Source organism: Rhinoderma darwinii, chromosome 13 (genome assembly GCF_050947455.1).
Source record: "Rhinoderma darwinii isolate aRhiDar2 chromosome 13, aRhiDar2.hap1, whole genome shotgun sequence".
Classification (NCBI taxonomy): domain Eukaryota; kingdom Metazoa; phylum Chordata; class Amphibia; order Anura; family Rhinodermatidae; genus Rhinoderma; species Rhinoderma darwinii.
Window position 1 is genome coordinate 41127734 of NC_134699.1, and position 72089 is coordinate 41199822.

General features: G+C 42.2%; 1 protein-coding gene across 1 annotated transcript; it reads left to right on the forward strand.

Annotated features, from left to right (window-relative positions):
• The first annotated feature begins 18010 nt into the window (after window positions 1-18010).
• On the forward strand, window positions 18011-52247 carry LOC142666720 (protein-glutamine gamma-glutamyltransferase 5-like). Its single transcript, XM_075846874.1, has 13 exons — window positions 18011-18057; window positions 24131-24310; window positions 26571-26810; window positions 31845-31963; window positions 45202-45330; window positions 45414-45591; window positions 45983-46121; window positions 47257-47360; window positions 47446-47685; window positions 47784-48074; window positions 50115-50275; window positions 50726-50862; window positions 51677-52247. Exons 1-13 carry the CDS (start codon window positions 18048-18050, stop codon window positions 51825-51827), a joined length of 2079 nt encoding a protein of 692 aa, XP_075702989.1. The 5' UTR covers window positions 18011-18047; the 3' UTR covers window positions 51828-52247.
• The last annotated feature ends 19842 nt before the right edge of the window (window positions 52248-72089 follow it).

The window sequence follows — 72089 nt, forward strand, 5'->3', positions numbered from 1 at the left end:
CTGTTTTTGAACTCCTTGTTGGCTCCATGCATTTGGAGCAGTGCTCTGTACTGTTGATGCAGGGATTATCGTCCGATTTGGTTTTAGGCCTTCCCTTGTTGCAGTTGCATAATCCCACGTTTGACTGGAATACTGGGGAGCTTACCAAATAGGGTAATGAATGTTTGACGTCATGTTTTTCTGTTAATTCTATTTCTCCCCCTGAGGAGGTGAACACGCTACCTGAGTTTGTTCGGGAATTCGCTGATGTTTTCTCTAAGGAGGCCTCCGAATTGTTACCTCCTCATAGAGAATACGATTGCGCTATCGAATTGGTACCAGGAGCTAAGCTTCCTAAGGGTAGGATATTTAATCTTTCTTGTCACGAACGTGAAGCCATGAGAGAGTATATCCAGGAATGCCTGGCCAAGGGTTACATTCACCCCTCTACTTCTCCGGTAGGTGCTGGCTTCTTCTTCGTAGGGAAGAAGGATGGTGGTCTTAGGCCATGCATTGATTACCGTAACCTGAATAAGGTCACTGTAAGGAACCAGTATCCCCTTCCTTTGATTCCTGATCTCTTTAATCAGGTTCAGGGGGCCCAATGGTTCTCTAAGTTTGATCTACGGGGGGCGTATAACCTTATCCGCATCAAAGAGGGGGATGAGTGGAAGACTGCGTTTAACACGCCCGAAGGTCATTTCAAATACCTCGTCATGCCCTTTGGGTTGTGTAATGCGCCGGCGGTCTTCCAGAATTTCATAAATGAGATTTTGAGAGATTACCTGGGGGTATTTCTTGTAGTGTACCTTGATGACATACTGGTGTTTTCCAAGGACTGGCCCTCCCACATTGAGCATGTCAGGAAGGTGCTCCAGGTCCTTCGGGAAAACAAACTGTTTGCAAAAACCGAAAAATGTGTGTTTGGGGTACAGGAGATACCATTTTTGGGTCAAATCCTCACTCCTCATGAATTCCGCATGGACCCCGCCAAGGTTCAGGCTGTGGCAGAATGGGTCCAACCTGCCTCCCTGAAGGCGTTACAGTGTTTTTTGGGGTTCACTAATTATTACAGGAGATTCATTGCTAACTTCTCGGTCATCGCTAAGCCTCTTACGGACCTCACTCGCAAAGGTGCTGATCTCCTCCACTGGTCTCCAGAGGCTGTCCAGGCTTTTTAGGTCCTTAAGAAGTGCTTTATCTCGGCCCCGGTGCTGGTTCAGCCCAACCAAATGGAGCCATTTATCGTGGAAGTTGACGCATCTGAGGTGGGAGTGGGGGCTCTCTTGTCCCAGGGTACCAGGTCCCTCACCCATCTCCGCCCATGTGCCTACTTCTCCATGAAGTTTTCGCCCACTCAGAGTAACTATGATATTGGCAACCGCGAACTCTTAGCCATTAAATGGGCATTTGAAGAGTGGCGCCACTTCCTGGAGGGGACTAGGCACCAGGTAACGGTCCTTACCGACCACAAGAATCTGGTTTTCCTAGAATCTGCCCGGAGGCTAAACCCGAGACAAGCTCGATGGGGGCTATTTTTTACCAGATTCAACTTTTTGGTTACCTATAAGGCTGGGTCTAAAAATATTAAGGCCGATGCACTGTCGCGTAGCTTCATGGTCAGCCCTCCTTCGGAGGAAGATCCTGCTTGTATTTTGCCTCCCGGTATAATCATTTCTTCTATTGATTCTGATTTAGTCTCTGAAATTGCAGCTGATCAAGGTTCAGCTCCCGGGAACCTTCCTGAGGACAAGCTGTTTGTTCCCCTGCAATACCGGCTAAGGGTACTTAGGGAAAATCATGACTCCGCACTATCTGGTCATCCAGGCATCCTGGGTACCAAACACCTCATTGCCAGAAACTATTGGTGGCCTGGGTTGCCTAAAGACGTTAAGGCCTACGTCGCCGCTTGTGAGGTTTGTGCTAGGTCCAAGACTCCCAGGTCCCGACCAGCGGGCTTACTACGTTCGATGCCCATTCCCCAGAGGCCTTGGACACATATCTCCATGGATTTTATCACCGATTTGCCTCCATCCCAAGGCAAGTCGGTGGTGTGGGTGGTAGTAGACCGCTTCAGTAAGATGTGCCACTTTGTGCCCCTCAAGAAACTACCCAACGCCAAGACGTTAGCTACCTTGTTTGTCAAACACATCCTGCGTCTCCATGGGGTCCCTGTCAATATTGTTTCGGACAGAGGGGTACAATTTGTTTCTTTGTTTTGGAGAGCCTTCTGTAAGAAGTTGGAGATTGATCTGTCCTTCTCCTCTGCTTTCCATCCTGAAACCAATGGCCAAACTGAGAGGACTAATCAATCTCTAGAACAATATTTAAGGTGTTTTATCTCTGACTGTCAATATGATTGGGTCTCATTCATTCCCCTCGCTGAATTTTCCCTTAATAACCGGGTCAGTAACTCGTCAGGGGTCTCCCCCTTTTTCTGTAATTTTGGGTTTAATCCACGGTTCTCCTCCGTTTCACCTGGTAGTTCCAACAATCCCGAGGTAGAGGTCGTTCATCGGGAACTGTGCACAGTCTGGGCCCAGGTTCAGAAGAACCTAGAGGCGTCCCAGAGCGTACAAAAAACTCAGGCTGATAGAAAACGTTCTGCTAACCCCTTGTTTATGGTCAGGGATCTGGTGTGGTTATCATCTAGGAACTTGCGTCTTAAGGTCCCGTCCAAGAAGTTTGCTCCCCAGTTTATTGGGCCGTATAAGGTCATTGAAGTCCTCAATCCTGTCTCCTTCCGGCTGGAGTTACCCCCATCTTTTCGTATACACAATGTGTTTCATGCCTCCCTCCTTAAACACTGCTCCCCGTCCTTGGCTCCCTCGAGGAAACCTCCTGTTCCCGTTCTCACCCCTGAGGGGGTGGAATTCGAGGTGGCCAAGATTGTGGACAGCAAGATGGTCCAAGGCTCCCTCCAGTACCTGGTCCATTGGAGAGGATACGGGCCTGAGGAGAGGACTTGGGTACCCGCCCGGGATGTTCACGCTGGGGTATTGGTCAGGAAGTTCCACCTTCGTTTCCCCAGTAAACCAGGTCCGCTTAGAAAGGGTCCGGTGGCCCCTCATAAAAGGGGGGGTACAGTAAAGGATCTGCCAGGCACAGCTTCGGGGTTAACTTCCTTAGGTAATCAGTCTTCACCTGAGTCTATCTCTCTGAGACTGACTCCAGCTTCCACCACTCAGGCTGGCAGGCTTAGGAGTGGGAGAGCCTATCGCAGCCTGGCCAGACTCAGCTAGCTCCCGCCCTCTGTCTATTTATACCTGCCTTTCCTGTTCCTCCTTGCTTGTGATTCTTTCCGTGTGGTTTCCTGGCCCAGCTACAGCTCCTAACCATTTGATCCTGCTCCATTCTGACCCTGGCTTTCTGACTACTCTTTTGCTCTGCGTTTGGTACCTCGTGCTCTCCTGGTTTGACTTGGCTCGTTCACCACTCTGTTGCTCACGGTGTTGCCGTGGGCAACTGCCCCTTTCCCTTTGCTTTATATTCCCTTGTATGTTTTGTCTCGTGCACTTACTGAGCGTAGGGACCGCCACCCAGTTGTACCCCGTCGCCTAGGGCGGGTCGTTGCAAGTAGGCAGGGACAGAGTGGCGGGTAAATTAGGGCTCACTTGTCCGTTTCCCTACCCCTATCATTACACTCAGTACAAAAAAACTTAAAGTGCATAGTGATCAATGTACATAAAAACATATATATAAAAAGACCCACATTATGCGCATTTAAGGGAATTGGAACTGAGCTGCAGTATCCCAGCATGGAAAATCCACAGTGTATGGAGCAATCTGTTTCCCACTCATAATACTGTTTGATATTGGTGCTGAAGATGGCAGATGATACCAGCTGACCGTGGTGGTGCCAGGTGTCTGAACCTCGCCAATCTGATATTGATGATGACCTCCTCCTAACTAAGGATAAGTCATCAATATCTAAAGTCTTGAAAACCCCTTTATTTATCTTTTTTTTAATCTATTTATCTATATTTTATATATGTGTGGTACTATCAAATGGAATTTTAAATATGAGCTTTTAATTTTTTCTTTTTTTTTCTTATTTATTTTACTGTTTTTTACTTTTTTTACTTGTCCCCCTAAGGGACTTTAAGCAGCAATCGTTAGATCGCTTGCACCATATACTGCAATACTAATGTAATGCAGTATATCGCGATTCTGACAGTCTTTCCTATGAAGCCTTGCCGGAGGCAGGGCTTCATAGGAGTACAAAGATGGCGGACCTGGGGGACTTCGTCAGGCCCCCAGGCAGCCGTGCCAACCAATGGCTCCCCCCGATCTTGCTGTGGGGGGGGGCGTTGGGACGTTACAGGGGGTCGCCCCCCTGTTTTTAGTCATTTAAATGCCGCAATCGCATTTAACGGGTTAAACAAGCGGGATCGCGCTCGAATGGGATGCCGCTCGTTACCCGGAAGTGTCGGCTGTAACACACAGCCGACACACTCGCTCTATGGATCGGTCTCAGCCCGTGAGCCCGCTCCATATTCCCACACCCGGCGTGCACCGTATATATACGGCGGATGTCGGGAAGGGGTTAATGATATTTGTACAATAATGTGCATAAGATATTACTTTTGCATACTTTAAAGAGATGTTCCAGAGAACATATAAACAGACAAGCATTTGCATCTATCTGCAATGTCAGTTGTGTCGTGGAAGTCAATGGCTTAAAATATATTAGACTGAAATTTAGACGAGTGTTCCAACAGACACTCATGCCAGGCACTTTATCCAGCATCCTAATCAGGATATTTCATACCGATATATATATATATATATATATATATATATATATATATATATATATATATATATATATATAGAGAGAGAGAGAGAGGAGATATAACACACAGACCCTGCTGGTATGCTCAAAAATACTCCTCTGGGGGTTTATTTCCAAACTTAATTACAATACTATCATTCAGAAGGGGTGTAGGCTTGAGATTAACAAATCAGAGACAATGTGACAATATTTGTTATTCAGCCAATTACAGACACACAATACATTCCAGATACATCATTATAATTCTTCACACATCAGGTTTACAGGTGCCTTATCTCTCTTGGCAAGAATGTTCCTGTAAGATGGGGGAGGCACTCCAACATGCATATTTGCCGCCCTCCCATCTCACTCCCTGTGCCTGCTCTGCAAGCTTCGTATGGGAAACAAGGTCATAGATAACTAACTAAGAAACATACGAAATCAACATTAATAGACTTGTCTTAAAGGAACAATGACTTTCTTATTCACTACAAAAGAACCAAGATGGGAACTCCAGACAAGATGGCTGCTGCACGAAATTAAATAATTTAAACATTATTATAATCACTTTCACATAATACATATCTTAGTAATTCAGCATCCTGCTTGATAATTCATAATGTAATTTCATACAGAGAATATAAGCAAATAAACCATCCTTCAACAAACCCCCCTTTTTCTCATATTAAATTACAGAAATTATATATTATGTTTGTAAACCTCAAACAGTATATCACTAGGGCCAAAACTAATAATATAATGCCATCACCAATGTCCGGTTTGGGTATAGGGTCCCACCAGTGCGTTGACAAGTCCTATACATCATCATAGTCCTCTTCTATCTTCTGCTCTTCACTGACTGTAATCCTTATGGTAACCCACACAATTGTGGAACCAGACTGTACGGTGGTGTCCAGTGGGGGATTTATTATTACCCCCTCCTGAACACTTACTTATTAAAACACTTGCATGCTGCTAACGGGTTTACTCAGTTTTCTTCTTTGTCTTTGCTTTACTTTGACCTTTGCTGATGTCATCAGGACTTGGCTTGGTCCTTCTCATCTGTCAGACACCCCGTCTATTTTAGTATACATCACCGGGCTTTACTGTGAGCCTGGGGTGAGTTCCCACGTAGACGGATTAGTGGAGTTTTATTGTGACTACCACAAACCCTCCGCATCTGTCCTCTTCCTCCGGTAAGTTACATGTCGTTGCAGCTGCTTTGAATTGTGACACTGCCATCAGTTCAGGACAAGCACGTTGCATTGGCTCCGGCTGCGCCTGCTGCATCTCAGTGATGGAGTTTATTACCGTATGTTAAAGTCTTTTTAGTTGATGTTTACTGGCACTTGCTGGGGACCCCCAACCCTTGTCAATTGTTAAAATAAATACTAATCTGGTGATAACATCATCTACATAACATCAAAATTGTTCTAAGTACATAATCTAACAATGTCAGGCCCTTAAACTAAATCAAAGACACACATTTATATAAGAAAAACTTCTCCAACCCTATGGACAGGGCACCTAGAAGATGTGTAGTTACTGGGTACATTGTATTTGCACTTGGTGTTAGACTTTTCAGCAGGATTTGTACCTTGTTTTGAGCTGATTACCTGGAACAGCTTCTACTCACAAAAATATATACAGATTCCACATGTTTATCTGACAAATTTTGCATACTAATTTTTCTTACTCTTATTTGTATTGCCTGGGAAGGCCTCTCAAGGTCTGTTCTGTTTGTGGGAGGAGGGTATGATAAGTTTGGCACCGGTCTGCCAGGACTTTTCTGTAGGCAAATCAAACCGCTCTAACAGAATTTAGCAGCATTAGCTGTAAAAACCTGGGGCCTACCAATTAGATCTCACCAAATCGATCCTTGCAGTCTTGAGGCATATGTGAGGTCATACACCATCAATATAAGTGCCATCAAGAGTGCCCTGGGTGCTACCAGTTTACCTTCCTCTATCCGTCCACATTCTGTTAGAATCTGGTTTTCACGCCTTCCGCTCCCAGTTGGACTCTTCCTGTGGAGAACAATCTCTTCATCACATAATCATTAATTGATCTTAATCAGATAATTCAGTTGAAGAAAAACAATAACATCTTTACATTAAACATTCACATTGAAAAGTAACTAGAAGTGATACATGCAAACTGATTTGTCTTCTATATATATATATATATATATATATATATATATATATATATATATATATATATATATATATACTGCACAGAATTCTCTGCTCTACAATTTTCCTTTCACAACAACAACAAAAAAATAAAAAAAAATAAAAAAAAATTCAAATGGGAATATTCCGCTTCTGTACCTTATATCTGACGCATGCCTCCAATAGTCCAATTTGCCGACTCGTGGCTGCGGCTGTCAGGGGGAGGTTGGAGCTAACAGTCCGCAGCCACAGACATTACAATCACATCATAACACATGAATATGCAACGTATCTTTTATCTTTTTGCAGACAAATCCAGCTGACTGTAATATTTTTCTCGCTTGGTGTAGTTACGGACAACAGCGCATGTGCAAAGATAAGAAACATTACTTAACACAGAGGAGAGGAACTTATTTTAACCCCATACACAACACACTAACATTTTTTATTTTTTTTAGACAGTACTGCTGTTAAAAATAAGAACATACAATATAGATCTGCTATATTGTGGCAACTAGTTTGAAACTTCACACATGGTACATTACACACATCTCACACATCACACAGATGTCACATCACACCCGTTCACATTACACTCCCCCCGTTCTGACCCAGATTAGTCACTGCAATGTACCCAGCTGCTCCGTTTTCTTCACTCTTCCTATCAAAATTTACACCTGTATTCAAATTGTTCTTTCTCACATCAACTTACTTGTAACTACCTGTAATCACTTACTTTGTCATTTAACTTATGCCCAGTTAACAGAGTTTAACTCCCTTTTTCAACTTTACACAAACCATTCTATTTATCACATGCAACAAACCATCTTACGGCTGCCAACCTCTTTAAAAATTCTTCCAACATCACCAGATCCAACTCCCATCACTCTTTAACATTCTTTACAATTAAAGCCCCAGCTCCTTTTGCTCATTCTACTATAATGATGGCCGGGACCTGTGCCCCAAGGCTGTCCCGCATTTTTTTGTCTCACTTTCTACTGACCCCATGGTCGGAGAGCAGTAGGGTGATTTCCGGTAAATCCCCCACCTCCAGGCAAACTGGCCACGTTTGCCGACAGATATCTCAGACCAGTCTATCTCCTAGACTGTCTTACCAATACGATATCAAAAGTCGTTCCTCCAGACATTCTAGCAGGAGGATATCCTTTCATCTGATCGCTCACTGTATTGAACATCAAGAACAGACAAAATGCTGCCAATCAACAATTGCAAGAGCAAATTCTTCAACACAATCGACATTCATGAACCTCCATTAAATTAAACAGGAGTTGGTCACATTCATTTCAAACATCTACAAACCCCTCACTGCCGGGGTATAGCTTTTGGTTCACACAGAAGGACCCTTACACACAGTATTACAAGATGGCAGTGTGTGCTAAAAGTGTATCAATGATTATTCAAAACTACATCCAAAGTTTTCCCTGTTGCACTGGATTCTCCATTATCAGGACTTAACCATTGAAGCCCTTGTGGTACTACAGGATATTACTCACAAATATCCAACTTTTCTGTCACCTACAAACAGTCAGTACCTCCCAACTATAATCCCAGAGCAAACGGGTAACAGAATAACTATTAATCCTCAACGATTTTACACAACTAAATAACAAATGACACACTACAACAGAGCAGCAAGCACAAGTTTTTTTCCTACAATCCTTTCATTTCAAAAACTTCACATGTGAGTTACAACTTCTCTCCACCCTGTGCTACGTCACTGCATTCCAAAGGGGGAGGTCTTACACTTCTCACAATTTTTCTGGTTAACAATGTAATTGCTGGCAAAAATTCTCTCATGTCTATCATATCAACAGTTCAAGACCACGTACGCACCTGCAATCTTTCAACACACAAAAAGTTTCAGCATACCTTTTTGGATCCATGTTTCATACCACTGCTGGATAAAGTGCCACGTCCAGAAGATGTGACGTCATGACAGCTAAATTCCGAGGCTTACGCAATACATGTGTGCATGTGCTGGCGCAGCGGAGCTATGTGTGTGTGCACGCGCAGCAGAGCTGTGTGTATGTGTAGTGTGCGCAGCAGAGCTGTGTTCTATTTTTGTGCAGCGGAGTATGCACGGGTGCCGCTGATCCTTCATAGCCGCTTATCAGCTATTTTGAAGAATCAGCGACGAGCACACCCCCCACACGCACACAATTGCCCCCAAACATGCAACTGCGCCACACACAACCCCACCCCACTGTTCTTTTTTTACGCAACACCTTTTTTAAAAACGCTTGCGTAAAAAACTAACTGCTCGCTTTCCCATTGATTTAAATGGAAAGCTTAATCAAGCGTTTGACGCTTTTTTCACGTGTTTTTTAAAGCATTTTGTGTGCGCTTTTTGACGCATAATTAGGACTCCCATTGACTATGGGAACATTTGGCGCGTTTTACGTGCAAAGGAATTTACTCGACATGTCTTTATTTACACAAAGCGTTTTTTAGCGTAATCAAGCGTTTTTTGATGCGGTTTTTGGCATGTAAAATGCGCAAAAAAAATGTGTCAAATACAGGTGTGAACCTGTCAACTGAAAAGTCATTCACTTCACTTTCATCATTCTTAGGGTATGTGCACACACAAAATCAAAAAGTCTGAAAATACGGAGCTGTTTTCAAGGGAAAACTGCTCCTGATTTTCAGAAGTTTTTTAGCAACTCCCCGTCGGAACAGAATGCCGTATTTCCCATTGAAATCAATGGGCAGATGTTTGGAGGCGCTCTGCTTCCGATTTTTACGGCCGGAAAAACGGCCGAAAATAAGCCGTGGGTATGTGCACACGTAGTGTTTTCAGCCATTTTTCGGGCCGTAAACATCCCAAGAAACGGCTGAAAAATCGGAAGCAGAACGCCTACAAACATCTGCCCATTGATTTCAATGGCAATATGGCGTTCTGTTCCGACGGGGCGTTTTTTTACACCTCATTTTCAAAAAACGGCACATAAAGAGACGCCCGTGAAAAAGAAGTGCATGTCGCTTCTTGGGACGTTTTTGGAGCTGTTTTTCATTCACTCTATAGAAAAACAGCTCCAAAAACTGCCGTAAAATACGCTGTGAAAAACGCAAGATTGATTAAAAAAACGGCTGAAAATCAGGAGAAAATCCCTTGAAAAAAGCTCCGTATTTTCAGAAATTTTTTATGTAAGCGTGTGAACATACCCTTAGCCTTTTGGTATGTCCTATTGCTTCTGCCAGCTGCATTGTACAATCACTCCCAAAATGGCAGCCGGAGCATGCTTAGCAATTTGTAGACACCTTTTCCTGGCTTGTAGCCAAAAATAGGGAGGGGGGGTGAGATTCCCTCCCACATTTACGGCAGCTGTGAGTTAGGTTGCTTTGCCTTATTCACCTTGCTGTAATTCTGGGAATTGCTCCCTCTGGTGGCTAACATAGGAAAACATGTCAAATTATTATTTCATTTTTAATACTTTCCACCATGTGGAAAAAAATAAAAATACAGCAAAAAACGTAAAAAATATAATATAAATAAGTAAATTACTAAAAAAAAAGAAAAAAAAGGGTTCATTTGCGACACATTCCTTTTCAGACTAAACTCCCCAGAAATCATATCATGAGGGAAATTCCTGTGGAGACTTTGAACCAGCAGGTAATTCTGGGAGATTTCAGCACTAAAGCCTGCAGAATTGCTAATACAACTCTGGGCTATGTTACAGGCTGTAACCTATGAATTGTGCAAGATAAGTAATGTAATGTATGAACAAAGTTATTTAAAAAATATTTAAGAAGATTTTATGTAAAGTGGTGTCTGAAGGTAGAATTTCACTAAATAAAATCGGCATAATTTACGATTAACCCCTTCTCGACTGCCATCTCGGCTATATACGTTCTAACTGCCGATGCCCCGTGCAGTAAGCACGTATATAGGCGTTTGCAGTGTGCATTGGGGTTTAATGAGTGCAAAAGCTGCTTCAGCATGAGCAGCTTTGCACTAATCTATGTGTTGGCTCTCTCTACAAGTGCCGTCACCTCTTTGACTTAGTTTCATAAAACAAACGTGTTTTTTTTAATGAAACTAAACTTACAAGATCAGCTCTGCTCACAATGGAGCAGTCTGCACTTATCTCTCTGTCCCAGCTCTCTCCCCATGTGTCGGCACCTCCCCCTCCTTCTTTCTCCATCCACTGCTTCTGCCCAGAGATAACGAAGCCACACTGCTCGTTATCTGGGAAGATAAGGTACTGAAAGTTTTGTTTTAACTCTTTAATCTTCTTCTCTCTCCTGGATCCCCTGTGAGGGGAGAGTGAAGAATGCTAACTGTTACAGAGCTGCAACAGTGTATATATATATATATATATATATATATATATATATATATATGCATATTTATTTATATTTAGTGGCTTAGGTGGCATTAGTGTTCGCAGTGTGCTGTCGCCATTTTCTTGTTGCTGTATAAATTTGCAGTCACAGGCATTCTTGCACCTGTATACACGTTTTGTTTCATTTTGTTGGAATATGCTGTTCAAACTTTTGTGTTGTCTATGTGATACATATATGTGGGGATAGTGACTGCCTTCATTTTTTGATCTTGCACTCCTCCCATTCTGCCCTGGGTGATTTTAATTAGTTGAATGCTGGTTCCTACCATCCCCAAGAATATTTAAGTTTAGTCCCAGTTCTGGGTGTATGTGCAGTGTAGGTTCCCACCTCATAGAGGTCGCCTTGTCGTGGCAGGTGGGCTCACACAATATGATCAAAATGTGCACTAAGAACCTCCCTATTGTAAGTAGATTTAGCAGTAATGCATATTTATTTATATTTAGTGGCTTAAGTGGCATTAGTGTTTGCAGTGTGCTGTTGCCATATTCTTGTGTGCTGTATAAATACTTTTTTTATACAGGGACTAAGCCTACATATATATCTGGGGATGGTAGGAACCAGAATTTAACTAATTAAAATCACCCAGGGCAGAATGGGGGGAGTGCAAGAACAAAAAGTGGAGGCAGTCACAAACCCCACATGTATGGATCATACAAACATAAAAGTTTGAATAGCACATTCCAACAAATCGAAGCAAAACGTGCTAGAACGCCTGTGACTGCAAATATACAGCACACAAAAAAAATGGCAACAGCAGACTGCAAACACTAATGTCACCTAAACCGCTAAATATAAATAAATATGCATTACTGCTAAATCTACTTACAATAGGGAGGTTATTAGTGCACCTTTTTGATTTTTGTGTGCTATTTATATATACATATATATTTATTTATATATAAATATATATATATGTATGTAGCGTCCATGGCCGCGGACCGACGGGTTTTCCCACCCCCTTGGCGGCCGCAGCCATGGATCCGTGAGCGCTGCCTTGCATCTCCTTCCTAGAAGACACCAGTGCTCACTTCCGCTCTGATCCGCTGTGTCCCGTGGGGTGCGCACGCACGCTCATGACCAGCCTTAAAGGGCCAGCGCACACAAATAGGAATCATCATCATCAACTGCCCATGATTCCCTGGACTATAAAAAGGGCCCTGCCCATCTGATCCTTGCCTGAGCATTGTTAGTTTATCCTATGTCAGTCTTGCAAATGGTCCCTTAGTGTTATCCCGTTCCTATTGTTACCGGTGCCCTTTTTCCTGTATCCTGTATCCCGTGCTGTGTTCCTGTTTCTGAGCCTGTAGTATTGAAGTCGTGTTTTCACTGCATCTGCTGTCATCTGCCACGTCCCGTGTCATCTGCCACATCCAGTGTTATCCACCACGTCTGGCGCAAACTGCGGCACCTGCTGTCATCTGCCACATCTGGCATAACCTGCTGCACCCACCTCCATCCATGCCAAAGCCTCAGCCACTGTCTGGACTATTCAGGTACCCTAGTGCGGGACTTTGTATTGCTGGGGTGCTCTGTTGTTCGGCCAGCTGCCTCCCTGCTACGGCGGTGCGGTCTAGTGGGTCCACATACCCACAGACCGTGACTATATATATATGTATATATATATATATATATATATATATATACACACATGTGTATACACCACACACACACACACACACACACATAGATAAATAACAGATATGTGTTATTTTGTCATATATAAAAAAATTACAAAAGTGTTTTTTTCTCATCTTTAGTGATTTGTCAGCTCATAATAAAAATTGAAAACATGGAATTAATTAAACTAATCTAGAAAATTAAAGCCTCATAAGTCTTGTTAAAAAAATCAAAGTAAAAATAGTTGTGATATTCAAAGCGGTTGCAAAGATATTATCGTTTAAAGAAGTGCATATCAGAAATTGAAAATTTGACCTGGACACATGGGTAACAATGACCCTTGGTCATGAAAGGGTTAAGCTGAAAAAGTTAATTCAATTTGCACACACGAGAGATTTTTTTTATTTATTTTTTATTTTTTTTAAAGCCACATGAAATTATGTCATGTTCTAATATAAGTAGATACGAATACAATTGCATGCCAATCAATTAACATTAAAACCATGTCAAAACAAAATCTCAAACAACTGTTGTTAATCTCTTCATGTAATCCCAAATCAGTCATCATTTCCTATTATTCCCATGACCGAGACAGCAATTTGTAGGCTAAAGGAGACAAATATAAAAGTGTAGACATATTCTATATCGAAGAAATGCATAACAATTCGTCAACATCCGTCGTTGGAAATGCTTCTTAACCCCTTACCGCACCCGGGCGTGCCATTACGTCTGGGTGTAGGGGGTGATGTTTGGAGCACACTCCATATTCTGCGGGTGTCAGGTGTGTTTTACAGCTGACACCCGGGACTAACAGCCAGGAACAGCGATCGCGCTTTTCCTGGCTGTTTAACCCCTCAAAAGCTGCGGTCAATCGCTGAGGTCGTCGCCCCCCGCAATGAAATCGGGGAGTGATGATAATTCTCATGAAAGCCCAGGGGCCTAATGAAGGTCCCCAGAACTGCCTTCACTCTGCCTCTGTTAAGCCCTGCCTGTGGCAGGGCTTAACAGAAGCCTGTAAAAATTACAATCTACGGAAATACATTAGTATTGCAGTGTATTGTATCAGCGAACCAACGATCGCTGGTTCCAGTCCCTTAGGGGGGCTAATAAACTGTGTAAAGAAAAGTGAAATTAAGTTTTTAGTAGTGAAAACAATATATATTAAAAGTTCCAAAAAAAAAACTGTTCCCATTTTTTCTCTAAATTAATGTAAAAATTAAAAAAGTAACAAAATTGGTATTGCTGCTTCTATATAAGTCTGAGCTACTACAATATAGTGTTATTTAACGCGCACGGCGAACACCGTAACAAATCAAAATAATTAAATGTCATAATTTTTGGTCAACTTAGCCCTTAAAATTTTTTAATAAAAAGTGATCAAAAAGTTGTATGTACGTACAAAAAGATCGATCAAAATTACAGCTCATCCCGCAAAAAAATAAGCCACTACATTGCTCAATCTATGGAAAAATGTAAAAGTTATGGCTCTCAGAATGTGGCAACACAAATCAATTTTCTTTTTTGCCTAAAAGTTTCTTCTTGAAAAGTAGTAAAATATATTTTAAAAAAACAATACAAATTTGGTATCACCGTAATCGTATTGAGCCACAGAATAAAGTTAAGTTGTCTTTTTTTACCGCACGGTGGAAGCTGTAAAAACTAAACCCAAAAAACCTTCAAGGAATCACAGTTTCTCCAACTGCAGACCGCAAATAATTTTTTGCAGTTTCCCAGTATATTATATGGTACTTTAAATGCCATGTAAGATGAGTCCAGTCATTTTCCTGTGTAATCCCTCCTTCTGGTTCAAATAGTGTTCAACTGTCAATCGGATTACATCATTTTCTATCTCAGTGACCAAAGTTGTGGCTCTTAAAGGGAAGATGTCACGGAAATTATTTTTTTTATATGTTATTGCTTTTAGTATGTTATTAAAATACATTTTATTTATTTGTGTTTTTGTGTTTTACTTTTTTCTTTTTTGTTTCTTTTACTTCTCTATGGGGGCTGCCATTTTTTTTTCATCTCTGTATGTGTCGATTAACGACACATACAGAGGTGGAATACGGCACATGCATCCCCATAGAGAATGTGAACGGGAGCCGTTCCATTCACTATAGTGTACACCGTCTGTGTGGGAACGGCGCATGCGCCGCTCCCACACAGTCCAAAAGTAAGGTCTTCGGCAGAGCGACATGCGGCGCCATTTTCATGTGGACCGGAAGCTGCCGCCGGACAGTAAGATGACTACTTCCGGTCGTGGCTTCCGTCCATATGTTCAGAAGCAAGGACAGGGAGCGGAGGCAGCGGCAGGAGCAGGTAAGTTATGTTTGTGTATGTGATATGTGTGTATGTTCGTGTTATACTGTGTGATTACCACTGTATCTAATCCTGCTATTTGCATATATACAAAGGGGGGAGCAGTTTACACAATATACAAGGGGGAGCGCTACGTGGCCCTATATACATGACGAGCGCTGTGTGGCCCTATATAGAAAGGGTGAGCGCTGTGTGAGACTATATACAAGGGTGCAGCGCTGTGTGACACTATGTACATGAGGGGAGGGGAGCGCTGTGTGGCACTATATACAAAGGGGGGAGCAGTTTGCACCATATACAAGGGGGGAGTGCTATGTGGCCCTATATACAAGGGGGAGCACTGTGTGGCCCTATATACAAAGGGGGAGCGCTGTGTGAGACTATATACAAGGGTGCAGCGCTGTGTGATACTATGTACAAAGGGGGAGGGCTGTGCAGCACTATAAACAAGGGGGGCTGTGTGGCGCTATCCGCAGCGGTATGTGTGTTGCACTCTTTACAGGGGGGCTCTATGGTGCTATTTACAAGAGGGGGAGGGCTGTATGGCGCTATCTATAGGGGGCTGTGTGGAACACTGTCTGCGGGGGGTGTGTGATATATACAAGGGGCTGTGTGTGGCACTATGTACAGGAGGCTGTGTGTATGTGGTGTTTTACAGTGTATGGTATTATTATATTCAGGCACGCAGTATTTGGTGCTATTATATTTAGGGGCATAGTATGTGGCGCCATGATAATTTTATTTTCGTTTATAGGTGTGGAAATGTCGGAAAAGTTAGGAGCTGAAGACATCTGACATTCTGCAAATTCTGCAGAAACGGGTCATGGCCGGGAGAAGTCGTCATGAGCTCTGAACCGGATGGAGAAGAAAAGAGGAAAAAAACTACTAGAATCTGAGACGTCGTCACCTGTGAGTCACTAGATTTATAGAGAATCTGTCACCTCTCCTGACATGTTTATTATAGGAAATCCTTGTATTTCACAAAAAGTCTTTCTGCAGTCCAGGACTGATAGACAATTCCCCTTGTCAGGAGGATGTGTCCCAGCACAGTGTGATACTGACAGTATGTAGGGACACAGCCCTGTGACAAGGGGAATCGTAACACCCATTTGTTAATGCTTGCCCAAAATGGTAGTGTTAAAAATAGTTACGGCGTGGCAGGGCTGCGGTGCGGAAGGGGGGCCCAAGTTTGGGTAACAGCCCAGGGCCTATAGTCTACTTAACCCGCCACTGCCCCCCATTAGTCGTCTCTTTTCAAGGCTAAATAGCTTTAATTATTTGAATCTTTTTTTAAACTTAGATACTCCATGCCCCTTACTTATTAGCTTCGTTGCTCTTCTTTGTATTTTTTCCAACTCCAGTGCATCCTTTCTGTGAACTGGAGCCCAGAACTGAACTGCATATTCTAGATAAGGCCTCACTAATGCTTTGTAAAGTGGTAATATTATATCCCTGTCCCGCAAGTCCATGCCTCTTTTAATACACGACAATAACTTGCTGGCCTTTGAAGCAGCTGATTGACATTGCATGCTGTTATTTAGTTTATGATTTACAAGTACACCCAGATCCTTCTCAACAACTGACTCTCCCAGTATAGCTCCCCCTAGGACATATGATGCATGCTGATTGTTGGTACCCAAATGCATAACTTTACATTTATCTACATTAAACTTCATTGAGGAAACGCTTTTTGCCCCGAGACACTCAGTCAAGAGCATCGAGGAGACGCCGAGAGGCAGGGGTTGGAACAGGCCGTAGCTCGCCTCGCGGCGGACCACCAGCTCGATCCCAAGCTCTCATAACAACTCAGTATTTTTTTTTTTACACCAAGTTTCAATAACAATCCATCAATCTTTCTCTACTTGCCGTGAATGCACTGTACCTATACTACACTGTTCCTATAATGGATTTCAGCATGCTTATAAATTGAACCCCTTTCAGATCAGTCATGCCTTCAAAAAGGAACCCTGCACTTGGACGAAAGACTCCTGTGTCAAAGCGCATGGCTGCTGCCCGAGCTACTGAAACCTCTCAACAGACCCAAGCCCGTCTCCATGCTGATTCCTCACAGTCAACAGCGAGCTACTGAAACTCCCCAGCAGACTGAGACGCGACTTCAATCTCAGCGAGACAGACTAGCAGCAGAGACTCTCCAGCAAACCTAAGGCTGTCTCCAGGCTGACAAGATACGTCACCGCTAACAGCGAGCTGCTGAAACCCCCGAGAAGTCTAAGGCATGACTGGAGTCTCAGCGAGACAGACGAGTAGCAGAGACTCCACAGCAGACCCAAGCCGTCTCCAGGCTGACCAGGTGCGATCTGCTAATCGACGAGCTACTACCCGGGCTGATATGCGGAATGCTGCTTTCCATTACAATTCAAAATCCCAATATGGTGAAGCTCGGTTGCTTATGTCGGCCTCATATGCGTAGGAAACAACGTTTTTAAGCACACACACAAACAACAAACAAATAGACCCGTGCGTAGCCGGGCAACTCTGCTAGAACTAGATATAATGAAATGCTGGAATGCAGCAAAACTCAGGTTATCAATTTTGCCAACAGTACCCTCTTTTCTACAACTTGCAGCAATGCCAGTAGCTGTCAGAGACAATGTGCCATACCACTCAAGTTTATATGTTAGCTTCCCATAACTTAGATACTAAGACTAAGGAGGATCTGGGCAGAGTCACGTACAGAAGGAGGAGGTAGGCTGGGTTAGAAGTTTAGCAATGTTGAAGAGTTGATTCATCTCTGGGTAATATGTTTTATTCTGCTCAATACATAAGAAGCAGAGACCAGGCAGCAGTAGCTGCTCGCTATGGCTTACCGTAAGTATCTTAGTATTACCTTCATCTATAGAAAAAAAAATGTAATAGTACCTTCTGTCAGACAACTGGACAATCTTCTTAAAGTTTCTTAAAATTGGAAAGATAACTTTTGAACCAAATACCAGTGATTTGGCGAGTACTTATACTATATTTTCTTATCATTATAAAGAGTTTTATTCTAGCTGTGTATAAATGGAATATTAACATTGATTTCTATAGATGCTATTCCTCTTTTCATTTGTATAGATGTAGCAGAGCTGAATTTGTTATCTTTTTCTTTTGCTGACATGCAGTCTACTTGCAGTCCTATGAAAACCAGAAATAGCACATGGGGACCCTGCAGCAGTGATCACTATGATCAGTGCTCAGAGATCGAGTGTTATTAATTTAGTAAATTACAACACAAGTGCTCTGATTCCTAAAGCGGTTGTCTCGTTTAGAAAATTATTTTCACCCTATTAGAGAATTCTGAGCTAATAGAGGGGGGTACCCTGTTCAGGATCCTCATCTCTTGGAAGAGCGCATATCGTTCTGGAGGACCTGTCCTGCAATACACAGACAATTGATTAATTACAATGGGCACTTTGAAATGTTTAATTTCCCCTGTGGTGGCGCTGCAGGGAAATTGGACACCTCCTGCCAGGTTTTCCCACAGATTATAGCTGATTGCTGGGGGGGTTCCAGGATGGGGAAACTTTCTGATCAGCTTATTGTCAAGGGAGCTTTCTAATAAGTAGGGACTGACCAATGTGGAAATAAAGTTCTTGGAAATAGTACTTAAATAGACCTATCAGCTATTTTGTAAAATCTTGTTCCTTAAGTGCTGTGCTAAAGGATAGTGTGAGGCAATGTTGGTGTTTGCATATATGTTGTGTAAAATAGAAGACAATATAGAGAACCAAGTATGACATGAAAACAAAATCACACTCCCCATAAAACCAGGTCCCCGACTTCAGCTATGGGGGTCAACTTTGGTTAGGAAATATATATCGCTATGTGATATTTTCTATTTGTTAAACAATCAATTTCTTCTTCCACTGCTGTAAATAGACAGACATACTTCTCCAGTCCATGTGTTGCACACAGTAGTATTGGTTTATCTTGTTAGTGGACCATCTGTGCTTTTTGTGAATGCCTAATTGTTTGGGAAATACAGTGTACAGTATGCCCTGGGTATTTACTATTTTTGGACTTTGCAAAGGCATTTGACACTGTCCCTCATAGACGTCTAATGGGTAAATTAAGGACTATAGGTTTAGATGGTATAGCTTGTAATTGGATTGAGAATTGGCTCAAGGACCGTATCCAGAGAGTTGTGGTCAATGATTCCTACTCTGAATGGTCCCCGGTTATAAGTGGTGTACCCCAGGGTTCAGTGCTGGGACCACTATTATTCAACTTATTTATTAATGATATAGAGGATGGGATTAATAGCACTATTTCTATTCTTGCAGATGACACCAAGCTATGTAGTATTGTTCAGTCTATGGAAGATGTTCATAAATTGCAAGCGGATTTGAACACATTGGGCATCCACTTGGCAAATGAGGTTTAATGTAGATAAATGTAAAGTTATGCATCTGGGTACCAACAATCTGCATGCATCATATGTCCTAGGGGGAGCTACACTGGGGGAATCACTTGTTGAGAAGGATCTGGGTGTACTTGTAGATCATAAAATATATAACAGCATGCAATGTCAATCAGCTGCTTCAAAGGCCAGCAAGATATTGTGTATGAAAAGAGGCATGGACTCGCGGGACAGGGATGTAATATTACCACTTTACAAAGCATTAGTGAGGCCTCATCTAGAATATGCAGTCCAGTTCTGGGCTCCAGTTCATAGAAAGGATGCCCTGGAGTTGGAAAAAAATACAAAGAAGAGCAACGAAGCTAATTAGGGGCATGAAGAATCTAAGTTATGAGGAAAGATTAAAAGATTTAAACCTATTTAGGCTTGAAAAGAGACGACTAAGGGGGGACATGATTAACTTCTATAAATATATGAATGTCACATACAAAAAATATGGTGAAATCCTGTTCCATGTAAAACCCACTCAAAAAACAAGGGGGCACTCCCTCCGTCTGGAGAAAAAAAGGTTCAATCTGCAGAGGCGACAAGGCTTCTTTACAGTGAGAACTGTGAATCTATGGAATAGTCACCGCAGGAGCCGTCACAGCAGGGACAGTAGATGGCTTTAAAAAAGGCTTAGATCATTTCCTGGAACAAAAAAATATTCGCTCCTATGTGTAGAAATTTTTCTCTTCCCTTTTCCCATTCCTTGGTTGAACTTGATGGACATGTGTCCTTTTTCAACCGTACGAACTATGTAACTATGTAATGGTTATGTGTCCCAGTATCTGGAGGGCTGGTAGACGGCAAACATAGTGGGCTGGTGAAAATCTTTCTTACATATATTACTATTTTCCTGCATGCTGTTTGCCATTTCCTTCATATTCTTGGACTTTCATCTTAGAATTTCTATTCACACTATGTCTGAACTTGTCTGCCCTTATAGAGGCTCTGTCACCAGTTTATATCTGCCCTATCTTCTGTCTAATCTAATAGGTGCTTTAATGTAGATAAGTAATGTGTTTTTAAAAAAAACAAAAAAAACCCGTTTATCTTTGACAAAGTTATGAGCATTTTAAGTGTTATGCAAATTTGTTGTTAATGCCCAAGTGAGCGTTTTTTTTACTCTTGACCAAGTGGGCAGAGCAAAGAGAAGTGTATGACGCGAGATCACGCTGTGCTGTCACTTATTCCCGTCGTTCCTTCACACAAGCGATGGGAGAATGACCGGACATCGCCTCCAGCCTGGAGGCGATGTCTGGTCATACTCCCGTCACTTGTGTGAAGGAACTATGGGAGTAAGTGACAGCACAGCGTGATCTCGCGAGATCACGCTGTGCTGTGGATTAAGCTGGACATGAATGAAGAGAAGTGTAGGACGCTGATTGGTCAGCGTCATACACTACTCTTTACTCTGCCCACTTAGTCAAGAGTAAAAAAATACCCACTTGGGCATTAAGAACAAATTTGCATAACACTTAAAATGCTAATAACTTTGTAAAAAATAAATGTTTTTTTATAAAAAAAAACAAACACATTACTTATCTACATTAAAGCACCTATTAGATAAGGTAGAAGATATGACAGTTATAAACTGGTGACAGAGCCTCTTTAAGGGTATTCCAATGACATAACTGGTATATCCATATATCCACCTTTTGGGAGAATGAGGGTCCATGTGCTTATAGTCTATTATAGCTCGGCTTCTACTCGCAATAGGGGTCAGGGACCCTCATTCTCCTGAAACATGGGGGTCCCATAAATGTCTTTGTATTATTTTAGAATATAATCTGTCTTATTTTGAAAGTAAAGAAATTACTTGAAGTTTCTATTATTCTTTGTGGTTCACCATAATCTGTTTTGAATCTCTGTGACCTTTCAAATGCCAGTGTTTGTTTTCTCATGTTAATGGTAGCTTTAATAATAAGAAAATCAATCAACATTAATAAGTGTACAAAATGTATAATACATGGTGCCAAGTAGTAGTCAGTAGGACAATAAATCTTCAATTTATGTTGGTCAGTGTCTAGTAATGAATATTCAATTATGGTTCCTGCTGGTCTGTGAAACATTTTATAAATTTTTCGCTAAATTTTGGTGTTTTTCACATTTAAATACTGAACGTATCGAGCAAATTTTGCCAGTAACATAAATTTCAATGTGTCACAAGAAAACAATCTCAGAATCGCTTGGATAGGTTAAAGCATTCCGAAGTTATTACCACATAAAATGAAACATGTCAGATTTGAAAAATGAGGCTCTGTCAGGAGGGTCAAAAGTGGCTGAAGAGTGAAGGGGTTAATGTCCTTAGTGCTGCGTTACATACAGCGTCCTGATGCTGACCGGCATCACAACCTTGTATGAGCCGTAGCATGCTGAGGGGACCCCGAAGGGGAGAAGAGGAACAGTGAGGAGAACATTAATTTTTTTTTTCATTGTCTAATCTGAGGGGCCAGGTATGGGGCTGGGCACATGCCTCTACTTTGGGTCGCTCCACAGAGTAAGATTTCCACTGTAGTTTAGGCCGCTAGAAATAGAGACTGTCCTTTGTTACTGCACATGTATAAGAAAATGCTCTGACTGGATAATAGTCCTTTCCAGAATTCTGTATATTGCTCCAGGAATCCCATGATAATTGACATTAACAAATTACTAAATATAAAAAAAGTTTAATAGCATTACAAATATGTCATGTCCAATATGAAAAAAAAATAATATAAGGGTGATGTCATGTTTAGGTTGAAATCTTGATTTTGCTGGCAAGCAGTCACATTTCTCAGGTGTGACTAGGAAGCATGTCGGCTGTGATTGACAGGACATGTGTAAGTAATTACCAGGTGTAAACATGTTTTGGGAACCATCTGAACCAATACAAGATTCTACAAAAATAATATCTCTATAAAAACAAAATGACAAAGAAGCTAACAACAGAGAGAGGTCATTGAGCAGGCAAAGCGCGTCAAGTTATTTTAGCTTAATAAACATACAAAGAAAAACATTCCAGGCTTGGTAAATGGTTGTTCTCCAAGGTCAAAATAATATAAGGCTGGGTGCACACAGGGCGGATACGTTGTGTAAAAGTACACAGCGTATCCATCCTGGAACCCGCAGGGAATTCAGCACGAAAAACCGTACCAAATTCGGGTGCATATTTTCAGGCAGAATCTCCGCAGCGGAAATACATTAAAAAAAAAATATATATATTACACACCCCACGGGTGCTGTTATAGTGACGCGTCCCTCTATACTCCGTGTAACCGGCTTCCTGGGCATGACACTGCAGTCCATCCGACCACTGCAGCCTGCGATTGGCTGCAGCAGTCAAATGGGATGAAATGTTATCCCAGTAGGCCGGCCTGAAAGGAAAATAGAAGAACATGTCGCTATAACAATGCCCTGGGCTAAGAATTAAGCTTTTTATCAATTTTAAACCAAAAAAGGTCATTTTTCTGATTTGCAATTTTTGAGGCAGAATTGCAGCTTTTCTGTCCCCAAAAAACGTAATGTTTGCTGTTTGCCACGGGTTTTATCTCCCTATTGAATTTAATAAGGAATACCAGCAACAAAAGTGCAACGATTCTGCAGCATACATTGGTATGCTGTGGATTAAAAACTGCACCGCAGGTCAATTTATGAATGGTTTCTCTGTGTATTTTTTCTGGTGTGTGTGGATGAGATGTGTTTAAATGTCATCCACGGATTGTCCGCAATGTGTCGTTACCATAATGGAGGGCCACTTCTTCAGAACATGTTCTTCCCATGAACCATGCTGCACGCTATTCATAAATTATGGGCAAAAAAGTGGACAGAGCTCGTACGCTCCAAAGCCTCTTCTTTTAGGGCTTGTCCACACGTAACAGAATTGTTGCAGAAAATTTCTGCAGCAATTCCGTTGAAAGTAGCCGACTTTCCGCTTCAGCAAAAACGCACCATTTCCTGTGTTTTTTAATGCAGAAAATGGTGCGGATTTTGTTGCGTTTTTCACAATGCTGGGAGATGGTGACGTGTCCTCTGAAAAATGCAGCAATTTAGTCTACTTTCCGCAACAGGAATTGACGTGCTGCAGTCTGAAAAATACGCACAATAGGTCAACTTCTGCTCTGAATTTTTATGCAGCGTGCAGATGAGATTTGTTAAATCTCACCCACTTTACTGCTACTGTATTCTGTCCGCAAATACGCAGTAATTCCGCTATGTGTGGACAAGCCCTTACAGTTTATGTAGAATGTGCAGCATGGACCATGGGATGTCCATGCTATGACATCTGCAAATGGATGACACACCAGGTAAGACCTTCATAATATTCATTTTTATATGTAACCACATGTAAACTAGTAGTTAAGTGGTGATCAAAGCATTCAGTATTTCTTCTGATCAATTAACATTCTTACCTGCTTTACATTCTGTCGGTATATACTTAACCAACTCCTTTGTCACACACCTGTCTTTCTACAATTATCTCCATTCGAAGGCATAACTAATACACCGTATTTATTACAGCGCCAGAAATTTTAAGGATCGATGCCAACAAACTCAAAAATGGTGAGGAGCACAAGACTCAGACTATACGGGGCAAGGAGCTTATTCTACGAAGAGGACAACCCTTTAGCATCACATTGTTTTTTTACAGCAGAGGAAAAGAGGAAAAATTAGACAACTTAAAACTTACAGCTCAAACAGGTATGTAGTGTGATAGCCACAAACCACATTAAGTGTCATAATTTACTCTTAGAGCCCCTCAACTTATCGTGATATTTCACCTAGAAGCCATTTTAAAGAGGCTCTGTCACCAGATTTTGCAACCCCTATCTGCTATTGCAGCAGATAGGCGCTGCAATGTAGATTACAGTAACGTTTTTATTTTAAAAAAAACGAGCATTTTTGGCCAAGTTATGACCATTTTTGTAGTTATGCAAATGAGGCTTGCAAAAGTCCAAGTGGGTGTGTTTAAAAGTACAAGTCCAAGTGGGTGTGTATTATGTGCGTACATCGGGGCGTTTTTAATACTTTCACTAGCTGGGCGCTGTGAAGAGAAGTAACATCCTCTTCTCTTCAGAACGCCCAGCTTGTGACAGTGCAGATCTGTGACGTCACTCACAGGTCCTGCATCGTGACGGCCACATCGGCACCAGAGGCTACAGCTGATTCTGCAGCAGCATCAGCGTTTGCAGGTAAGTCGATCTTACCTGCAAACGCTGATGCTGCTGCAGAATCAACTGTAGCCTCTGCTGCCGATGTGGCCGTCACGATGCAGGACCTGTGAGTGACGTCACAGATCTGCACTGTCACAAGCTGGGCGTTCTGAAGAGAAGAGGATGTTACTTCTCTTCACAGCGCCCAGCTAGTGAAAGTATTAAAAACGCCCCGATGTACGCACATAATACACACCCACTTGGACTTGTACTTTTAAACACACCCACTTGGACTTTTGCAAGCCTCATTTGCATAACTACAAAAATGGTCATAACTTGGCCAAAAATGCTCGTTTTTTAAAAATAAAAACGTTACTGTAATCTACATTGCAGCGCCGATCTGCTGCAATAGCAGATAGGGGTTGCAAAATCTGGTGACAGAGCCTCTTTAAAGGAATAACCATATAAAAGTGGAGCAAAAAATGGTCTCTTCGAGGGGTGGTACTCTCAAAAAAGGCACTTATATAAGTAAGGATATAAATAGGATATAAGGGAAATGAAAATCTATCACATAAATAGGCTATGAACATAGTTTTCTTGTTTGTTTGTTTGTTGTTGTTTTTAAATAAAATTGTGCATCAGTGTGATTGGTGCAACTTCCTAAAAACATTTTATTTAAAAAATTAACTTTTTGAGATACAACTGCTTTGTATTCTGTAAAAAAAAAAAAAACGATGTCAAAAGGTGTAGATAGCTAAAGGGTGGTCTTACTAAAGAGGTGGACTTTTGGAGAAGCTTGTATTCCCCATGGTTTGCTGCAGATTCTCCAGGAGTTATCTGTCAACTTACCCAAGACTACAGACATTTATAAATAGCAGAAATCTGCTCATGGATCTGCAGGGATGTAAGACAATCCTTTTTTGTTAGAAGGGCCCCTTGCTGAAAAGATAGACCCCCAGCTGTTAATGTATTTTCTGACTGGAGTTGTTCCCTTTTCCTTTTCTTCTTCATCTGGTCTAGACCTCCATGATGATTTCTCCCGGCCATGACTCGTCTCTGCAGAGCTTGCTGCCCAGACTTCTTTTGCTCCTCATTTAACCCAACTATTTCCTACATTATGAACATACTTCCCATCCTAATGCCTCTTTACTAGTACCATCATACAGCTTACCCCAATACTGTGACTGCTGCTGCCCCAGATCCCCCTATAACTATAGTACCCACAAAATAGTTCCATATAGATAGTGCCTGAGATGGTCGCAATGCTTCATACAATAATAGTGCCCCCTTTATGCCTCACACATTAATAGTGCTTCCTTAGTGGCATCAACACACCTATAGTGCCCCCTGAGTGCCTCCATACAGTAATAGTTCCCCCTTTGTGTCTTCAAACCTTAATAGTGCCCCAACATAGTAATAGTTCCCTATATAGTAATGGTGGCCTCACTCAGTAAAATTGCCCCTTTAGTACCCTCCTCACAGTAACAGTGCCTCCTTACTGCCCCGATACAGTGATAGTGCCCCCACACAGGAAGTAAAGCCTCAGGGAGTAAAGAACAATTGCTCCATTGCCTGAATTCAAGCACAGATCCAAAAAATTGTGAAACTTGAAACATAGAGCATATTAGAAATTGTCAGAACTTTTAATTATACAACAATTAAGCTTTATGAACACAAAATTGGGAAAACCCCTGAACTTTAAATGATGGCAGATATTACAGGTCGTCTTTAGCCTGAATATCCCTAGAATTTTTTCATCTCACTTTACATATATATTAATCACCAATTCTACTTGCTTTTACCTCCAGGTCCATATCCATCTCAGCAAGCAGGAACTCTGATACAATTCCCAGTAACCAAGCTGCGTGACAACACATGGAGTGCTAAAGAGGAGAGTGAATCTATTGATTCTTTATCACTGACTATTTGCACCTCAGCAAAAGCCTGTATTGGACGATATAATCTGTACCTAGAGGGCAGCTACCGGGGAAACACCAAATCCTACTACTTGGGGGATTTTCTTCTTCTCTTCAACCCTTGGTGCTCAGGTACATTTCTAATGATTTCAAATAAAATAATTCACAATCAACATGCAAAAAACGTATTTTTATCTTACATACTTTGTCATTTAAAACTAGTTTACAGTGAATGTCCAACTTTGAATATCATTTTATCTAAATAAGTAAATAAGAAAACCTGGTCTGATTAATTTCCTAATATATTAAGTATTTAAAGAGGCTTTGTTTCCAGATTATAAGTGCCCTATCTCCTACATAATCTGATCGGCGCTGTAATGTAGATAACAGCAGTGGTTTCTATTTTTAAAAACGATAATTTTTGACCAAGTTATGAACAGTTTTAGATTTATGCTAATTAGTTTCTAAATAGACAACTGGGCGTTTTTTAACTTTTACCAAATGGGCGCTGTAAAGAGAAGTGTATGACGCTGACCAATCAGTGACCAATCAGCGTCATACACTTCTCATCGTTCCAGCCCAGCTTCGTTCACTGCAAAAGTTACTGTGGGAGTATGTGACAGCACAGTGTGATCTCGCGAGATCACGCTGTGCAGTGAAAGAAGCTGGGCTGGAACGATAAGTCAGCATCATACACTTCTCTTCATAACGCCCAGTTGGTAAAAGTTAGAAAACGCCCAGTTGTCTATTTAGAAACTAATTAGCATAAATCGAAATTTGTTCATAAACTTGGTCAAAAATGATCATTTCTGGAGCGGACGTCAGAGGAGGGAGGGGGTAAGTATGAACGGCTTTCCTCCGCAGCTGAATTTCTGGCCAAAAAATCGCACCATAATGGTGCGATTTTTCGTATGGAATGTCCTGCGAGTTCCAGGTCGGACATGCTGCGTGATTTTTATGTAGTGTATTCGTCCCGGCCCAAATCCACAGTTTAAACCACTGCAGGAAAAAACACAGCGTTTCCGCAGCAATATGATCAGGAAAAACACACTATTTGGTGCATATTTCTGTGACAGATTTACCAGCGTTTTTTCTAGAGATTCTGCTGATGATTTTCTGTTGCAGTATATCTTGTTTGTGGGGACATAACCTTAAAAGGGTTCTATGAGATTAGAAAAACACAACTGCTTTCTTCTAGAAACAGCACCATCCTTGTCCATGGGTTGTGCCCAGTGTTCCCTGTAAACTGTGCACTGTGGAAAGGAAAGAGTTAAAGCAACAAGCCCAATAAACAGCTCTACCTATCTTCAGGGAGTAGTATTTTAACCCCTAGACCCTGCAGCCATTTTTCGGTTTTTCATTTTCACTTTTTCCTTCCCATATTTTAAAGCCATAACTTTTTTATTTTTCCGCCGATATAGCTGTATAAAGGCTTGTTTTTTGCGAGACCAGTTGTAGTTTTTCACTGCACTATTTATTGTACCATATAATCTAATGGGAGGTGTAAAGAAATGATTTATGGTGTGAAATGGAAAAAAGTAGTGATTCCTCCATTGTTTTTTTGGGCTTCGATTTTACGGTGTTTTCCGTGTTGTAAAAAAAAAACTTGTAAACTTTATTTTGTGGGTCAATAAGTTTTGTGCGATACCAAATTTATATATTTTTTTATGTTTTACTAGTTTTACAAGGAAAATACTAATTGCTAAATATAAAATTTGTTTTGTGTCGACATATTCTGAGAGCCATAACTTTTTTATTTTTCTGTTGATTAAGCAATTTGAGAGCTTGTTTCTGCAGGACGAGCTGTAGTTTGTATTTTTATTTTTTTACTGCGTTCACCATGCGGTTTAAATAATGTTATATTGTAACAGTTTGGACTATTACGGGTGCGACATTACTATTTATGTTATTTATTAATTTGTTTACATAGCTTTTGGGGAAAAATGGGAAGACAGGGGTTTTTGAACTTATATTATTTAATGTTTTTAAAAAAACTTTATTTAACTGTATTTTACTTTTTTTATTTGTCCCCCTGGGGGACTTACACCAGCGCTTGCGCGATATAATGCAATTCTAATGTATTGCAGTATATTGGGATTTTTACAGGCTTCTATTAAGCCCTGCCTCTGGAGCTTAAAGATGGCATACCTGGGGTTCTACATTCGCCATGACAGCGATCGGCACTCGATCGTGTTACAGGAGGGCCGGTGGGACGCCCCCCTCTTTCTAATGGCTAAGGGGTTAAACTAGCGGGATTCCGTTTGTTGCAGTGAAGTGTTGGCCGTAGCATACAGCTGACACACGCAAGTTGAGGAGCTCCATACTTTCCCTTCCGACCTCCACCATATATATTAACGACGGATGTCGGGAAGGTGCGAAACTCTACAATTTACAAAGGGAACAGTGGTTGTGCCTGGTAAAGCTGAGCAAAGGGACATTCAAATCAATGACAATGTGATTAGACTGTTGTGTTTGAATTCCAGTCACAGAAATCTGGGAGCAATGCCAAATGTGTTGGAATGTCCTCTGTCAGTGGTGGCCTGTGTAAACAGGGAGACGCACTGCCGACATGATAGAAATGTATGGGGATGAGTGATCGTAGTAATGAGAGCTCGTCCTCATACATATCTCATAGTGAAAGGAGCAAATCAGCACCAATCAACGAGCTGATCAATGATGATAAACCAATTCTCACTGGAACACTATAGATCAGTTGACTTCACTATTGAAACCACAGAAGAAATTCCACTTATTAATAAGCTATTATGTGCCATACTTGGCACAATTTCGTAATTTCTGGGTTTCAAAATAATTTGAAATCTTGGATACAGAGGGAGTGGCGTGACGCAGGAGGAAGAGAGGTTTGGACACTTTCCAATTTGCTGGGTAGTATGATTTTTCCTTCATACCTTGCAAATAACATATACATAAAGGCATTTAGAACAAACATAAAATTTCTCACATATTTAATTTTACTTTTATTAATTAGATTTATGTCTGTAGAAGTGCAATAATGTGTTATGTTCTTTCAATTGTATCTATTTATTTAAAAAACTTCTCTGGGGGCCAAGTTTAAGGCACATACTTTCTGTATTATCTGTATAAACAGTGCAGCAGGGTTTGTGAGCTGTAATGTATAAAGTTCAATTTACAGAAAAATGTCATTAGACTAATACAGTCTACAAGACTAAGGAGTAATAGGGTAGGTGCATACAGAGCCTTATTTGTTTATATAGTTTTGTTATCCTGCCTTAACTAGGCCTCCTGTACTACAATGGAGCTGCCATTACCTGGCCCACCCCCTAATGATAATGAGATGACTCTGCACATTCAGTTCTACACAGAAAAGCTGAAAGGAAGCTTCAGAAAACAGTAAATGTCAACTGATTGTGAGAGCTCAGTAGCCAGTGTGAAAACTGAAATATTTCAAGATTTTCTTTAAATAGTCGCATGAAAAAAAATAACCTTTTTTTATAGCATATGTTTACAATAAAAACTTGATTGAAATAACATGTCACTTTCTGATGATACATTCCTTTTAAATAGGAGCAACAACTTGCTTTTTAAAACACTACCACAAGCTTGCAGAAAAAGTACAAATAATAATTTACTAAGGGTATGTGCACACACACTAATTACGTCCGTAATTGACGGACGTATTTCGGCCGCAAGTCCCGGACCGAACACACTGCAGGGAGCCGGGCTCCTAGCATCATAGTTATGTACGATGCTAGGAGCCCCTGCCTCTCCGTGGAACTACTGTCCGTACTGAAAACATGATTACAGTACGGGACAGTTGTCCTGCAGCGAGGCAGGGACTTCTAGCATCGTACATAAGTATGATGCTAGGAGCCCGGCTCCCTGCACTGTGTTCGGTCCGGGACTTGCGGCCGAAATACGTCCGTCACTTACGGACGTAATTAGTGTGTGTGCACATACCCTTACAGTAATATTTGAAGTCCAGATAATAGCAATTTTCACAACCTTAGGCTACATTCACATGACAGTGAAAAACGACCTTCAAATGGCCATTTTCAGAACAATGAAGTTCTACGGGTGTATTCACATGGCCATTTTTTCAACGGCCCGTGAATATTGTTTTTTACGACCCGACGGCTCCCATACAAGTCAATGGATCAGTTTTTACCGGCCGTTTTTTAGGAAACAATTCTTGTAATGGCCAGTAAATACTGATCCTGGCCAGGGACTCCCCGCACACAGCGCTACTTTGAGCACTGAGCCCGGGGGAAGCCCCTGACATTACTGTCCATATAAGGACAGTGATTTCGGGCTTTCAACAATTGAATCCCCGGCCAGAGCATCGCAAGGTCTCTGGTCGGGGACTTCAGTCTTATAGCTAGCACTCCTCCATGTAGATAGCACCCCTCTGCCTGAAGATAGCAAGCCCCAGCCCATCCCCCGTAGATGGAGCTCCACTGTAGCTCTCTGTAGGAGCGGAATCCCCGGCAGCCAGACCCTGCTCTGGCAGGGGACTCCTCTCCTGGAGAAACCCCCAGGCATCACTATTCATATATGGACAGTGACGTACAGGTGTTACTGCTAGCAGAAAGTCAATTAATTAGGCAAATAGTATCCCGTAGCAACACAGATGATGAGAGTAGTCATTAGGCCAGTTGGTCAATGGAGTGGTAAAACTAAATGAGAAGGCAATATCAGAATCAGGAACAAGCAAGGTTGGCAACTGCAGGCAATGTGGTACCAAGTCAGGAGGCAAAGCAAAACCCAAGTTTAGGAAGCTAGTCAGCAGTGTTCAGTTGGAAAATGCACTGAGACATAAGACTGAGGGTAGACAAATAACAAGCTGGGAGAGTAAATCTTCCAAATGTTTTGTGCAAGGAGCCTAACAGGAAAGGGATCTAGTGGTGACCACATTTTTTGCTTTATATCACAGGCAAGCACACCCTGCAAACAGCAGCACAGATCTCAGCTTCCGGAACCCTCCCATGCTTCCATGCCTTAGCAATGACTTTGAAAGGTTAACGACCCACAATGCGTCATGTATGTCTAGGTTTACCTATAGAAAGTAACTATCTTCAATGCAATATATTCATAATCTTTCACAGGTTGCGGAGATGAACGCTTACAAGATATTTGTTAAAATTAGCAAACTTATTAATTCCTGGTTTGTTTGTTTTTTGTGTCAAGATGATGATGTCTTTCTGGAAGATGAAGATTTAAGGCAGGAATATGTGATGAATGAATATGGATTAATGTATCAGGGAAGCAAAGACTTTGTTGTCACCACGCCGTGGAACTTTGGCCAGGTATTGTGTTGTCATCATTACATGTGGAGTAATATTTGGAATTTTTGGAAATACTTTATTATATAGTAAGCTGACAGATGCAGCTGACTGTAAGGCTGGGTTCACACGTGGCGGAATTTCACTTAAATTCCGCTGCGGACACTCCGCAGCGTTAATCCGCAGCGGAGCCGTTTGTCCATTGACTTACACTTTAATTTAGCAGTGTTCGTTTAGACGAGGCGTAAAATTCCGCTGCGGAGCATAGGCTGCGGAGCGGAATTTGGTGTCCGCAGCATGCTCTGTCTGTTGCGGAGCAGTGGCGGACTCATGGCGGAATTTCTCCATTGACTTCAATGGAGATTCAAAGTTCCGCAATGAAGTCCGCAGCTGTCATGCACATGTCATGTGTGCTGCGGATGCGTCTTGCTTTTTTGCCATGACATTTCTTCATTCTGGCTGGACCTATGTATTTCTAGGTCTACAGCCAGACTGAGGAAGTCAATGGGGCTCCCGTAATGACGGGAGCGTTGCTAGGAGACGTCAGTAAATAGTCACTGTCCAGGGTGCTGAAAGAGTTAAGCGATCGGCAGTAACTGTTTCTGCACCCGGGACAGTGACTACCGATCCCAATATACATGTATCTGTAAAAAAAAATGAAGTTCGTACTTACCGAGAACTCCCTGCTTCTGTCTCCAGTCCGGCCTCCCAGGATGACGTTTGAGTCTAAGTGACGGCTGCAGCCATTCACAGGCCAAGCACAGGCTGCAGCGGTCACATGGACTGGCGCGTCATCCAGGGAGGTCGGGCTGGATGCCGAAAGAGGGACGCGTCACCAAGACAACGGCCGGTAAGTATGAAATTCGTTCACTTTCACTAGGGAAAGTGCTGTCCCTTCTCTCTATCCTGCACTGATAGGGAGAAGGGAAGCACTTTTCCCGCAGTCCGCAGCAGCTAGTCCGCATCAATTTTCTGCACATTTTGTGCAGATCCGCAGCCGTAATCCGCAACCCGGATTAGGTGCGGCATTGATGCGGACAGTTGCGGAGGAAATCCGCCACGTGTGGTCATGCCCTAAAGCTACCTACATATACAGGTCCTTCTCAATGAATTAGAATACCATCAAAAAGTTCATTTATTTCAGTAATTCAATTCAAAAAGTGAAACTCCTATATTATATAGATTCATTACACACAGAGGGATCTATTTCCAGCATTTTTTGTTTACTGTTGAATATTATGGCTAACAGTTAATGAAAACCCAAAATTTAGTGTCTCAGAAAATTAGAATATTATATAAGCCCAATTTAAAAAAAACAACAATTTAATACCAAAATGTTGGCCTACTGAAAAGTATGTACACTATATGCACCCAATACTTGGTCGGGGCTCCTTTTGCATGAATTACTGCACCAATGTGTCGTGGCATGGAGGCGATCAGCCTGTGGCACTGCTGAGGTGTTATGGAACAGGCAAGGGAAAAAAACATGAGTGTTTTTTGCCATTAAACGCACCAAAAACGGTGCGGCCATGCGCAATGTTATATTTTGCGTCTTTCATTGATTTCAATGGGGTTTGTGAGGCGGAAAACGCCTCAAGATAGGGCATGTCGCTTTTTCCAGCGGGAGGCAATTTCAGCTGTTTTTTGCCACGGTTTCCCCTGCAAAAACCACGTAAAAAAACCTCAGTGTGAACAGGGCCTTAGCATGCCGCTGAATGTTTTGAACTATCGCTGACATGTGCAGTCAGCATAATTGAATTTTGAGCAGAACCCTGATGATATCTTTGCAAAGAAACGCATAGGGTCAGAATGGAGGGGAAATGAGTGTAGGTGCCAGCTTAATGAGATCATACAGCAATTGTTCTAGGACACTCAGACAATGCCCTGTTTGCCTTACAGGTTTATGGAAATAATCCGCTATGGCAACATTGTAAAACACATTAACCCCATGTCTCAGCATAAGGCCGGATTTACACGAGCGTGTGCCTTTTGTGCACGCAAAAAACGCAGCGGTTTGCACGCGCAAAAGGTACTTAACAGCTCCGTGTGTCAGCAGCATATGATGCGTGGCTGAGTGCTTTTCGCGCAGCCGCCATCATTATGACACTCTGTTTGTATGTTTGTAAACAGAAAAGCACGTGGTGCTTTTCTGTTTACATTCATACTTTTTACTGCTGTTGCGCGAATCACGCTCGTCCCACGGAAGTGCTTCCGTGTGGTGCGCGTGATTTTCACGCACCCATTGACTTCAATGGCTGCGTGATGCGCGAACAACGCACAAATATAGGACATGTCGTGAGTTTTACGCAGCGGACACACGCTGCGTGAAACTCACGGACAGTCTGCACGGCCCCATAGACTAACATAGGTCCTTGCGAGGCGCATGAAAATCGTTGCACGGACGTTCGTCTAAATAAGCCCTGAGTGTGTTCGGCCAATTAGATTCACAATTGAATCAGTTGATGAATTACGTCTTTTTCTTGTTATATTTTTTGAGCACAATTGTTTTTTCACAGGGGTGATTGTACCCCTGATTTTAGCGAGATATCCAATAAAAATATATTTTGGGTACCCAGGCAATCGTTATTATGGACCCTTTACAAACCAGCCTAGTCATGATACACTCAAGCTGGGTAAGGGCATTGTATAGTATTAAAGTATAAATTATCTCAACATTTAATAAGTGTTGCAATGGACCAAGGACTGTGGCCGTCTTCTGGCAATAGTATAGTTTTTGGTGCAGTTTTGAATGTACCGTTCGTGGAGCTGGCTGTTGCCATTTGTGTTCAAAATATAAAGAGGTCACCCATCTCACCCATATACTGCTGGTCTCAAAAATTAAACCCCAAACTATATTTCTCAGACTGAGTGTGAATATAGGTGCAGATGCCAGTGTGAGTGGTTTTTGCTGTGTGGCCATGGCAATATACATTTCTGTCTCGGTTTCCACTTGGTGCCAATATGCTAGCCATTGCTAGGCATTGGGATCCCAGGAAACGCTTTATGGAACTCAGGCCTTGAGGACGTGACCATTCCAGGACAGATTTTACTTTCTCAGGATCCATCTTGAGACGTTGATCCGAGATGATGTAGCCCAGGAAGGGCAGAGAATTATTTTCAAAGACCCACTTCTCCAGCTTGGCATATTAGCGATTCTAATTTGGCATTTGGAACGAGTTCAATGGGGCAGTCATAAGTTTGATGTGGAGGCAGCTTCTTAGCCTCCCTCTTGCTGAAGACATCTGCAAACTGAGCCAAATTGGGGGGCAGTCCCGCCAATGACTGAGGCAGAGGAGGCTAGACAGGATGGATCCGCAACAGACAGCGACCGAGGCACTTGGAGCCCCATTGGAAAACCTCTCGGGAACTCCAGTCCAGGAGTGGGGCATGCAGTCGAAGCCAAGGTAGGCCCAGCAGAACAGAATTGTTGGCTTTGGGCAAAACAAGAAATGAAATTAGTTCCGAATGAAGCACTCCAACTTGGCGCTTCAGCGGCTTGGTCTCAGACACTATCGGATCGGGCAGAAGCAGTCCATTCACCGAAGCAAAAGCCAAAGATGTCTCCAGGGAAAGTCTGGGCAACTGTAGATGATCCACTAGCTTCTTTTGGATGAAGATAGGCAGAAACACAATGCGTCTTCTCGCCGAATACTATGGAATAGTCAACTTGGAACAGAATGCTTTATTTGGTACCATTCCACCTAGGGTTGTCTCTCCAACCAATCCTAGGCACTGGGGTCTCTCTGGCCTCTGGGGACACAAATGCACAATATGGCCTCCGAGGCCGCAATACAGACAATGTCCAGAAGTGCGTCTGCGTTGTCTCTTCTGGGTAGACAATTTCACTTGGTTCTTCTGCATGGAATCCTCTGGTAAGACGCCTGAGGAGGATAGTAAGGATTGCTGGAATCCAGCCTAGGAAATCCTCCCTCCCGGAGAAATTATTGGGAACGCTCCCGGGATGATGGTCTGCAGGATGATAGGAGTCTGCGGTCAGCGACCGTGGACGTTATAACAGGGTCGTAAGTGCTGAATTTCCTGACTGGAATGAGGATCCGATATTGCACGAGCTTGTAAAGACACACATGGTTCATGGGCCATGTGGCACTTTAAATAGAAACTCTCCTTGCATGCAGGATCGGGCATAGCAGCCACATTGTTGCCCGGAGGCAAAACCGCCCATACAATGTTCAAGATCCCGATTGGCTTGAATCTTACGGAGAGCCCAGTGTGTAATGTTTCTAGAAACAGCGATCAAGCAAGGGTTCTACGCGCTGTGTAGTAATATGGGACAAGTGCACTATGGCAAACCGTGAAGCGGTAGATAGAACCTTGCGAGATATCAGACAAAATGACCAGCCCATGGGTGGTATGACAATGCTTTTCTGTGGCGATTTTAGGCAGACTTTGCCAGTCATACCACGAGGAACGAGAACAGATGAAATTAGAGCCTGCCTAAAGTGCTCAAGTCTGTGGCGCAACGTTATACCGATGCATTTAACAATAAATATGCGGGTGCGAACAGGAGGCAACCCAAATGCACAAGAGTTTTCAGATTTATTACTAAAAATTGGTGACGGCACGTATCCGCAAGAAGAAGGGAAAGTTATTTTGCCTGATAATTTATGTTGTACTGTTCCATTACTGCAAGACCTCATTTCTTCTGTGTATGGTGACCCAACGCAAATAACAAATCATGAAAACTCTTGACTATGCGAAAGAGTGACAATGACCAGGCAGCAGCAATAAATGCTGAAATATTGACGTGTGTTCATGGGGAGTGCAGAATATATCTCTATCGACAGAGTCATTGAACAAGAAGACGCTACAAACTATCCAGTGGAATTTTTAAATTCCCTAAGCACACCCGGTCTTCCATCACATAAATTTAAAAGTCGGCGTCCTCATAATTCTCCTTAGAAATTTAAGCCCACCAAAACTATGTAACGGCACCCGATAAAACGTGATAGAAGCTGAGATTTTAACAGGATGCAGCGCAGGTGATAACGTTTTTATACCTCGAATCCCCCTCATTCCAAATAATTTTCCCTTCAGTTTTAAACATGTACAGTTTCTGGTCACCTTATGTTACGCTATGACCATCATAGCAGCGTAGGGCCAAATGCTGTGCGTTGTGGGCGTGAACCTCAGTGTCAGTTGCTTTGCGCACGGTCAGCTCTATGTGGCTTTCTCCCGTGTTAGCAACTCCACCAATCTTTATGCGCAAATCCCTGGTGGTTCTACTGCTAACATTGTTTACAGGGAAGCGTTGTCGTAGTGAACCTGACTACTGAAAGAAAACTATTTTTAATTGAAGTTTGTTTATTGTCTTTGGTTTTTTTTTTCACTTTGTTCTGAGTATGGTCCAAGGCTAGGAGTATACTTATAAAAAACGGCATCGTTTTTCAGTGGTCTGCGCGTACGAAGTCGCGGGCACAGCTAGTAAATTATATAATCTGCCTTCTCTTAACATACAAGGCTTTGGTTACGAGTTTCGCTATTTATTACCCTCTGTTGGCAAGAAGCAACACCTGCTCATGGTTCATGTATTGGTGGTTTACCTGTGCACATCACTATTTTAGTCAAATTTTATTGGACACTAACATGAAACATAATGCAACCACAAGGCCAGACAAGTGTGCTATAGTACAGTATTACACTCTGGAATAAACCTTCCGGTATCTTCGAGTCAATATCAATGAAGTAAGATTGACCAGTTTTCATTATTTGAGGTATGTATCTGATCTGTACTTGTCAGCCTGCAGTGCCTACGACTAGTGTTTACAGTGTAAAAAAAATTACAGTCTGTCCAAATTGCAATCATATTTCTGGGAAATTCTCTGGAGTGACAAGGTACAGTACCAAGGAATGTGAATACAATATGATAATGTGAAGAAAAGGTCAGGATCCTCATAACATTGAGAGCCATAGGGTCCCCATAACATTGACAGCCATAGGATCCCCATAACATTGAAAGCCATGGGCCTTTTATAACACTGACAGCCACAGGAGCCTGATAATAACATTCAACGAACCTCCCCTATAACCTATACAGGACCTTCATAATAGTGGCAGCCACAGGATTCCAATTACTTTGAAAACCATGAGACCCCATAGCAGCGAGAGTCATGGAACCCCAATACATTGACAGCCACAGGACCATATACTATTGACAGTCACATGGACCTCAAAACATCGACAGCCATGGGTGCCAGCAACAGGACTCCCTTAACATTGGAAGTCACAGCCCCCACAACACAGTGACTGCCACTTGACCCCTATAACATTGGGAGCCATAGGACACCCATAATAGTGACAACCACAGCAACCCATCACCTTGACAGCCACAGGACCGCCAGAGCAATGTTAGGCACAGTGCCCCCACAACAGCCTCTGGTAGCTGAGAAACGAAAACTTCTGAATCGATTTTTTTTTTAAAGACTTAACATGACGGAACAACTCAAGGAATTTTATATACAGATGACTAAATGTACTGTATTTTAGAGGGAAGAACTCTTTCTACTTTAGCTATAGGTTTGAGCAAATCACCTGCTGCTGAGTAACTCCGTATATATCACAGTCTTGACATGGATTGCAACCTAAAAGCTATAAAAAGAATATTTAATAAGATTTTAGAGAACACGTTTTTGAGCCGCTGTTTGAAGTGTTGAGCTGTCACTTTATCATGCTGCACCTCTCACTAACTACAGGGATTAGATTAACATATTGGTTCTTATTCATCGCCCCGCAGGCCAGTTATTAAAACGAACAAATGCATTTGGCAGGAAATATTTGACAGATCATAGTAACAAGTGTAGTAAATAATGCTATTTAGGCTAACCTCCGTCTGTGATGACACATGCAAAGAAAAAATCTTTTTCTTTTTCGGGGGAGGTTGGAATCGAGAGGAGCTATGGCCTCACTTCTACCTAAAGGAGCTGTATCGAATGTGAGCAAGAGCATTTTGATGTTTCTAAAAAATTTTCTTAAAGGGGATCTCCACTTTTAAATAAATAATGCTAAAGTAAGAGCATCGGATGTGTTCTAACTTTTTAAAACATGTAGAAGACAGGGACGATGTAGATCCAGCGGAACTGTGAATAAAAAGGAACTTGTTCCAAGTTTAATGGACGATTTTCTTAAAAAGATTCAGGAGTAATCCGGACGATGTCCTGAGGTGCTTAGGAGAAATGTGCGGGATTTTGAAGGAGCCTACGCGTTTCAAACGCTTCCTGCGTTCTTAATCATGGCTGTATTTAGACTGACTGACTTATCTCGTGTATTTATCTGTATCCACATATGTGTTTAATTGCGTTCCAGGTGCTTGCAATCTCCTGGAACGCAAACCGGAAGTCTAATTTGCTATGCGTTCCACTTGTGTCAGGGCATGATTGATTTTATGAAAAAACATTGATTTTTAAGCTATTGGAGCAAAGTCTTGGATGAGTGTATGAGAGTAAGGTCTATTACTTTTTTTAATGTGAAAAGAATGAATTTACAGGAGTCGGGATATCGCTACGTTGCTTAACTTCAAGTTTGTCATGGAATGAGTGTCACTTCCGGTCTGAAGAGAGTTGTTATTGTGTTTGCGTTTCAGTGTCACCTGTGTTTCGTGGAACGCAAACCGGAAGTGGCTCTGCTGAAATTGCGTCTTCAAAGAGGATCCCGAGTTCTGCATAGATTCTTTGTAAGTATGTATTTTTTTGTTTTATTTACGAACGATGTATCAACATAATCGATGCAGTGAGGGGGTAGAAAGATATATTTAAATTGTGTGTAGGTTAAAACCGGTATTAGTTGAGTTACAGTGTGATATCAGAGCAGATGATAACGTTTTGTCAAAATTACCGAGACAGGAGTTGACAACAATAAACACAGTTCTTGTTTATATATTTAGTTATTTATTTATATATTTTTTTATGTTTATGATTATTGTGTCTGTTGTTTTATTTGCTCATTTGAGTGATTAATATGTTGTCATAATGGTCAGTTAAAAATTGTTAGATTGCGCCAACTAGGAGTAGGATGTGAAAAGCAACGTGATGGGAAAAGGATGTGGGTATGGGGGGAAGTGGGCTAAAAACTTGTACCTGTACTAGGTATATAACTACATGCAAGTTATATTGAATACAAAGAGAAAAAAAATAATAAATGTTTATTATGTTCAACATATACTTTTAAAAATTGGATGGTAAATATGGAGATCTGAATGTTGGAGATGATTTCTATTTTTATTTTGTTTTCACTTTTTCTGTTGTTTAGTAGTTGGTTGCTCAATGACCTTGTTATTAATTTTGAAGGTATTACTTGTTATCTATTGAGAGCCCTCTAAATAATTCCGGGCTATGCCCTTTTCATTTGTTTCGGTTTCAAATGCGGCCAACACCCTTGTAAAACATGTACCACTGTTCACACCACCAAATCCTTCTCCAACTCAAACAATTCTGAAACTTTCAAGATTCAAAACTATATCAATTGCAACACTATTTCGGTAGTATATATAATTGAATGTACCGCATGTAGTCTGAAATATGTAGGATGTACCAGCAGAAAATTAAAAACGCGAATTCTGGAACATTTAAGTTACATAAGGAATCCAAACATCTGTAACATATCCAATGCAGCCAGACACTTTATAACACATCACAATAGAACAATAAAATCGCTAATATGTTACGCCATAGAAAAAGTACATTTTCCTAAGAGAGGCGGTGACTGGCAACACAAAATTCACCAAAGAGAGGCCTTCTGGATCTACAGATTAGACACCCGAGTCCCTAATGGCCTGAATTTAAAAAAGGAACTTATGTTCCACTATTAAATATTAATTCCACACACACCCAACATCAAGTTCCAAATATATAACAGTTTACATCAGACACATTTTTTACCCAATCATTGTCGTAAGGGAACGAAATAGTAGAAAGTTGCTGATAGAATCTAGTCCTTCCAGCAACTCTCGTTATCAATTAAATATTTGCTCACCCGAAACAAATGAAAAGGGCATAGCCCGGAATTATTTAGAGGGCTCTCAATAGATAACAAGTAATACCTTCAAAATTAATAACAAGGTCATTGAGCAACCAACTACTAAACAACAGAAAAAGTGAAAACAAAATAAAAATAGAAATCATCTCCAACATTCAGATCTCCATATTTACCATCCAATTTTTAAAAGTATATGTTGAACATAATAAACATTTATTATTTTTTTTCTCTTTGTATTCAATATAACTTGCATGTAGTTATATACCTAGTACAGGTACAAGTTTTTAGCCCACTTCCCCCCATACCCACATCCTTTTCCCATCACGTTGCTTTTCACATCCTACTCCTAGTTGGCGCAATCTAACAATTTTTAACTGACCATTATGACAACATATTAATCACTCAAATGAGCAAATAAAACAACAGACACAATAATCATAAACATAAAAAAATATATAAATAAATAACTAAATATATAAACAAGAACTGTGTTTATTGTTGTCAACTCCTGTCTCGGTAATTTTGACAAAACGTTATCATCTGCTCTGATATCACACTGTAACTCAACTAATACCGGTTTTAACCTACACACAATGTAAATATATCTTTCTACCCCCTCACTGCATCGATTATGTTGATACATCGTTCGTAAATAAAACAAAAAAATACATACTTACAAAGAATCTATGCAGAACTCGGGATCCTCTTTGAAGACGCAATTTCAGCAGAGCCACTTCCGGTTTGCGTTCCACGAAACACAGGTGACACTGAAACGCAAACACAATAACAACTCTCTTCAGACCGGAAGTGACACTCATTCCATGACAAACTTGAAGTTAAGCAACGTAGCGATATCCCGACTCCTGTAAATTCATTCTTTTCACATTAAAAAAAGTAATAGACCTTACTCTCATACACTCATCCAAGACTTTGCTCCAATAGCTTAAAAATCAATGTTTTTTCATAAAATCAATCATGCCCTGACACAAGTGGAACGCATAGCAAATTAGACTTCCGGTTTGCGTTCCAGGAGATTGCAAGCACCTGGAACGCAATTAAACACATATGTGGATACAGATAAATACACGAGATAAGTCAGTCAGTCTAAATACAGCCATGATTAAGAACGCAGGAAGCGTTTGAAACGCGTAGGCTCCTTCAAAATCCCGCACATTTCTCCTAAGCACCTCAGGACATCGTCCGGATTACTCCTGAATCTTTTTAAGAAAATCGTCCATTAAACTTGGAACAAGTTCCTTTTTATTCACAGTTCCGCTGGATCTACATCGTCCCTGTCTTCTACTCAGTACATCGCGTGCCGACGCGAGGATCCGTGCGGTAATCGAAGTGCAAAATCTACACACCAAAGGTGAGCTGGAGGTTTCGTCTCCCCCTCTTGTTTCTTTTTAAAACATGGTTGTAGTAGTTGCTGATCTCTGGTACTGTGGTGGGCAATGTCTGGATAGGTCATATATTTAATTCTAGGAATACTCCTTTAACCCCTTCCCGCCGCAGCCCTTTTTCAGATTTTCATTTTCGTTTTTTCCTCCCCACATTCCAGAAGCCATAACGTCTTTATTTTTCCATCGATATAGTACTATGAGGGCTTGATTTTTGCGGGACGAGTTTTAGTTTTTCATAGCACCATTTATTTTTCCGTATAATGTACTAGGAAACAGGAAAAAAATTATTTGTGGGGTAGAAAATGAAAAAAACAGCGATTCCTCCATGGTTTTTCCCCCGCCGTTTTTACGGAATTCACTGTTCAATTAAAACAACATGTTAACTTTATTCTGCCGGTCAATACGATTACGGCGATACCAAATATATATAGTTTTTTCTATATTTTACAACTTTTACAAATAAAAACCTAAGTGTAAAAAAGAAAATTTATTTTGCGTCGTCAAATTCCAAGAGCCATACGTTTTTTATTTTTCCGTCGATTAAGTGGTATAAGGGCTTATTTTTTGCGGGATAAGCTGTAGTTTTTAATAATACATTTTTGTGTAAATTCGATGGTTTGATCGCTTTTTATTTCATTTTTTGCGGGAGATTAGGTGACCAAAAAATAGACATTCTGGCGTTTACAATTTATTTATTTTTACGGCGTTCACCGTGCGGGTTAAATAATGATATATTGTAATAGTTCAGACTTTTATGGACGCGGCGATACCAATTATGTTTATTTATTTATTATTTTAATATGCTCTAGGGGGAAAATGGGAAAAGGGGGGTTTTTTGAACTTTAAATTTTATTTAACTCATTTTTACTTTTTTTATTAGTCCCCCTAGGGGACTTCAACCAGCGATCGTTAGATCGCTTGCACGATATACTGCAATACTAATGTATTGCAGTATATCGTGATTCTGACAGTCATCTATTAAGCCCTGCCAGAGGCAGGGCTTAATATGTGTACAAAGATGGCGGACCTGGGGGTGTTTATTAAGCCCCCAGGCAGCCATAGCAACCATCGCCCCCCCCCCCGCGATTGCGTTGCGGGGGGCACGATGAGCTGTTAGAGGGGGTCACCCCACACTTTCTGACCGATGCCGCTAGTTACTCTGAAGTGTCGTCTGTAACATAAAGCCGACACCGGCATCGTATGGAGCGAGCTCACTGCATGAGCCCGCTCCATACTTCCCCTACCCGACTTTGGCGTATGGATACGTGAAATGTCGGGAAGGGGTTAAGCAGTAGCTACAGGAAGCCGGACTTTTATTATTAAACTATTAAACTTTATGTCTATATAGGTCCATAGGTTTCCGTTTGCATCACCATTGATTTCAATAGTGACGGATCTGGTGCAAATGGTATCCGTTTGTCTCAGTTGTGCAATGGTTCCGTCGTTTTGATGAAATGAATACCGTAGTCGACTATGGTTTCCATTTGTTTCAGTCAGGGTTCCGTTCTGATGGGAAGCTCCCACGGAACGTCAGAACGGAACCCTGACGCAGATGTGAAAGAAGCCTAACTCACCCCTTGGCCTGTGATGTCGACATTCCTGTCTTCCTCCTTTATTGTATTAATTATTCATAACTCAATTAGTGGCCGCACTGGGTTGATGTCCTGGTGGACCACCCAGCAAGGCTGCATTAATGCGACCATATCTTAGGTCCATGGGAAGTGTGTATCATTCCCCCCAAAATTAGGAGAAGAGAAAAGAAGAAAACCAAGCAAATCCTTTTATTTAGGGTCAAAAAATACAGTCATGTGAATGTATTTTGATGTACAAGCGAAGATGATCTCCACATGTAAAATGCAGCAGAAGGAATATTTATTTATACAGACGAATTGTTGGCTTTTGAAACTAAGTCGGTGCAGTTCCTGATAGTGTCATGAACAGTTCAAATAATACAGACTGAGGTAAAAAAATATATTGTTGTGGTTGGAAACCAAACCATCCCTATAAAAAATGTGACTTTTTAGCTTTTACTAGACCTTTATTTGAAGCTAATGGTTATAGAACAATGTGTGTTGATCTTGGAGGAAGCCTTGCCCTGCCCTACTGTATGGTTGTAAAGTGTGATTAGAAATGAAAGGAGTTGTTTTATGACCTATTGATAGATCGGAGGGCTTCCACTCTGTAGTCTCCCATTCATTTTTATGAGGGGAAGCCGAGGATGTGAGGCCTGCTGTTCCATTGTTAGGCTTCATTCACATCTGCGCTAGGACTCCGTTCCGACGTTCCATCGGAGCTTTCCATTGGAACGGAGCCCTGACAGACACAAACGAAAACCATAGGTTTCTGTTTCCATCACCATTGATTTCAATGGTGACGGATCCGGTCCCAATGTTTTCCGTTTGTCTCAGTTGTGTAAGGGTTCTGTCGTTTTGACGGAATCAATAGTCGACTATGGTATTGATTCTGTCAAAACGACTGAACCATTGTACAACGGAGACAAACGGAAACCATTGGCACCGGATCCGTCACCATTGAAATCAATGGTGATGGAAACGGAAACCTATGGTTTCCATTTGTGTCTGTCAGGGAGGGCTCCGTTCCGATAGAAAGCTCAGATGGAACGTCGGAACTGAGCCCTAGCGCAGATGTGGACGAAGCCTAAATAAAACTAAAAACAGCCCATTCTCAGGATCAGTGGGGGCCCAACCTATCAATAGATCATGAAAAAAAAAAATTGTAGTGGGAAAACCTCTTTAAATAATAGAGTTATCAAATATACTGCACCCATAGAGGTTGTGACAGACTTTGAATTTTTATAATTTTGTAGTAAAACACATTAACAGGAATACATTATTTTTCTACAATTTTTAGTTTGAAGATGGAGTTGGAGAAATCTGCCTGAGAATTTTGGACATGAACCCAAATTATCTAAAGAATCCGTCTTTAGATTGTTCTAAGAGAGGGGACCCTGTGTACATCAGTAGAGTGGTCTCTGCTATGGTAAGCCAGGCCAGTACGTAAATGACAGATTCTTGGTTTTTATGAACATTTAATACTATATTATTAATCACTGAATTATGCAGATCAATTCTAATGATGATCGTGGAGTGATAGAATCTTGCTGGGATGAGTGCTTCAGTAATGGTGCCAACCCAAGCACATGGAATGGAAGTGTTACTATTCTGAGACTTTGGCACAACAGTGGGTGCAGGCCGGTTCGATATGGACAATGTTGGGTTCTAGCTGGAGTAATGTGTACAGGTAAAATACTAATAAAAATGATTGTAGCTAATGTATCTACAAAGACTATATGTGAGGCTGGTCTGAAAGCGGTGATGGGGTGCTCCTAAAGTAATAAACACCTTATTACACTAGGGGTGCCCCATCTTGTTTTGTTATTTATACAGTCTCCTACAGATACTGTAGGGCTAGGACTGAGAACTTTTACCTAGCCCACCAATGGTGGTTCACATTTCCTTGTTGCAATATATACAAAGTTCTCAAAAAGGGGTTGTGCACCTTACCCATCTACCTGGAGGTCCCCCCTAACAGCTGTTCATATTAAACATGATGACTTGATCTGCTGCATCAGTATATAGACAATTCCTATAGTCTCCTGCTCTAATATCTTTATTTTTTTTTATCTATATAGTGATGAGATTCCTGGGAATTCCTGCCCGTGTAGTGACAAACTTTGAATCCGCACATGATACAAACTTTAGCCTGACTGTTGATGAGTACTATGATGAAACTGGGAAGAAGTTGGAACCAGTGCAAGGAGACAGTATCTGGTGAGAGAAGAATGCAAGGCGAGGCTTCTTGCCTTCTGTAAATTCACACGCTAGCACATGTAATGTGGAAATCATAACCAATAAAGTCATTGCGTAGTATTGATACCATCAATTTGTCGTACAAAATTCATGGAAAATACCAGCCTTGTAAAAGGGCATCTCCATTCGGTATGTTCTTATACATATGTACAGTCAGCATCTATGTACAACCTCCGCATTATGAATAATTAGAAGAAAAACCATCTAATGAACTTTACGTGGTCTTTAATGCAGGACCATCATGCTTTGCAGCTGTCGCCACATTTAAATATCAGACAAGTAGCAACTATTTTTAGTACACTATTAGAAGAAGTCCCATGCCTCCTGCAATGGCCCGCTGACAATTACAGGGTAGGTGCCATTGTTCGTGCAGAGCCTTAACCACCTAGTTATTTAGATTGGGCTGCATGAATGTGTCCCTAGGTGGGGGACTCTTTAAATAAAATAGAACTCTTTATAAAGCAAATAAATGTTAATCACTGTATAATAAAATGTTATACAATTGTCCAGTATACCCTCTAAATGAATGAAGATCTCCGCTTGCAGGCATTAAATAGAAACCTTCATTGTTTACTCTCAAGAGATAAAAACCTGCCCAGGTCATGTAATGGAAACACAGGTGCAAGTAGAGATCTTAAAAACGGCGAGAAATTGATGCATAAAGTATACCAGAAAATTCTTTAACTTTTCATTATACAAAAAATAATATTTATTTGATGAAACCAGAATACCTTTGAAAATACATGCCCATTGGCCATAGGAGGGTAAGAGAAAACAAAATTATACCCTTTGGCAAAATATATGTACAGTTCTACTCCTTGGATGTGTATATAGGATTTTGGACAAACTACAACATAGTAAATATTTAAAAGGGGCCTACGTATTGATGGAAGCAAACTTAGATCTTCCCTTCCATGTTATCGTCACCCATAGGGCACGATCTGTGGCTTGCAACCTGCCAGTCTCATGTTCTCAATATCTTTCTGCATGGCCCAAGGGACACAAAAGATCAACAAACTCCTTTAATGTATGCATATCTATACCGTACCTAAGCATACTCTCACATATTATTGTCTTAAATGTCACTTTGTTGCAGGAATTTTCATGTCTGGGATGAATGTTGGATGGCAAGGAAAGACCTCCGTCCAGGTTATGATGGCTGGCAGGTTCTGGATTCCACCCCTCAAGAGATCAGTGGAGGTTTGTATACATCAAGAAGATTATATACTGCAACTCACTATATATGGAAATGTTACATGGTTTATCCTATTGTGTATTGTTCCAGGGACGTTTTGCTGTGGTCCAGCCCCTGTGAAAGCTGTCAAAGAAGGAGATGTGGATGTAGATTATGACGTTGCGTTTGTGTTTACGGAGGTGAATGGTGATGTAATTCACTGGGTACTGCGAGATGGTGGAGTAGAGAAAGGGCAAGTGGATGTCCTCTCTATTGGCAAAACCATAAGTACGAAAAGTGTTGGCAGTAACACTATAGAAGATATAACAAACCAGTACAAGTATGAAGATGGTAATTATAACACTTAATAAATGAAAGCATAAAATGCATTCTGATGTTTCCGAGGTGGATGGTGTTTCCTTTTCCGAACCTGTCATTTTATTTTGTAGGATCTACTCAGGAGAGAGCTGTGTATGAAAAAGCTGTAGCTAAATTGAAGTCTAAGAAGCCATTCATGGGAAGAGATTCAATTGTGGCGCTGGACTTTAATATGTCCCTAAAGTTGGCACAGTCTCCTCTGATTGGACAGACAATTATTCTTCTATATCGTATCCATAATAGAAGCTTTGAACCAAAAAAGTTTTCCATAATGGTCAGTGCACAAGAGATGATGTATAATGGAAAAGCTTTGGAACAATTCTGGACTGAAAATTTTGAGGTCGACGTCAATGCAGGAAAAGGTACAGGAAATACTGATGTGTGTCCTTGTAATCATAAAAGTGCAACCTCAGAGCTTACATCTAGACCCGGGCTTACTAGTTAGTCACATACATAATGCAGCAGGGTTTATGGTGTAGCAAAGCCCACAGACTCAATTATTTGATTCAACTATTCCCCTCTCAATATTACTATTGCTATTGAATGTTACCAGCCAACAATTGTCCTCAATAATAGCTTTTGGGACTGGGGCTTAAAGGGGTTTTCCTATGAGACACATGTATGACATATCCAAAGGATATATCAGATAGATGAGGGTCCCACCTATCTCTAGAACCTGGCCCCCTAAACCCCGTTCTGCCACTCTGTGTTGCGGCAGAAGCAGGTGAATTCCAACCATGAATTAGGAAACAGTGTAGCTTGCTGAGCTACGCTGTTTCTGTTAGTCCCTTAGAACTGATTGCCAGTTACAGAAACAGCGTAGCTTGTACGCTATGCTGCTTCCGTAGCCGCCATTCACTACTATGGGACTTACGGAAACAGCGTAGCTCAGCAAGCTACACTGTTTCCTAATTCATGGTCGGAATTCACCTGCTTCTGCCGCAACACAGAGTGGCAGAACGGGGTTTAGGGGACTCCGTTCTAAAGATAAGTGCGGGTCCCGGAGGTGGGACTCACATCTATCTGACATTTATGACATATCCTGTGGATATATCATAACTGTCCCTCATGGGAAAACCCCTTTAAAGAAGTTGTCTGGCTTTGAAAATATCATTATTTTAATTTTCAACTATCCTACTAGGTCATTCTGTGTTAATAAAGGGTGATTCCCCATTCTCCCATTCCACTTTCATATCCGAAGGACCTGACATGTCCATATATTACAGCCCACCGATTTAAAAGGGAACTGTGCAATACTTCTTTTCCCCTGTGGTGGTGCTGCACACAGACTTCCCCACAAATTACAGTTGATCGCTAGGGGGGTTCTCAGCTTCGGGATTCCTTGTGAACTGCTTTGGACTACAATTTTAAAGTTAAGGTGAATTGTACTTTAGAAATAGACCTCATTTCCTTCTCCGTTTTTAATAGCAGGACCTGCACTGAAATTTTGTAAATCCAGAAGCTGATAAGTGACAGTCGCCCCCAGAGTTGTAAGCAGAGTTTTCTTCACCTGCCTTAGCCCTGTATCTAAGTACCCAGGCCATCCCCTCCAAATTCCGAGGCAGCCCCCCCCCCCCCGATAATCAGCATGCGGGGCACTGCTCCACTAGACGCCCCCTACCGTTACATACGCCCAATTCTATATTTATACTCTACATGACTGATAACTGCATGCATATATAAATATCTAGAAATATGCTTTATCATGTATAGTAAGACCCCCTCTCAACGTACAAATAATACATGTCTGACAAGAAATAACTTGAAGATAGTAATGTTAGCTTTAAAGATGAGTTTTGTTGATAAATGATTAGAAAAAAAACAATGTTTTTCCATTTGCCATAATTTGTTAACCTAGCTTAAAAAACCTGGTACAAAATGGTTCTTTTTTTGTGGAGTTTTTCATTACATTTAGTTTGGGTTACATTAGTACAACTACGGTTTAGGGTTTGCAGTGCATCCACAATGTCTGAAACCCCCTCTAGTTCACTATTGTGATCCAAGATCAGTAGAACTGCTGGAATCCGGACGTTGTGGCCACAAAACAAATTCTAAAATCCAGCCGTATGATGGTCCTGTGAAACCAGCCTAAGGGCTCAATAACATGACTGTATTTTTTTTTTTTATATCAAAGCAATGTAAGGAAGGTTCTAGTGTACTCAGCCATAAAAGGTCAATAGGCTGTAACATGAGCAGAACTACACTGAGACAGCAGAGGGCGCTCACCAACCTACTTTCAGCTAAAAACATTGTTGGGAAAGAATGTTTTTGATTACTGGTTTATATGTTATATTTACCACAACATGGTGGAGCCCTTATAATGATTACATTTATGTAATAATACGGTAAGAAGTACATATAGTGTCTACACTGATCTATATAACTTTACATTTTTATTCTAGATATGGAAACAAGTTTTCAGCTTCATCCTTTCCATTATCAGAGATTTGTGCGTCCTGGTAATAACATCAGAGTCACTGCACTGGCCACAGATCTAAAGAACAAGAAACTTAAATTAGCATCTAAAAACATCATATTTGAGGTTCCTGCGATAGATATACAAGTAAGTATCGACACAACTGAGCATGTGTTGTAAATGGAAAAATATATATCTATATATACAGTGTGTGTGTATATATATATATATATATATAAGCATAGAACACAGTAACGGCACCAGGACTTCAGAGTAGATGAAAGCAGGGTGGATTTATTCACCTCAACACAGCAACGTTTTGCCAAATATTTAGAAGGACTCTTTTGTCGTATTGTATGATGTTTGTACTGTAGCTCTTTCATAGTTCACAGTAAGTTTCTAATTTATTGATCACTTTCAATCACTTTTTGCCCGTTACATGACTACTCTGGAATCAAGATCTTTTAGTGCTGGTTAACACATTTTCAATACTAGTGATAGTGAAACGTATTACTTATATGGTCTTGGAGAACTAAAAACTAAGTCCAAAAAGAAAAAAAGAAAAATCCTTCAGTTTTTTTGTTCTTATCACTTTAGGTTTATGGCACTCCACAGCTCAACCAACCTCTTAGTGTCATCCTGTCCTTCTCCAACCCTCTCAATGAGGTCCTCAGTAACTGTGTGATGACTGCAGAAGGCACAGGTCTCTTCCCTGGTGGTCCCTTCAGAGTACAGTAAGTGATGTCTTCTAAATAAAATGTTTCATAGTTTCAGAATTGTATCCTGAAAAACAGACTGATCAAATCACTATAAATTACAGCGGAGGTCCCCAAACATTTGCAGGTGTGGCACCATTTTCCAAATTGACAGGTGGTATTGAGCCTCAATAAATCTTAAAAAGGAAGAGGTCCCGTTCACGTTTCCATTAGTGCTTTTCTGTCAGGTTTCCATTAAAATTAGTTGATGACCAAAATAGGATAGAATGTTGGAACACTAAATTACATTATTGTGTCCACACATGTTCAAGGTAACATTTTCATGACAGGTTGAGGTTAAATGTGCAATAACTGGATCTCCAAGGAAATTTTTGAAAACACATTATTATTCTCATATATAAAACAAGCCGGTCATTTTAAAAACAAAGCTACATACTATGCAGGATTTTTATTCAAATATCTTAGTCCAACATCCAAAGAGCTAGAAACAAATCTTCAGATTTACTTTAACACATTATCGCCTTTTTTTAGTTCATCAATAAATAAATTGCTTTCATTCATATTAAAACAATCCATAGGATTACTAGTTTAATCTAGAGCAGTGCTTCGCAAAATGTGAGGTGCACCCCAGTTGTTGGTGAGGTGCATTGTTGGGGAGGTGCCCCCAGCTGTTGGGGAGGTGCCCCCAGCTGTTAGAGGGGTGCCACCATTTGTTAGTGTGGCTCCCCCAGGTGCTAGGCAGGCGCGTAAGTAAAGAATTTTCAAAATTTTCATATGTCGATTATATCAATAATCTTTACTTTATGTTCTTTCCTTGTCTCTTTCTCTTCAGAATGGATCAAATATTTCCTGGTCGAGTTGGCTTTGTAAGAATCTTCTGTCTGCCGTTTAAGAGGGGAAAACTGCAGCTGGAAGTGAACTTTTCCTGCAACAAGATAAAATACATTAAGGGAAGTGCAATTATTGATGTACCATGGATATAAATGAGAAATGTTCCAAGACATAGTCTACGTCTGCTTCCCAAGAAAGCCTGGCAACAACAAACTCAACACTGGACCTCACATTCACTGTACAATTCTAGACTTATATATATTTTTATGTATTTTTCTTCCTGATATTTACTTTGTATGTAAAGAATGTAGAATATATTATTGGATTCAATCTTTATTTGCCATGCAACAGGAATAAATGAAGTTTTAAGCAGAAGTAGCACTTTTAACTTTTTCCATTAACAAGGCTGCATTAATGATGCACAGTACGTTTCATGTTCAGTTCCCAAAATTCGTTCTCCAGGATGTTCACATTTCTACAGACTCCACCTCCCCTTCATTATATACCAATATGTATCCCAAGTTTAAAGTAACCAATCAAGACATAATTAAATCTGCAACAAAAAAACGAAATTGTGCCTAAACCAAAAATACTAAAAATATTCCACTAGTATTGAAAAATAATAATTTTTATTATACCAAATACTGGGAACCCCCTCCCCTAAAAAGCCCAACATGACCTCTTACAAATGGTATAAATAGCATACCTGACGAAGGTAGAGAAACGCACGTCGAGGTGTCTCCTCGGTTTTGGGAGTAGTGCCATCTGTCATGTCATAACAACCTCAGGTAATAAACTCTTACGCTATATGGTAGTATGCTTCTTAGAAAAATCTTGTGTTTTTTATCTATTGTATTTATTTGTAGAGGGCGTTTCCCAGTATTTGGGATAATAAAGATTATTATTTTTCTATACTAGTGGAACACTTTTTGTATTTTTGATTTAGGCATAATTTTTTATTTTTTTTTCACCTCCTTTTCAATAGGCCATTATCCTTTTGTGGAACACGTATTTGGGGGCTTGGGAGTTGTAAGACTGTCTTGCACAAGTTTTAATATTCCATAGGAGTGTTACGCCACATGTTCATGGTAATGGGTGTAATGTTCACACATCCTCCCGGCCAATCAGAATCCATGAGCACCTTGTCAATCTGAACGCTTTGCGTTCCGGCCAATATATATATATATTGTCCTCTGGAATTAGCACCCAGTTGATCTCTGGTTCATTTTAATCCTTGCTCTGTTCCTGAACACATTTCTGCCTAATGCTCTGGTTTGTCTGCCTGAAACCTGTAGTCTTAATTCTGCCACAGAACTCAGCGTAATGCAAAAGTCGCTAAATAAACCACGTTTTCGTACAAATTGCTTGATGAATTTCAATCTTTGTTTTTACGTCTGACACTTGTACTACTCCCAGTGACTGTACCTTTTATCTTTCAAAATAAAATGGTTTCGCATGTTAGTGTAATCAGAGAATGCTACATATGGTCCAGAGAACCCCTTTAAGGATCACACAACATGAAATATCCTGCAATCAGAAGTTCATTGATATAGCTTGGGTTGACACATGGAGACAGTGCCAGGCTGGGACATAAAATCAGCCCTGGCATTTTAAAGCACACAGGCCTACCTACTGTCCATGCAATATGTTTGCGCAGTTGTGGGCCCACCACCCAGCCTCCCAGTTATACAAAATCATTGCGTATTGTTTCTATTCCTCCTTATTGCCTTCCTGTTGTTCTACTCAGATATTTCATAAATCAGTTAATCCCACAAAACTGCTAAATTGGAACAGTGGTGATGTGATGGGATGAATGTATACACCGGTCACAAGGTACGGTGTCTGATTATCCTTCATAGCAGCAGGAATGGGGACCAGATGTTAATGAGTCAATGGTGGTGATACCCATAAATTTAATTTCTAGTTATAAATAAAATATGTCAGAAATATTAATGGTCAACTCAACTCAACTCAACTTTCAAAAATACTTTAGTTATACTTTCTGCCCAAAAATGTATTTCATAAATAAATTAGGGACTGGTAGTGGTAGTGTACATCCTGGTAGTGTACAATGTTTACAATTTATTGCAAATATATTCTTAAAAAGTAACTAAACTTTGAAAAAAACTTTGACATGTCATAGTGACATGTCAGAAGTTTTAATTGGTGGGGGTCCGAGCACTGAGACCCCCACGATCGCTAAAACGAAGCGGTAGAAGTGCTCGGGTGAGCAGTGCGCAGCTTCGTTTCTGATAGGCTTTCATTGAAAAGCTGAGCGAGCGAAGTACGGGCTCTTAGGCCTCGTGCACACTTCCGACACCGTTTACACGGCCATTTTTGACGGATCCGTGTGCACGGTTTAGCGGCCGTGTGCACTCCCGTGTGCACTCCGTGTTTCCATTTCCGAGCGCCGAGCATGGTACTGTCCAGGGTGCTGAAAGAGTTAATGGGCTGCACTGATCGGCGGTAACTCTTTCAACACCCTGGACAGTACCATGCTCGGCGCTCGGAAAATACAATTTTAATGTAATAATATATATATATGTAATAATATATATTAATATGTAATAAAAAATAAGTTCATACTTACATTCCTCCTGTCCGGCCTCCAGTGATGACATTTCATCCATGCAGGCGGGCTGTATAGCACAAACTACAGGCGGGTTGGTATGACACAATCTACAAGGGGCGGGCTGTGTGTGGCACCCAGTCAAAAGTTTGCTATAGGGCTCAGTCTTTCCTTATTATGCCCCTGAGGAGTGAAATCCCTGGCCAGAGTGGGGGGCTGTGTGGCACTACCAGGGATGGGGCTGTGTGGCACTACCGGGGAGGGGGGCTGCGTGGCACTACCAGGGAGGGGGCTGTGTGGCACTACCTGGAAGTAGGGGGCTGTGTGTCACTACCTATGAGGGGGGATTTGTTGCACTACCTATGAGGGAGGCTGTGTGGCACAATCTACAGGGGGCACTGTGGCACTCTCTACACAGGGCACTAAATATATGGGGGCACAAAATGGGGGCCTAACTTTTATATGGGGGCATAAACAGGGCCCAACTTCTATATGGGGGCACAAAGTTTTCAGCCATTTTACTGCCGCTGTGATTTCCCCCACAAAGGAGCCCACTAAGTCTGTGTCGCCCAATGGACCACATAAACCTGGAGCCGGCCCTGCTTGTGTTTGCCACCTTTAAAAAAGAGCCAATCAGCTATAATGCGAGTCGTTTATTGTTTGCAATGACAGTTAATATGTGAACAAGCATTCGTTACTACAATCATTTGTCCTTATGTATTACCATCATGTCAGCTGCACATCTCCCTGGTTGCATGGTTGAGCTTTAGTGTTACAACTCTTTGCTCGAGAAGGAGCACTTGACGTCCCTCATTTTTTGCATTGCTGGGGTGTCTCGCCAATCATGGTGGTTGGACACCAACCTATCCTGCTTTTATGACCGTCTAACTTGTAGGTTAAAAAAGTAAAATACAAAACAAAAAAGTTGTTGTGTAGCAAACTTTTAAGATTGAAACTTAAGAAATGTTGACACTTTGCCAAACAAATTTGCCAAAGTCCAAAGCAGTTAATGAACCTTCAAATGTATATGTTCCTAGACTAGAAATACCACATTTATTGGTTTCTGAGACTTTCTCTAGTAATCTAGGCTACTAATAAAATGAGTCTTAAATACAAGTTGGCAAAAAATATATTTTGAAGCTAAGTTTTTCATACATGGATGGAACATACATAACCCACCATACCTAAAAGAAACCCTACAAATGTAGGTTTGCTTAACTGAGAAAAACAAAAATGATGAAACTAGAAATACTACAACTATGCATAGCGATGTTTTTATTTGGAGTTGTTAAAGTCTTAAACCTGACAGCCTACCACATTCATAACAATTCTAAAGCCATAAATAAGCAGAACACCTAAAAAATGCCCTCATTTATACGCATGCACTACGGATTTGTACATACCAATTTTTAACTCACGAAGCTCCCAGTAATTGCTATGGAAAGTGTCCCTTACACAGTGCCAACTCTTTGGCTGAGAAACGGGACTTGAAGTCCCTTATTCTCCGTAATGGTGGTGGTTTCAGTAGTTGAACCTCCACCTATCATGCTTTAATGACCTGTCTAATTTTTTTCTAAGACTCCTTATACATCCTCTGTATGTAATTATAAACCTTTGTGTGTCTCGCCTTATAAAAGAGCCTATAACACCAGTGCCGCAATGCACATTTATTAAGCACTCCCAGAGTGCCAGTATAATAGTGCCTTCACTATTTCTTAACACAGTTCCCCTTTAATATTGATTGCCACAAAGTGTCTCCCACTTAAAGGGAATGTGTTGCCAGCAAAACATGATTTTTTTTTGTTAAACAAATAGGTGATTAAACATTGTTCTAATTTATTTTTATTTTTTTCACGAGTCAGGAAATATTATAAATTGGATTCAATTGGATTCTAATTTATAATATTTCCCATTGCTGGTCACTAGATGGAGCCATTCCCAAAATTGCAGCATTGCATGTGGTAAAGCAACCACATTGCTTTATGCTGCAAAATTGGGTAAAAAGCCCTCGCTCTAGTGAGCTCTCAGCATCCCCCCCTCCTTTATCCTGGCTAGTGCCGGGATAAACGAGGGGATTGAACGGTCTAACCTCCTACACTGTGTGTCGCCATTTTTTGAGCTAACACACAGTGTAGTAGGTTTACATACAGTAGTAAACACACACAAACACGAACATACATAGAAATCTCTTACCTGCTCCTGCCGCCGCGGCTCCCTCCGGCCCGTCCGCTCCGTCTGCTGCCGCTGGTCCAAGTGCACAAGTCCGGAAGCCGCGACCGGAAGTAGTAATCTTACTGTCCGGCCGCGACTTCCGGTCCACAGGAAAATGGCGCCGGACGGCGCGCATTTCAAATTGGACTGTGTGGGAGCGGCGCATGCGCCGTTCCCACACAGACGGCGTACATTGAAGTGGATGGAACGGGCCCCGTTCGCAGTCCCTATAGGACTGGAGCTGCCGTATTCCATGTCTGTATGTGTCGTTAATCGACACATACAGAAATGGAAAAAAAAATGGCATGGCAGCCCCCATAGGGAAGAAAAAGTGTAAAAATAAGAAAAAGTAACACACAAACACACAAATTAATCCAAACGTTTTTAATAAAGCACTAACATCTTTAACATATTAAAAAAAAAATTGTGGTGACACTGTTCCTTTAAAGAGACAGCAGTTTGTCTTAGTTTTAGTTGCTTTGAACCAACTACCATAAAGGCCAGAAGAATTCTGAGCTTAGGGTGCTAGTTTTTGCTAAGATTTCTTTGTAAGAGATGTCAGATTGGCACAAGTGGTATTGCTCAGTTTTGGGGGGTACAGACCATCCAAAAATGTTACTATTTGAAACGGTTTTAGTTTTAATGCATTATACCCCATATCAACCAAATTTAATATTAATATACAATCTGGAGTTCTACAACAATTGTAATGCATTTACAAGTACAGACTTGTGAACTTTACAGTGAAACTCTGCATCATGTTTTCTTGGTGATTATTTTTTCAAAGATTTCCAATCACTCCAGTTATGTCATTATGATTTCTTAGAATCCCGAGTGTTCATCTATACTGGGTGTTTAGACAACCTAGAAAAGACAAACAACTGTATAGTTAGTAAGTACATTGAACAAATAAGCTTAACAATAGGCATGTTTTTTTATGTGTATTATCTTTATGGCATCACCAAGACTGGCATTACCATATGGCGGAGCTGAGCAGATGCTGGCAATCACTGTACGAGGGGGAGCCCATAGCCAGCCTAGCCATTCTGCTGTCCTAACATGCACCGCATGTTACAACTTGAGTACAACCCTCGCTAACAGCAGAGGAAATCAAGCTGCAATGATGTATGGAACTGTGATGACAGTACTGGAGTGGTGGCATATTTAGTTCCAGCTATCACACTAGTGGGAGTCAGGATATGAGAGGTATACTCTCATATTTGGTAATTAGTTAAAGCAAAAAAGTAGGAGGTAGATAATGTATTCACCAGCTGATAAAAACTCACATTCCTAAATTTGAGTTGGGGGTTCTATGATTGTAGCTACCTCCACCATCGATAAAGTACACAAGCAGGTTTCCCTTTGATGCCTCCAGTCCCCTTATGTTAGCAACATTTGTACATTTTTCTATATAAAAGCACAGACATACTTGCACGAGTGTGTCCTATTTCCTCCTGTAAAAAACAGTCTATTTCCTACATTTCATGTCCGTATGCCCTCAGTGTGCGTTGCACATGGCATCAGTGTGCTTTGCGTGTGGCATGCATTTTTCACGTCCATGCAAGAACTGATGCATGAAACACGGACAGAACACGAATGTTACACACACACACACACACACACACACACACACACACACACACACACACACATACACACACACACACACACACACACACACACACACACACACACACACACACACACACACACACACACACTCTGTATGCCAAGTTGGAGAGATGTAGTTTTGAAAAAAATAGTTTGCCTTTCTTGGGCTACATTGTCTCAGATCAGGGTCTCAAGATGGATCCTGAGAAAGTGAAGTTCGTCCTGTAGTGGCCACGTCCTCAGGGCCTGCGGACCATTTTTGGGATTTGCTAACTTCTACCGGCAGTTTATGCCAAATTTCTCTTCACTGACGGGCCCCATCTCTACCCTTACTAAGAAAGGTATGAACGCCAAGTTGTGGACTCCGGAGGCAGAATCAACATTCAATAGTCTCAAGAATGCCTTCACTTCAGCCTCGATCCTCCATCATCCTGACGTGTCTCAACAGTTCTCATTGGAGGTGGACGCTTCTTCTGTTGGTGCAGGTGCACTTCTGTGTCAGAGAGGCTTCAAAGGAAAGGCAATAGTATGTGGCTATTACTCGAGACCTTTTCATCTGCATAGCGCAATTACTTTATTGGGGATCAAGAGTTACTGGCCATGAAATTGGCTCTGGAGGAGTGGAGACATCTGCTCCAGGGTGTAGTTCACCCCATCTTTATATACACCGACCACAAGACACCAATCTCCAGTCGGCACAATAGGTAAACCCCCGTCAAGCCAGGTGGTCGCTGTTCTTCACCCATTTCCAATTTGTGCTACACTACCGTCCCGCTGACAAAAATATGAGTGCCAATGCCCTGTCCAGGTCGTTTGAAACGGACGACACTGTGGAGTCCTCTCAAAGTATCATAGACCCATCCTATATTGTCACTGCCAATCCTTTGCAAGTTAGAGACATCCCTCTGGGGAAGACTTTTGTTCGGGGGGCAGATAGGAGAAGAATTTGCCGCTGAGGACACAGCTCCAAACTGGTGGGGCGCGCTGGAGTTTGCAAGATTCGAGACCTGATAACTCGTCATTTCTGGTGGCCCACGCTGCCCAAAGATATCGTGGCCTTTGTCTCTTAATGCACTTGCATGGAAACGGACAGCCCGAGTGGCACTTGGAGAGTAATTTGCATATGGCAATTAAGTCATTTATCTGGACAAACAAGATAATACAAAGCAATGAAAAGATATGTGGGCACATAATTTTACAAGACTTACCAAATGCTGGAACCCAGCTTTTTATTACATAAAACTAGAAAACCCATTTATTACACATTCGACTCAGGATTTAGGCTGGGTTTACATGTCGTGGTCAAAATCTATTTTCTGCTGTGAACCGCAGCAAAACTGTGCTATTTTTCTGCATTGTGAGAAAATGATGCAGATCGCTAGAAAAAACAAATTTTCAACCCGGCCTTGTCATTTCGTGAATAAGATGGTATAAGAAAACCGATGGCAATTTTAAAATAAAATGTTGAAATTAAATTGTAGTACATTGACTGCACTAGTTATTTGCACTAGTGTAACTATAAGGGCGTATTTACATGAACGTAGAATTTGTCCGTGTGACGGCCGTTAAAACAACGGCTGTCACATGGATGCATGTATTTCAATGGGGCTGTCCACACGGCCATTGTTTTAACGAACCGTGTGAACGGTCCATTGAAGAATAGAACACGTCCGATTTTCTTCCGTTTTCACAGATCCCTCGATTTTGCATTGGGATCCAAGTCGCGCTGCTGTCATTTGTTTCAGTTACTTCTGAAAACGTGACACTGTCCCTGAATTTCCTGCCCACCATTAGTCCACCATATTGTAAAGACTAGAAATACAAAAAAGGTTACGCATACATATTCTTACAAAAAATAAAAAATAATGATGGCACTATTAGTAAAGCTAAGTAAAAGAAAATATGTATATATATTTATATATCTTTCACAATAATATTATATAATATTACAATGTAGATACCTAATAGTACTATTGTGACTGACAATCAAGGAATATGATATAATATCGGGGCCTACACTAGTACTCTGACCTTTTACTTTACTATGCGTCAGGATCTCTGCACTAAAGCCAATGTCCTCACATCTGTAGTACTGTTATCATTTTGCTAGTGGTACCATCAACATTAGAACCAACTTTCACAAAGAGGGATAACTGATGCTGTGCGCGCAGCCAATTTTTTTCTTTTAAGCCACGCCTCTAATCCCACCCCCGCCCATACACACCCGATTCAGCCCACACAGTATCATGCTCGCATAGTGCCTCCCACACAGTATAATACCAAATAGCTGCCCCTACAAATTATAATTCCCTCTAGCTGCCACCATACAGTATAATGCCCCCATAGCTGCCACCATACAGTATAATGCCCAATAGATGCACCCATACAGTATAAAGGCAACACAGATGCCCCCATACAGTATAATGCCCACACATATTCTCCCATGCAGTATAATGCTCATACAGATGCCCCCATGCAGTATAATGCCCAAACAAATTCCCTCGTACAGCATAATGCCCTCATAGCTACCCCCATACAGAATAATGTCCCCATAGCTGCACCCATACAGTATAATGCCCCCTTTCCTGCCGTTAGTTCTAGGGCCCTTGTATATAGTTACACAGTACCCATGTAGGTGGTGCCACAGTATATAGCCCTCTTGCTGCCACCATACAGTATAATGCCCCATACAGTATAAGGCCAACACAAATGCCCCATACAGTATAATACCCCCATAGATTCTCCCATGCTGTATAATGCCCACACAGATGCCCCCATGCAGTATAATGCCCAAACAAATTCCCCCATACAGCACAATGACCCATAGCTGCCCCATGCAGCATAATGCTCCCATAGCTGCCCAATACAGTAAAATGCCCATACAGATGCCCCCATACAGTATAATGCCCCAAAGATTTTCCATACAGTATAATGCCCCATAACTGCCCCATACAGTATAAAGTCCTATAGCTGCCCCTATACAGCTTAAAGCCCCCCCTACAGCATAATACCCCATAGCTGCCCCATACAGTATAATGCCCCCCTAGCTGCCCTTATACAGTATAATACCCCAAAGCTGCCTCTAGTGCCAGTGCCCATATATAAAGTGCCAGTGCCCACTCGATAGTGCCACAGTGCCCATGTAGATAGTGCCCCTATATAGTGCCACAGCTTCCAGGTTGATGGTGCCACCAACGTACATATAGCGCTACCCCCGCCCTGTAGATAGCACCATTGGGACTCCCTCTAGAAGCGGAATCCCCAGCCACAGCCGCTCCTAGAGAGAAGCCCTGATGTAACTGTCCATATATGGACAGTGACGTCAGTGGCTACTCCTTGAGCAAATCCCCGTTGCCGACTGTGGCCGGGGATTCTGCTAAATAGTTCATAGCGGAGGAGCAGAGGGAGTTCCTCCGCTTGCCGTATACCCCCTGGACACAGCGCTACTTTAAGCGCTGTGCTCGGGGAAGCCCTTGATGGTACTGTCTATATATGGAGAGTGAGGTCAGGGGCTAATCCTTGAGCGGAATCCCTGTTGCCGACACTGGCCGGGAATTCCGCTCATAAATGGACATTACCATCAAGGGCTTCCCCGAGCACAGCGCTTAACGTAGCACTGTGCCTGGGGAGCCCTCGGTGAGCGGAGGAGCGCCCTCTGCTCCTCCGCTATGAACTAATTCTGAAGCAGGGAGCTGATGGTTCTCTGCTTCAGAATTAGTTTGACAGCGGGACATACCCCCGGCCGCAGGGGACAGCAGGACATTGCCTGGGATCTGGGACTGTCCCGCTGAATCTGGGACAGTTGGGAGGTATGCTGTATGTATTACATCACAACCTTGGAAAACATAATTTTTTAAATGGTCCCGTCACAAAAACGTAAAAATTCTAGAAACACTTAACAATGGAAGTGCCTGGTGTATATTTCACGGAAGAGCTGTTACATTAGTAAATTTTTCACATTGTCACTTCTGACTGTTTCTTCTGTAAAGAAGATTTGTAATTAGTACATTAATAACCTAAGTGGTTTTATGTCATCACTGAATTCCTAACATAAATGGCATATAATGGTGAAACAGTCCATTGCTGGTTCATAGGTGGGAGAGTAAGAGCCTTATATTTCCTTATGCGTTGTCACTCATTGCTCACTGCGACTCCTTTACCTGTATCTCCTCATGTCTTTTCCAATTTTAGACTGATATTTGGAAACAGCTGACACACCTACAATAAATCACCTCCTCAAAGTCTGTAATCTGCATTGTGTTATGATATTGCAACAAATTGAGGCCGCTCTATGTAAATTATGCAGCTAGAACAAAACAAGTACAGGAAGGAAAACAAGACACTGGCATGCAAAGGACAAGATTAAGACATACAGTATTTCATGTAAACAGCATAGGAGGAAGAGAAATATTATGCTTTATTATGGGCGAGATTTATGAAAATAGGTGCAAATGTAAAAAGGAGTTGTTGCCCATAGGATCCAATCAAATGACATCTTTTATTTCTAAGAGGCCCTTTAAAAAATGAAAGCACCAACCTGATTGGTAGCCATGAGCAGCTATTCCACTTTTCCTATGCACCAGTTTTGATAATGTGTTTGGAAAGAAAACCTTACAATAAAGACTAAAGTGTGATATCAGTAGTAGGAGCTGACATCAGAAATATAGCCATGAGAATTAAGGCCGTTTTACACAGGTCAATAATCGGACAAACGAGTGTTCCTACGAACGCTCATTTCCAATCATTGCCCTGTGTAAACAGGGCAACTACCAGCCGATGAACGAGCAAACGCTCGTTCATAGACTGATTTGCTTGTTTATGATGCCAATGAAATGGTCGGCACCACATCTCTCTGTGTAAGCGTGGAGATGTGCTGCTGACATAATGGAAATGTATGGGGACAGAAAATGATTGTGGTAACAATCGCTCATCCCCATATCGCTGTATCGTTGATTGGCGCTCGTTTTCACTTCCCATATTGGCAAGTGTAAAAGTACCCATAGACATACACAAGGCTCAGCTACTGCCGTATTATTTTTATGGCGAGAGGGGGATAAGCAGTTGCCAAACAATTCTGTTATGTTTTATCTTGGGAATTCAATAAACTTGGATGGGATAAAATCAAACAGTATTTGGGAGTTACGGTATTCTGTAAAACTTTTCTTTTATACATTAGCACACCTGCCAACATTTGTATCCGAAAATTTGGGACATATTTAAGCCCCATCCCTGTTCCAAAAACGACCAGGAACAGACCCTTTTGTTACACAAATCTGCATAAACCCCGTCCCCTTAATGGCCTGATTCGGGACTGTTGGCAGGTTTGTTTTAGCAATTCTACTTTAGAAAATAATACAGTCATGCTCATAACTAGAAAAATTGTATTAGCTGAGAGAGATCCACAGATGCATATCCACAGGTTTTGCAATAAATGCATTATAGGTAAGGGACTGACCTCTGGGATCCTCAACCGTGGAGTTTCCACAACTCGTTTTCCATTCACAGCAGTCGCTTCCCTATTTAATTCACTGGAGAGATGGCCGAACTTTCTCTCCATTAAAGTCAATGGGAATTATGATAAAAGTCAATTGCTGCTTGCTCAGATTTGTTTGCTTCCAAAGGAGGTTTTGGAAACACCATTCCCTTGCATTGCACTGTAGCTTGCTGTAGATTTTCTGTTCAAAAAATCTGCAACAAAACTGCCCAATTTTAAATGACTTTAGAATGCACATTCAGTAGAATGAACTTTGAGAGGATCAATAATAGCCTATAGTTTCCAAAAGATGACCTATTATAATGCAATACTTATGGTTAGATAAAAAAAAACCTACAGGCTTGTAGAAATTACACCAACGTTTCGGACATGACAGTGTCTTTATCAGACTGTGATGAATAATTTATTGTTTCACCAATAGTACTGTATTAGAATATTGAATTGCTATTTATCTTTTGAAATTCATAGTTATGAAATGGATAAAAATATACCCAATCAGCTAGGTTCTAATTAAAGGAGATGTCTGGGTAGAAAACCCATTTTCAATGACTTTATTAGGGAATTCTGAGATAATAGAGGGGGGTCCTCCATTCGGGATTATCTTCTATTAGCCAGAGCGCATAGCCGCTACAAAGTGCATCTCCCACTATGGACAACCTGACATTCTTTAGGCTGGAGTCACACGCACGCCAGAAAATGCAGATGTTTAAAATGTTAGAAACGTTTGTAAAAAACGCCATGAAAGACACTTGAAATTCATGCTGATTTTTGCAAGTGTTTAAAATCTTTAAAATAATAGTATTGAAATATTGAAAAAAATCCTGGCTCCTCGTATACGGTCAAACAGTTCGGATATTAGTGGCAATGGGTATTTGTTCCTGACCGTGATCTGGTTGAGACCACGGTAGTCAATGCAGGGTCAAAGAGATCCGTCTTTCTTTTTAACGAAGAAGAACTCGGCCCCGGCTGATGAGGAAGACTTTCATATGAAACCCCTCTCCAGATTCTCCTTGATATATGCCGACATGGATTGAGTCTCTGGCAAGGAGAAAGGATATACCCTTCCATGGGGAAGAGAAGCATTTTGGACCAGTTCAATCGGACAGTTGTAAGACCGGTTTGGAGGAAGCATCTCAGCCTCCTTTTTGCTAAAGACGTCTGCAAATCGAGAAAATTTAGTAGGCAATCCCGCTAATGACTGAGGCAGAGAAGGCTGGACGGGATGGAACTGCAACAGGCAGCGATGGAGGCATTTGAGGCCCCATTGGAGAACCTCTCCGGAACTCCAATCCAGGACAGGAGCATGCAGCCGGAGCCAAGGCAGGCCCAGCAGAACCGGATTGATGCCTTTAGGCAAGACTAGGAAGGTAATCAGGAAGGTAATCAGTTCAGTATGAAGGACTCCAATTTGGAGCTTCAGTGGCTTGGTCTCAGACACGTTTGGATCGGGCAGAGGAAGACCATTCACCGAGGCAACAACCAAAGACATCTCCAGAGGAACAGTGGGTAACTGGAGATGGTCCACTAGGTCTTGCTGGATGAAATTTGCCGTGGACACTGAGTCCAGATAGGCAGAACCGATTGCGTCCTCTCGCCGGATACTATGGTCACAGGGATGGTCAGTTTGGAAGACAATTTTTTATTTAGTGCCATTCTGCCTAGGTTTGTCTCTCCAACCAAGCCTAGGCACTGGGGTTTCTTTGGCTTCTGGGGACATAAACGCACAACATGGCCTACGAGGCCGCAATACAGACAAAGTTCTGAAGTGCGTCTGCGTTGTTTCTCCTGGGTAGACAATTTGGACCGGTCCACCTGCATAGGCTCCTCTGGTGGTATGACTGAAAAGCACAGTAGGGATTGCTGGAAAGTAGCAGCCAGCCTAGAAAATCCTCTCTCCTGGTGAACCTCTTGGGAACGCTCCCGGATCCTCATGTCAACCCGAGTGGCTAGTAGAATGAAATCGTCCAGGGTAGGTGGCAGATCGTGAGCGGCAAGCTCGTCTTTAATCCCAGAAGACCATCCCTGATAGAATGTAGCAACCAAGGCTTCGTTGTTCCAGGGTTGCAGCAGCAGAAGAAACTCTCCCAGTTTCTTCAAATATCGAACGGAAAGTCCATAAAAAGCACTGCAAGTCACGGGTCTCCAGTACCTGATGTTCCCATAGAGGATTTGCCAATGCCGGGACTTTGCCAGTAAGTAGAGAGATTATGAAGATTAGGAAGGCGATCCTGGCATCATCAGAAGAGAAAGCCCCGGCATGTAGTCTGAAGGGGATCTGGCACTGATTCAGAAATCCCTTGCAGGTCCTCATGTCTCCGTCATAGTGAGGAGGTAGCGGCAGGAAGGATAGGGGACGGCACTGGTACAGACAGGAGGTGTATCAGGAGGAACAACAGGAATAGGTGCAGTGACAACTGTGGCTTGAGCACTCAGCTGATGTGCCGTAGCGTTCACCGGCAGGAGGAGTGGGTCTTGCCGTGACAGCATGGCATGCTGCTGTCAAGGTCTCAGGCTCACCAGCAGGGTCCGTGGCCTGATTGTACTGTCATAGTGGAGAGCCAGCTGGCCAAACAACAGAGCACCCAAGCAATACAAAGTCCCGCTCTAGAGTACCTGAATAGTCTAGACAGTGGCCGAGGCTTTAGCATGGATGGAGGTGGGTGCAGCAGGTTACGCCAAACGTGGTGGATGACAGCAGGTGCAGCAGGTTGCGCCAGACGTGGCGGATAACACTGGTCGTGGCAGATGACACAGGACGTGGCAGATGACACTGGACGTGGCAGACGACAGCAGGTACAAAAGGACACGACTCCAACACTAACAGGCTCAGGAACAAGAACACAGCACGGGATACAGGTAACAGGGCATGGGTAACAGGAACAGGATAACACTAAGGGACCATTACAAGACTGATATGGGAAAAACTAACAATGCTCAGGCAATGAGCAAAGGAGCAGGGCCCTTCTTATAGTCCAGGAAATCATGGGCAGTTGATGATGATGATTTCCCATGTGCTCGCGCTGGCCCTTTAAGGCCGGGCACGAGCGGTCACGCACACCCTACGGGACACAGCGGACCGGAGCAGAAGTGAGTGCTGGCATCTCCTGGGTAGGAGATGCGAGCCAGCGCTCACAGATCTATGCCTGCGGCAGCCGGGGGGAGGAGTGAGTAAACCCGACGGTCCGCGGCCATGGACGCTACAGTATATATGTATTGAGCTTTGTTCTGGTGCCGTATATATGCACTGATCTTTGTTCTGATGCTGTAAATATGCACTGAGCTTTGTTCTGGTGCTGCATATATGTACTGAGCTTGGGACTGGTGCTGTATATATGTAATGAGCTTGTTTCTGGTGCTGTGTATATGTAATTAGCTTGGTAATGGTGTTGTATATATGTAACGAGCTTTGTTCTGGTGCTGTATATATGTAATGAGCTTGGTTCTGGTGATGTATACAGATCTATATTGCTTTTAAAATGTACAAATTGCTTTATGCTCGAGTTACATAAAAAAAACAATGTGTAAAACAAATGACACCTCATTGATTGGTAGAGAAAACAAATATGGTGAGGGGGAAGGAGATGTCGGGAAAGAGGTTTTGAGGGAGGCTTGGGGCCAAACTAAATCTTTGCCCCGGGTGCTGGAGAACCTAGCTACACTTCTGTCTCAAGTTACAATATTTTCAACATACAATCGTCGCCCTAGAACCAATTAATATTGTAAGTTGAGGGACCGCTGTACATGGATATGTAATTACTGAATTATTGTTACACTGAAATCATGGTTATCAGAAAGGATATTCACCAAAGTAGTGGTGTTAATATGCCTCCCCCCTGCAAAGCCACATACATCTGGATTATTGAGGTAGTGTAGGATTAGAAAAACAGATTTTCTGGAAACTGACACTCTTTTCCATAAATTGTGCCTAATTTTTTTTGCATGTTAGTTAATGAGGCTGTGTTGCCGTACCATACCTAGCCATTAGACAAAAGTGGTACTGTTTCAGGAAAAATAAATGCATCTTTTTTTTCTAAACTCAAACTACCGCTTCAACTTCCTACAATATGATTACATTTAATATGATAGGTGTAAAGGATCTGCCAGGCACAGCTTCGGGGTTAACTCCCAGAACTAATCAGTCAGCACCTGAGAATACATCCCTGAGACTGACTCCTGCTTCTACCATTCAGGCTGGCAGGCTTAGGAGTGGGAGAGCCTATCGTAACCTGGCCAGACTCAGCTAGCTCCCGCCCTCGGTCTATTTAAGCCTGCACTTCCTGTCCCTCGGTGCTTGTGATTCTTTCCTTGTGGTTTCCTGGCCCAGCTACAGCTCCTGCTATTTTTGATCCTGCTCCATACAGACCCTGGCTTACCGACTACTCTTCTGCTTTTCGTTTTGTACCTCGCACACTCCTGGCTTGACTCGGCTCGTTCACCACTCTGGTTGCTCACGGTGTTGCCGTGGGCAACGGCCCCTTTTCCTTGCTTGTGTTCCTTTGTATGTTTGTCGTGTTTGTCGTGCACTTACTGAGCGCAGGGACCGCCGCCCAGTTGTACCCCGTCGCCTAGGGCGGGTCGTTGCAAGTAGGCAGGGACAGAGTGGCGGGTAGATTAGGGCTCACTTGTCCGTCTCCCTACCCCCTGCCATTACATAATCACAAGCCCATACCTAGTCTACCCCTGGTCCCTGACACCACTATGGACCCCCGTGAGACCCTGGCTCAGCAAATGCAGGGTCTCTCCCTACAGGTCCAGGCCCTGGCTCAGAGGGTCAACCAGCCTGATGCTACCCTGGTAGTTCCCCTCACCGCACCTCTTGAACCCCACCTCAAGTTGCCCGACCGGTTCTCAGGGGACCGGAGGGCTTTTTTCTCCTTTCGGGAGAGTTGTAGGCTTTACTTTCGTTTAAAGCCTCATTCCTCAGGTTCTGAGAGCCAGCGGGTGGGTATAATTATGTCCCGGCTCCAGGAAGGGCCCCAAGAGTGGGCCTTCTCCTTGGCTCCTGACGCCCCTGAACTTTCCTCCGTTGATTGTTTCTTTTCTGCTCTCGGACTTATTTATGACGAGACCGACAGGACTGCCTTTGCCGAGAGTCAGCTGGTGACCTTAAGTCAGGGTAAGAGTCCTGTTGAGGAGTATTGCTCTGACTTTCGGAAGTGGTGCGTAGCTTCTCGGTGGAATGACCCTGCCTTAAGGTGCCAGTTTAGGTTGGGTCTGTCGAATGCCCTGAAAGACCTGCTAGTTAGCTATCCCTCTTCTGACTCCCTAGACCAGGTTATGGCTTTAGCGGTACGACTTGACCGACGTCTCAGGGAACGACAACGTGAACGTTTATGTGTTTTCTCCTCCGACTCCCTCATGATGCCTCCCGAAGCTCCGTTGCTTCGTTCCTCCCCGAAAGATTCAGAGATACCTATGCAACTCGGGGCCTCCGTGTCCCCCCAACAACGTAGAGAATTCCGCAGGAAGAATGGTCTCTGCTTCTACTGTGGGGACGACAAGCATCAAGTGAACAACTGTCCTAAGCGTAAGATTGCAGCCAGAGAACTTCCGCGTCTAAGTGATCATCGGGGAGGTTACTTGGGCGCACAGGTATTTCCCGTAAATATGAAACGTACTAAGATCTTGCTTCCCTTTCAGGTCTCTTTTGGTGGTAGGTCTGCTACCGGCAGTGCCTTCGTGGATTCAGGGTCCTCTACTAATATCATGTCTGTGGAATTTGCTATGTCCCTTGCTATGCCTCTGATTGATTTGCCTAAACCTGTCCCGGTAGTGGGTATCGACTCCACTCCTCTTGCTAATGGTTATTTTACACAGCATACCCCTGTTTTTGAACTCCTTGTTGGCTCCATGCATTTGGAGCAATGCTCTGTACTGTTGATGCAGGGATTATCGTACGATTTGGTTCTAGGTCTTCCCTGGTTGCAGTTGCATAATCCCACGTTTGACTGGAATACTGGGGAGCTAACCAAATGGGGTAATGAATGTTGTACGTCATGTTTTTCTGTTAATTCTATTTCTCCCCCTAAGGAGGCGAATACGCTACCCGAGTTTGTTCAGGACTTCGCTGATGTTTTCTCTAGGGAGGCCTCCGAAGTGTTACCTCCTCATAGAGAATACGATTGCGCTATCGAATTGGTACCAGGAGCTAAGCTTCCTAAGGGTAGGATATTTAATCTTTCTTGTCCCGAACGTGAAGCTATGAGAGTGTATATCCAGGAATCCCTGGCCAAGGGTTACATTCGTCCCTCTTCTTCTCCGGTAGGTGCTGGCTTCTTCTTCGTGGGGAAGAAGGATGGTGGTCTTAGGCCATGCATTGACTACCGTAGCCTGAATAAGGTCACAGTAAGGAACCAGTATCCCCTTCCTTTGATTCCTGATCTCTTTAATCAGGTTCAGGGGGCCCAATGGTTTTCTAAATTGGATCTACGGGGGGCGTATAACCTTATTCGCATCAAAGAGGGGGATAAGTGGAAGACTGCGTTTAACACGCCCGAAGGCCATTTCGAATACCTCGTCATGCCCTTTGGGTTGTGTAATGCCCCTGCGGTCTTCCAGAATTTCATAAATGAGATTTTGAGAAATTACCTGGGGATTTTTCTGGTAGTGTACCTTGATGACATACTGGTGTTTTCCAAGGACTGGTCCTCCCACATTGAGCATGTCAGGAAGGTGCTCCAGGTCCTTCGGGAAAACAAACTGTTTGCCAAAACCGAAAAATGTGTGTTTGGGGTACAGGAGATTCCATTTTTGGGTCAAATCCTCACTCCTCATGAATTCCGCATGGACCCCGCCAAGGTTCAGGCTGTGGCGGAATGGGTCCAACCTGCCTCCCTGAAGGCGTTACAGTGTTTTTTGGGGTTCGCTAATTATTACAGGAGATTTATTGCTAACTTCTCGGTCATCGCTAAGCCCCTTACGGACCTCACTCGCAAAGGTGCTGATCTCCTCCACTGGCCTCCTGAGGCTGTCCAGGCTTTTGAGGTCCTTAAGAAGTGCTTTGTCTCGGCCCCGGTGCTGGTTCAGCCCAACCAAATGGAGCCATTTATCGTGGAAGTTGACGCATCTGAGGTGGGAGTGGGGGCTGTCTTGTCCCAGGGTACCAGGTCCCTCACCCATCTCCGCCCCTGTGCCTACTTCTCCAGGAAGTTTTCGCCAACTGAAAGTAAATATGATATTGGCAACCGCGAACTCTTAGCCATTAAATGGGCATTTGAAGACTGGCGCCACTTCCTGGAGGGGGCCAGGCACCAGGTAACGGTCCTTACCGACCACAAGAATCTGGTTTTCCTAGAATCTGCCCGGAGGCTAAACCCGAGACAAGCTCGATGGGCGTTATTTTTTACCAGATTCAATTTTTTGGTTACCTATAGGGCTGGGTCTAAAAATATTAAGGCTGATGCACTGTCGCGTAGCTTCATGGCCAGCCCTCCTTCGGAGGAAGATCCTGCTTGTATTTTGCCTCCAGGTATAATCATTTCCTCGATCGATTCTGATTTAGTCTCTGATATTGCTGCTGATCAAGGTGCAGCTCCCGGGAACCTTCCTGAGAACAAGCTGTTTGTTCCCCTGCAATTACGGCTAAGGGTACTTAGGGAAAATCATGACTCCGCACTATCTGGCCACCCAGGCATCCTGGGTACCAAACACCTCATTTCCAGAAATTATTGGTGGCCTGGGTTGCCTAAAGACGTTAAGGCCTACGTCGCCGCTTGTGAGGTTTGTGCTAGGTCCAAGACTCCCAGGTCCCGACCAGCGGGCTTACTGCGTTCGTTGCCCATTCCCCAGAGACCTTGGACACATATCTCCATGGATTTTATCACCGATTTGCCTCCATCCCAAGGCAAGTCGGTGGTGTGGGTGGTGGTGGACCGCTTCAGTAAGATGTGCCACTTTGTGCCCCTCAAGAAACTACCCAACGCCAAAACGTTGGCTACCTTGTTTGTCAAACACATCCTGCGTCTCCATGGGGTCCCTGTCAATATTGTTTCGGACAGAGGGGTACAATTTGTTTCATTGTTTTGGAGAGCCTTCTGTATGAAGTTGGGGACTGATCTGTCCTTCTCCTCTGCCTTCCATCCTGAAACCAATGGCCAAACGGAGGGAACTAATCAATCTCTAGAACAATACTTAAGGTGTTTTGTCTCTGACTGTCAATTTGATTGGGTCTCTTTCATTCCCCTCGCCGAATTTTCCCTTAATAACCGGGTCAGTAACTCGTCAGGGGTCTCTCCTTTTTTTTGTAATTTTGGGTTTAATCCACGGTTCTCCTCCGTTTCACCTGGTAGTTCCAACAATCCCGAGGTAGAGGTCGTTCATCGGGAACTGTGCACAGTCTGGGCCCAGGTTCAGAAAAACCTAGAGGTGTCCCAGAGCGTACAAAAAACTCAGGCTGATAAAAAACGTTCTGATAACCCCCTGTTTATGGTCGGGATCTGGTGTGGTTGTCGTCTAGGAACTTGCGTCTCAAGGTTCCGTCCAAGAAGTTTGCTCCCCGGTTTATTGGGCCGTATAAGGTCATTGAGGTCC

Excerpts from the sequence above, each read along its gene's own strand:
- LOC142666720 (XM_075846874.1), top strand. Across the intron at positions 46,122-47,256 it reads GTGCAAGGAGACAGTATCTG|GAATTTTCATGTCTGGGATG; the intron begins GTGAGAGAAGAA and ends ACTTTGTTGCAG. Across the intron at positions 47,361-47,445 it reads CCCTCAAGAGATCAGTGGAG|GGACGTTTTGCTGTGGTCCA; the intron begins GTTTGTATACAT and ends GTATTGTTCCAG.